The sequence below is a fragment of the Helicoverpa zea genome, chromosome 2 (assembly GCF_022581195.2).
Source record: "Helicoverpa zea isolate HzStark_Cry1AcR chromosome 2, ilHelZeax1.1, whole genome shotgun sequence".
NCBI lineage: Eukaryota > Metazoa > Arthropoda > Insecta > Lepidoptera > Noctuidae > Helicoverpa > Helicoverpa zea.
In genome coordinates this window covers 13,025,661-13,097,749 of record NC_061453.1, presented here as the reverse complement: position 1 = coordinate 13,097,749, position 72,089 = coordinate 13,025,661, and the positions used below count along the sequence as shown (strand labels likewise).

Below are 72,089 nucleotides of genomic sequence, written 5' to 3'. Positions count from 1 at the left end.
AAAAAACACTGATATAATCTTTTGATGTAGAAGTAGAGTTTATAATTTTAGCGAACGAAATTAGGTTTAATGTTGGCAGTTATAACCTCAACTGAAAAGAATATATTTTAAAAACCTTAAAAAAATGTATTTTATATTACCACGGTATTTTATACAATATATCTACACAAAATACTTGTAAATTATCATCCTATTTTACATCACAATCATATTTTCTAATAATAAATCAAATAAAATAACACAAATTACCAATTTCCCCATAGATTTTATCTCCGCATTGACATGCCCAAAACATAATCTTTACAATAAATTACGAAACATTACAATATACGCGAACAACCAAATCTACGGTCATATAGGTACGTAATTCTCTAAAGGGTTTCAGTTCAATAATAAAGGTATTACGTTTCAAATGTTCAATAATAAGAGCTCGCGTACACTACAAACTTTTAGTCGGCCGATAGTTGATTTGGGCTCATAAATCAGTATGAAGATGAATAACAGTACACACGTAACAACGATCGGATATGTTTTCGGTATCAGACTGAGTAAAAACCTTGATTGAATTTACGATTTACATACTATCATCATCACCTTCCTGCCCTATTCCCAAATCATTTGGGGTCGGCGCAACATGTCTTTTTCTTCCATTCCTCTCTGACAGACGTCATACTTACATCCACTCCCTTCTGCTCCATGTCCTCTTTCAGGCAATCAATCCATCTTTTCCTCAGTCTTCCTCTGCCTCTCCATTCTTCCACATTCATACTTAGCACACTCTTTGTAGCATGCGTTTCACACCGTCTCATCACATGCCTATACCACGACCGCTCATATCTACTATTCTGGGCACATTGCAACTGGATTTGGCTTCATTTTTATGCCTGACGTCAACCCTCCTTGTGAATTACTAAAAACACGATTTATGAAAAACACATTTTTCCTACCACTGGCCCGATAGTAGACCGACTGTTTAGTCTCCAGTGTGTGCCCAGGCTTAAGGTATTACGTTCCCAAAACGTTAACAATTTTAATCCAAACATATTACTGGAAATTGTCTTTGGAGACGAAGCAATTATCCCTTCTCCCTTGCTTATTCGAGTGTGTTATTAACTCATTGCTTTAGGGAAGAATTGTCGCGTATTGATGAGGATTAATAAATGTTATTGTCAATAATTTATATATCCTGGTGGATGTAATTACTTCTAGATTGTGATCGTGATCTACTGTTGCAGCAAGCAGTAGGGATATTAAGATGAAATTATTAGCATTTTACAGTAGTAAAAACTCTTTTTTAAATGATTTTTTTTTCCTTCTTTAGTTCTTTATAACTTAAATTTATTTCATTTAGAAAATTAATAATGAATCGAAAATGGAGAGTATTTCATCGTAATAAGTTTGGTACATATACTTCTGCACGAAATCTCTTTAATTCACGTTTGAACACAAACCTACAATTTCACCTGCAGGTAAACTACAAAAGAGCAGAAAAAAAATCGTGCACCCAACTAAAAATAAAAATCCACGACAACCCTCCGCAACACAAACAATTTCACGAAACCGCACATCAAAAACAATGAAGAAAAATAACAAAACGTCCGAATATAATCCTCTGAGCATTAATTCGAAGCGGAGTCCTCGTTATACTAACAATAACAATATTCATAGTTCCATAGTTCTCTATCATTTAATTTAGGAGCGAGCGTTCCGACCGCGAGTTTGCAACCAGCCTAACGGCACACTAATGACCTGCCGACTGATCATTCATTTTCAGAGTAATGAAATTTAGATTAACCAAAATGTTGTTTAATTTTCATTTTGCAGTATACATTAGTGCATTGTATTAATCTGAGGCTTTGGGTTTTGATAAAGAGGCTTATTTTGGCTTGATAAAAATGTCTGCTAAGCTTCAGCTGTATCTCAAATTACATATGTACAGTCTCTACATGTTTTTTCTATCAAGAAAAAAGTGGGTAATGTAGGTAAAAACTAGCTGTTTCTCACGGTTTGGCTCGCACGAGTAAAAAGTAGATTATTCCTCGGAAAGTAAGCTGACATTGATATATTCTTTTCTAATCATTCCGAAAGTTCTTGAGATAGGCGCAAACAATTTTTTTTCCGTTTTGTAATATTACTATAGATAAATAGGTCACACAAAAACATCTATTAGAGAACAAACAACACCTCACAGTCATATTTCACCAGTTTCATTCACAGCATAAAATACCTCCAATTAAATTTTAATCGCGGTCGTAACGACACGCACTTGACCACTTTTAACACTATGCTTCAAACCTCAAATTACGGCCCGTCTCTCGGGGAACATTGCAGTTTAAAATGCTTTGTGTGTGTTTGAATATTTTAGTGGCAACTACCACGTGAGCGAACCAATCAGCGAAGCCATATCCATGTGTGCGTGAAGCGTAAAATATTCTAGTGTGTGTAAATTTTGAAGGTAAGGGGTACAACGCTGTGGGATTTGAATTTGTTTTTCTTACAATGCTGCTTTTGTTTTATTGTCGTTGTTACTCATGATGTTTGTGACGCAATGAATTTACAAACGGGTGGAATTACGTAATTTTCGCTGGTTGTTTAGCTGCGTTGTAAGCGTAATGCTCTGTTATGTAAGTTTCTGACGTTGATGTTATTTGAACGCAGTCCGTTTGTTCACCAATTTCAATATGTGTTTCAGGAAAATTAGTGAAGAATATTTTCAGGTTAGGTTCGGGCTTTGTTTTCATAGTATTCGAAAGGAAGACAGAATTATGTTTGGCTTTATTCTTTACCTAATTTAGAATTCAGCTACCCTTGTCACTCTGAAATAGGACGGTAATACTTTTCCACTATAATAGAAAGATGACAGGATACTGGATCACTTGTCTCCAAGGACTAACGCCTCAATAAAGTCTTGGATAAACTCGAATAAATTTAAGACCCTTTCAGCAAGTCATCTATAACTGAAGACAACAATATTATCAAGTTTAGACGTAATCGACGCATACATTATATTGCCTTCATCAAAGTTACCAACGTCATTAAACATAGCTGTTTGAGCATCGCCAAATTAAATTTCTATCCCCATGTAAGCTCTATAAACAAATTATTCGGTAATTTCACAACAATTCCCATACCTTACGGTGCGGAGGCTCACAAAAGGCGTTTAAACAGAATTGCTTCCATACATCATAGATGATCGGGTGAGGACATGGTGCCTGGTAGCGAGGCAACAGCAGAACAAGATATAAATTACGGTAGATAAGTAAGATTAATATCCACTTACAAGAAAATTTAACTTTTGTTAGGCGTTTAGACGGATTTTGAACGTTTTAGGTAATATTCATTTTAACTTTGTAGCACAAAATCTTATAGGTAGTATTGAGCTCACACTTTGTCTGGCCATCTTTATTTCTTCGAACTCATTTTTCCTATTGTTATAAAACACGTTGACCATTAGAACTATCTATAGATCATTATTATCATTTACTTTACTAAATTCTTCTTTTGTACCACTTATAGCATCTTAAACCAGTAAATCTTCATTCTCAACTATATCACCTACAAAACGCTTTCATTTATCGCTCATCTTCTTCCATAGCACCAGCCAAATTCCATGCATCGATCCAATTACTCATATATCTTGGAAGGCACAAAAATATGGAATGGTGTCAGGTTTTTTATTCCCCCCTGCTCTCAAATACAGGCTGATAGGTTTTATAAATGTATCCACCATTTTGTTTTGTTCGCTTTTGTTATTGCACCTTGTATTTCATTTAGCGTGTAACTGAATTTTCGAAAACATTTTTTACTTTGTGCATGTTAATAATAAAGGATTTCGGAACTTTTAAAATTCTGTTTTTGGTTGGAATTTAATATTCGTGTTCGGTTTGATTGTGCTATTGGAATATTTTTTTAGAAATCTGGCTTCCTTTAGTGGAAACGTAATAAAATGTGAAAACATACTGATGCTATTTTTAAGTCGAATTAGGATAATTTTAGTAGGTAAAATCCGCTAGTAGGTTTGAGTATTTTTACGATGAAGCACAAAAATCTTAAGGGTCCTTAATTACACACTTACCAGGGTACACCTTTACCTTAAAAATTTCCTTCAAAGTAGATTAAAACGTGACAAACTTAGAAATGCGAGGGAACGTTGCTATAAGGAAGGTGTCAAGGAAAAAAAACTGTAGGAAAATTAAAAACTTCAAAACAATTGATTGCTTCAACCTCGTCCTTTCGGTGTTTCTCGTCTCCAAGTAAAATAGCGGAAAAAATATCGCTTTTAATTTACTTCACCTGTACTTCCAAGTCACGTTGACGGGTACTTACGTTGTTTTTTTTTAAGGGGATCATTTTCCTTGATGGAATGTCACTGTGTTTTGGGTTGATAGGCTTGAAATCAAGATGGCCAAAAATATACTGTTTGGCAATTTAAAAATCAAAATCAAAATCAAAAGTCATTTATTCAAAGTAGGCTGAAAATCAGCACTTTTCGAACGTCAATACAAAAGACAGCCCCCAAAACGCCCGCCCTTCACCACTTCCTATGTGTTTTTGCTGGGAAGAAGAAGTGGTGGAACAAACTCCCCAGCAACACAATTCTGTCTGTATGGTTTGAAGAACCGTATACAAATATTTAAATATCACTATACAACATTGTGTACATAAATTTGTATATAAAATCAATTCAAATAGTTAATCATGTTGGCTAGTACACACCTTACCCATACCTATTACTCAAGCAGTTACAAAATAAATCTATTAAAAAAAGAGTGAAAATATAAAAAAAATATAAAGCCTCCATTCAGTGAAGATAGATATAGTTTTTAAATTAAGAAGGAATTTCGATTGCAGTATTCGAAAAGCTTTTTCTTCGATTTCACATAAATCCACTTCACTTTGGAAAAAATAACGCTTATCTATTTCTTTGAAGGAAGGGTCATCTTTCCTGATTTTTATTCTCCACTTCGCTCTATCTACGGCATCGCTCTCTACGTAAATATTACTGTCACCAGTAATATCCTTATCCATTATTCCGAAAACGCTCACATTTTTACTAAAAAGTGTACACTAGTCTGCACATCCCTGCACACAAGCTATAGAACTAAACCTAGAAATAATTTACGAAGCCAGGTCTTGACCGCTGGGGACGGTTTGGGCTAGAATAAACTAGTACATTCTGAGACTCTATATTATGCATTGTGTCCCATCCCTAAGGATAGAATAGAATAGAATGATAGAATCGTAATTATAGGAACAAGGACTTAGTAGTTTGGTGGTTGACCTAACTTGAATTAGTAATGTTTTAGTTAAGAATTTACGAATATTATTATAAACGTGACAATGAGTTTCTTTGTTTGTTTGTTACGGTTTAAAGCAGAATTGATTTGGATGTTATTTGACCACAAGATTTTTTTATCTTTTTTAATATCCCTTTTTATCCTGGTAGGTATTAGGCGTAGTTGGAGGTGGGATCACAAAAAATCTGCTTTCATAATATACATGAACGGTACCTTCATAATACCTGTAGAAATTCAACATAATGTTGTCCGAAGTAAACATTCATAAAATCGTATGTTATTGGTTACTTCCATATAAAATATTACTGCAGTATTATGTGGCATACTTAAAAAATATATATTTCATCGCGACATGTTTATAAGGTCACTGCACCGAATAAAAACATAGCGTAGGTACAAATCTAAATCTAAGCAATATTTCAACCCGACTCAATAGTTTAAACTCAAAGCCTCGAACTCAAACACATTCGCATTCCAATCGTCTCAATTACAGTTCCCATTAATACAAATGTCACGCGAACATTAGCTAAAGATTCAGCTAAGACGTATTACATCGATCCATTAGTTGGCGTTCAATTTCAAGTTGTATGAATAGAACGCGCAAAGGTTATAGTGTCAGACAATGTTATATGACCATTAAGGACTTAAGGCTTTAAGTGTTGAGGATCAAAAGCGATCGTGCGTCACGCTCTGGTTCGAGGAGTAACGCACGTAGACGCTGACGCGCCTTCTCAGTACATTGCACTACATAGTATGTTTTATCTAACACTATCTGTCTGTGTGTCTGTGTGTAGCTTTCCAACAGTGATTGTTTTTCAAATCGCTTCAGTAGTTTCGGAGCCCTTAGGTTCAAAGAAAAAAATGTTTCCTCTTAATTACATTATCTAGTATAAAAAGCGGGTAATCTATTAGATACTTGCGTTTGTAAATTTTACATTGTATAATCATCATCATCATCATCATCTCAGCCATAGGACGTCCACTGCTGAACATAGGCCTCCCCCTTAGATCTCCACAGATACCTGTTGGAGGCGACCTGCATCCAGCGTCTTCCAGCGACCTTTATTAGGTCGTCTGTCCACCTTGTTGGTGGACGTCCTACGCTGCGCTTGCTAGTCCGTGGTCTCCACTCCAGCACTTTTCGGCCCCATCGGCCATCTGAATGTATAATGTATAATAATATAACATTGTATAATGAAAGAAATATATTATTAAAGAAATTAAAATACAGCAGCTATAAGCTCATCGATCTCTGATATTATTTAAATCAACTCTAACTTCTCGTTAAAATCTTTAGAGTAATTTACTTAACAGTGATTTAATTTAAACAAGCAAGATTTTGTTAAAGAATGAACTCAGTATTTAAATTCTATCAGACATTATTATAGTTGCTAATAGATTCCAAAAGTTATCGTACAATTAAGTGAAGACTAATATTAAGTAAATATTTAAAAGGTTATTGTATGTTCTGAACTTCTAGTTAATTAAATATCTTTTACCTTTCTATTATAAAAAGATTGTGAATACTTTTGAAACAATGGAAGCAGGGTCTTTTATTTCATACTGCATTTAAAATGTATAGAAAATGTACGTTAAAATGTTATTTTTAACGGGCATTCAGATTCAAACAAGAACATTGACTTTAAAACAGTCCAAAAATGCTGTTAGCCCTTTCACACCGGCAGATTTTACGTGCGGTGTTGTCTAGAAATGCCGAGCGGAAAATCCGCTAGTATGAAATACGGTTTGAAGTGTCGTAGGCTGGTTATAAAGCGATCATAATCATTCAAATCTATAAATCCATTTTAACATCAAGAACATCAATAAAATAATCTAAAAAAAACGTTACAGTGAAAAACAACCGGACCCAGTGTCTGAAACAATTAAAGACTGGGAATCGCAGAATATCGAATTAAAGTGTTTCAATTTTTAACAACTCCGCACGGTCCCATTAAGGAACAGTGTCCAAAACACAGTCGTATACTCTTCAGTAATAAGACAAATTGATCGCATGTATGTCCCGAGTTATCCGAAGTACCCTTAAACTTGTGAGGTACCAAAAACCGAGGGAACAGTGGTCAATTTCAACAACAAATAACGAACAAGCAAGTTGGGAGTTGTTTGCTTGTTGCCCGTTTGAAATACGATACTGAAATTGAATACCCACATGTGTGGGTAGCTTCTTGATTTGCAATTGGTTTATCTAACTTCCATAGTATATTTGGGATTGTGTATATTTTCAGTTACGAGTACGACTACTATGTTTAGATGTAAAAGGAATAACGTAAGAGGACTAAAAAGACCCATTTATGTCGTAAATATTTTTTGTAATTTTACTGCGGCTTAAAATTATGAATAGATAAATTTGACCTTGAAATAAAACTCGACATAGAGGTCAAGGTCATCTTCGAAACTCATATTACCTGTGTAATAGGGACGTGTAATTTTATACCTGTAATGTTCTATCCCGACGGATAAGTCCATAAACGTGACCTGCCTCGTTCAGAAGGTCGATTTCAAAATGACATTAATTTGGCCCCTTTTGGTAATAAATCGTTCATCTGTAATATTCTTTTCTTATAAAAAAACTTTAATTTATATTCCCAAGTTTCACAATTTTGTCGCAAATGTACCTTACAGGTAAGTTATTTTAGTTTCTGAACGTTCTTGTTCTTTCGTTTAGAAAGGTAAAAGGAAAACATATTCTTTCTTTAAGGAAAACTTTATCTTTTTACGTAAGATGTTCGTATGAATGAGTTAACACATGGTTCAAGATAAATGGTACATATATCATCTGAAAGGTTTATGACTTAATAATACGATCGATGTGAAGTGTATATAGAGATAGATCTATACATTATAATACACCGTGAAATATTTGTGCCATTGAAGACAACAATTGTCCTCATTCGACTCCAGATTTTGTTATTTGCCTAATTCTACCTCCGCAAAGTTGAAAATTAGTACTTCGTAAAACAATACTGCTAATAAAACATGTATCGTCCTCGTGACTCAATTTCACGATGAGTTGTTCATTAAAATTTGTTCCGAACATGTATTTGAAACTTTGTGTATGCCCTAGATGTTGTTTTTCATCGTACCCTCCATTCTCATTCTGCGCCCCTTTCCGCGATAAAAGTTTCATCCCATCTCAGAAGTTGTGTCGTATGTAGACCAATTTTATCATATTGGATCTGGGAACACAAGTACTTGGGTATATACTCATATAAGCAGTTTACATATATAGTACAAAGGGTTGACGTACATAATATACATATGTATATGAACAATTCAATAGACATATTATAAGTAGCAATTTAAGTTTGACAAAGGTTTCACGACTAACCTTTAGTTAATTTTGTTGAAATTCATCTGACTTGGGATTGGTTTTGGATTCTTTCTCATTGATTTTGATAGGTTTCGGTTTATAGTAATTCAAGATAAGAAAACGGTATATTATGCTCAGTACGATCTTTACAAACATGTAGGATATTCAACAATAATTGTGACTACAGTCCTTCCGAGTGACATATTTGCACCTACTAAGAAACGACAATCTTACCCAGCTTACCCAGTCCGAATATCAAAATCAAATTTTTCTGTAACAATTTTAATACTGACTTACGTATAATGAAGGTCCAAAACAAACCCTTACACATGTTTGGTTATCAAAAATTCAAACAAGGGAACTGTAATCTGATTGCCGCAACTGAATTATGAAGGGATAATAAATACCCGCGGGTATAACGACTGGTATAACTATTCGTAAAATAATAATGTTACATGACATGCATATGTAATCAGTGTATCGTATAACCACTATATGTATGCCTCCTGTCAGTGAAGAAAAGTTTGTTGATATACATATAAGCCTAATATGGATTAGTAGATATCATTAACGTCAAGAATTTCTTGATGACAAGAACATTGTAATTGTGTAGTGCTATATAATTATAAGTAAATAATAAGCTCAATATTTGTTCACCGCTTTGGTAGGATTAGGTAGATAACTGTAATTAACAAAAAAGACCTATCGTATTAGACAAATATTTTTTCTTTTATCAGTTAGGTACAAAATGTAAAAAAAAAGAAATTAACTTAATTGTTGAATATTTTTTGTATCTTCAGTCTCTTACAATGTTAAAAGTTTTATTGCTGTCATAGTCAAATCAGAAGATCATTGGCCACAAATTAAAACTCCAAACTATTCATTTGAAATGCTCTACGGCAGTACCTTCTCTGCGGTTAACCTCAGAGGATCGATCAATAAGGTAACATAATATTTCCTCGCCAATACACGAAGTTGCTAATTGACCGCAGTCCCTCGTTAAACTCCATACGTTACGTTACAGAATTGAATTTTTATTTTTATTACCTGCAATGGCACGTGGATGGCCATTTCCAATAACATCTCTTCATATTACCTACGTATTGAAAATAACTGTAAGTGAGCAACTAATAGTAATATATTGTGCACCACTTTTGTAGCATTCTTGGGTAAATGTTCTCTCAAAATTAGGTAAAGTATTATTAACGTTTTTTTCTCATATATAATTGATATCACCAGTCTTTTAAAATAAGCTTATTTTGTTTAAATAAATACTCGAAAAAAAACAGCATAGACATAAATACAGAATGTGGAAACTACCATCTTCTATGATTCTGATAAGCGACAGTTCAGGAATGTTTCCATAACGCTGCCTATCGAACCAAATTCAATAATTATGTCACTTGAATAGGCAACACTTCATCTGTTCACTGGGAATCTTGGCTTCGGATTTCAGACGAAATTAGTTATATTCCAATTCAATGGACTATAAACTCAATATCTACCTTTAAACATAGATCTAACAGAACGGTATTATCGCATTTACAGCTGTTGAACTTGAACTAGTTATCCGTTATTCTAGCTATTTCGACCTTGAAGTGGTAACTAGTTCAAGGTCAACTATTTTGGATGTGCAACGTCATCATATCAGCTACCAGTCTAACTGGATGCAGCTGAAACACTGGCACCAAGCTGCATTCGATTAAACTGGAAGCCGACTCTAACATAATTGGGAAAAGGCTCGGCAGATGATGAAGTTCATCATTAGCTTTTTTGTCCACTGCTGACCGTAGAATGAAAATTAAAGTTCTACATAAGAGTACAAATAATGTCGATATTACTGTTCTTATTTTTTGAGACTTCTAAAAATGAAATAAACTGTTATACTATTTCTTGATAATTGCTTCGTTCGTTAATTTAGTTCAAGTTTTTCTTCATCTTTTGTGCTCATTTATCTGGTAACAGAATCAGCGGCTAAGGAAAGCTAATCCATTAGACTTGGGTCGTGAGTTAAGCCAGCAACTTCCGAAGTAGTTGCAAACGACATTATTAAATTCCTTGACATTCATGAATCCGTGGCTTTTCGAAATAAGATCTCTGAGTGATTTTAGACTTTATTATTTAAGTTACAAAGTCTTATTTTCGTTCTATTTTTTACGGTGTAGATGTCGTTTACGTATCTATTTTTAGCTGTAAAATTGTATTGATTTTAAGCGTGAATGTGTGGGTTTTAGCTTTAGTTGGGACATTAGTCGAAAAGTTAGTAACTGAAAAAGATTTCTACTCAACTATGCTCCTAATTGCTTTATTTATTTTTTTATCTCAATTTTTTCAAGCCACTTGCTATATTTTTAGTTTAAGCTGGCTTGTTCCTAATGTATTTAAGCACGCCTTCGGTTTGTAAAGGTTGAAATATAACGCTCCTAACAGAAACTTTACATAATGGACAATATAAACACATATACAGCTATGTCCGTAGTCATTTTCAGGATTGCACCTGCGGACGAAAATGTAAAAAAACTCGTGTCGAATTGAATTTAAAAGCAATTTTATTGTAACGAGCTTTTGCAGTCGACAAAAATGATGGTATTCTTTTATTTGCTTCCTCTACCAACGTTTATTATGAAATATATGACGTGAGTATTTATGGAATATTTTGTGTTCAAAACTAAGCGACATTAAAATAATAAAGAAATTAATGATTATTGACGGTTCTTAAAAAGTCTTATATATCTATCATCCTTTACATTCATCTTTCAACCTTATACCAAGTCTTAACTACCTTTCGTTCAAAATCACATGTACACTGGTCTACTAAAAGACGCTACGCTAAACTAAACCAAGAAACGATATACACCATTATCTAAAACCCCTTCAAAACTGTACCAAATGAACATAACGCCACCAGAATATTCTAGAACCACATCTTAAGTACTTACGAGTACAAATTCTAAAACAGTAAGCAACACAGCAGGCGAAACTTAGTCTCCAATAGTTCCCTCCGATATAAGTTCGCAGCATAGATTTATGAGCAAAACGTGATCCATTGAGCGTTCCATAGTATTCCGTACCCAGTGTTTTGTATGCAAAACCGATAGAAATGTAAATGTTTCTTTCATATAGTCGGGCTATTATGAATGCTGCCTGAATAGATAAGTCAAAGATTAAACGCCATTTTGGTTTTCGTTTCTGTGATGTTTGAAGGTTTTTGTGCGTGTAGGTCGTGTAAGGTAAGTTATGGATGAAAAATGGGTTTACTTTACTACGTTGATCAAGAGTTCATATTACCTAGTTCTTATCTCAGACTCATGGGCGCTTAATCGGTTTAAATACCTTCAGCTTTAAAGTTGTTGATATTATTTTTTCTGAATTCTACCCCAGTTTTACCAATATTTTTAGAAATAAAAAAGGCCAAATGTGCATGTCTTAGCAATAAGCCACAAGTGTTCAGAAAGCCCTTTACCCTGTTAGCCGTACTTATCATTCAACGTCCGCACTAAGGGACCGAAAAAAATAGGTTATTAGGGTACCCATAACCGATGCCAGCAACCTGATTCATAATTTATTTACAAATTATGTACCCAAAATTCTTCAGCGGTCACTAAAGCAAATAAAATTCTAAATCAGGTCATGTTTAGCATAAAAAATCGTGTTTTACAAGATATAAAATTACATGGATAAAATATTCACAAGATACATAACGCTACTTTTCATCCAGCTTATACCCTTCAGTTAATATTTCATGGCATCACGGACCTTTGAAGACCTCATTTTTCAAATACCGATATAGATTGGCTGAATACATAAAAACTTGATATATGAATCAATATGGGAGGTAATCTTGTAAAAATATTTGTTTTGAGATGAGAAGAAAATGTGAAACAAAAGGTTACGCCCACATTCGATATTCAAATTCGTTGACGAACGAACTCGAATGCCATTTAAAAATTGTTAACAAACAAAAACAGAAGTAGTATCTAGCGCAGCACTAAATATTGTGCATGACATTTCCAAAGAGAGAACTAAGTCATTTCGTTAAAAGGGTCAGCTCTGATCCCTGGTCCTTACAAAATCCAGATGGCAAAGCTAATTGGCTCTTTCTATTTTTGCCTAGATCCCCATAAATCCTCACGAAGAACGCGCCCCAGATACGCAAAAATTTACATACAAACTGCAGCTCCAATCAAAACGAACGAAACTCGAGACACGTTAAAAAATGACAAATGATTTATTCTATATTCCTTTTGAATGCTTGCCATATCAATAAATCTACCATTAAAGTACTGATGAGAAATCGTCTAATCAAGTTCAAATTAAAGCGCTAAATCGCTTTATGCTTGAATGTACGCCATCCAGTACTTTGTTATTCAGCTTTGTGGACGCCAGTTTTTAGCGCTTAAGTGCTTTTGATATTGAAACTATCGTTTCTGTCAAACGATGCTTGGGCACCGGTGTTTTTTAGTTTTTGTGAAACTAGGCCGAAGTGGAAGCGTGAAAATTGTTTGTTAACCGCTCAGCTTGACGTGAATTGTAAATCGAGGGAACGGTGTAACTTTGTGGTACAATATCTGTTGGTAGAATGTTCTCTGATATACGATGATAGATAGGTATAGCGGGAGTGATTGAGCGGTGCGTTATATGGATGGTACAACAAGAAATATTGACGAGCTAGTTTCATATCTGTACTGCAGTTTCCATCACATAAATTCTGAATATGGAAATGAAGTTGTCATTATTTTACGTGAACTTAAAGTCCATACTAATCAGACTCCAGAATAGTCCAAAGCCGTCTCCAGTAAAGCTATAACAATGTTTGCTAAAATAACCAAAGGCGTAATCTCTACATATTATATGACTTGAATACGTAATGACGAAATCCTCAATTTACGTCCAAAAGAGAAAGGGAAAATAATACAATATGTTAATTCATTCACAACAAATAACCTAAACATGTCGTCTTCTGTCCTTTGAAACCTTTCTCCTAAACAATACAAGGCTTGCCTCCTGACATCACCTCAATTATAAACAGACAAAACAATTTGTACACCCATTTGCACATGAAAAGGTACTAAACACATTTTTCACGGCTTAAAAATTAATTCCCTTACAAACAAACAAAAAAAATGAATTATGTTTTGTAAACAACTGTCTTATGCGAAAAAAATGACCTTTCACGTATTCAATATCTATACCTACAGATGAAAAGAGGTAAAATTTTTCCGGACGGTATTATTAATTCATATTAACGAGACGTAGGGGCAACGGGTATCCGGTGTATCCGGGTGGATGAAAATGGTCAAATATCATAAATGGTCAATTATTAACCACATGGTTCTATATTAATCCCCTCGCTATTTTAAAACATCAAAAGACCTAAGTAGACACTAAAATCTAGAACTTAAGACATAATACGCCTTAAGACCTCAAAGTAAACGTTGGCATCAGATCTTAAACATATTTCTTCTAGACTTTATAGCACATAACTTGATTATTCTTACAAAAGTATTCAGGCTTAAAGGCAGTACTTAACAAACTTCTGTTTTTCTGGCGAAAGAAAATATTTTTATTACCTAAACTTAGTTTCGTTTTATTTGTATTCATTAGTATTTTTCTTGGTAAAATTTCTTGTTATAGAAGATATTATAGATCTTTTAAGAGGTCTTATTGTATAGCTTTTATTTCTGATTTATTTATTGTTGCAAAATTATAAGTCTATTAAGAGCATATTAAAACAAAATCTACTTACAATTAACTGAATTCATAAAAATTCTATAGTTATGACCATACTATAAAAGGTAATTAGTTTATTCACATAAAATAAATATAAAAAAGAAGACTGATTAAATTCCACGGCACGGTTCAGTGTTACGAGTAAAAAATGCCAAGTTCGTGCAGTCGTTATACCGAGCATAAAAATACTTTTAAATCATTGAAAAATGGTGACGATTTTAAGGTTATACAGAAAAGCCTCTAAATATTTATCCGACATTGAAAATAATTACATTAAAGCGATATTGAAAAGTTCAATCGGCTCGTTTATTTTTACTGAATTGGTTTCCATTAAACGTTTTAATTAAATCCCTGCTAATTATATATACTACTATCTGCATTACTGCTATAACTGTATGTTTGTGAATGTTGTGAATAAAACAATGCCTTTTGTTTCAGTTACCAAAATGGCCGCTATAACGCAAGACCCACAAAATAAACCCTAACCAAGGATGTCATAACAACAAATCAAATGAATTCACAAGAAAATAAAAGGGAAACATAATAAAGACATGGGTGTACAAAGGTGATATTCACAGAAAATGGACACCCATAAACTGCCACTACACATTTGCAATTCTATAAAACAGTATATGGTAAACATAGATGTAATTCCGAGAATAGTAAAGATACACTTCCTAAAGATAAACCAACAGAAGAGAAAGTTGGCGATACAAATCGGACTACAGGAGAAGTTAAAGATAATAGTGCTACTAATTTTACTGATGTCACAAAATTCAGATTGCAACGGTTTTGGTGGCCGAAATTCTATGCTAAGAACAAGGGTGATTGGAACTCGTTACGGGAAGCTTCAAGGAATAATTTTACCTATGGATCAACATAAATACTTGAAACCGGTCGAGGCGTATCTTGGCGTTCCATATGCGACGCCACCAACGGGGTCAAACAGGTATGTCCTCTATTATATGGTCGGTCAACTACATCTTATTAAACGCTTGGCTAGGTTCCGACGTGTCGCTAAAGTGGAAATGTCGAAGTACGGATCGGTTTCTTAGAACGAATGTATTTGCGGAGACGAGGGAGCGGTATGTAGCTCTTACGTGGAAATGAGACAAGTTTAGAATATTATTATTTCAGTAGTTGAAGTTAGAATAGTTGGAGTTATATTGTCCCTTTGTGACCTCGTAGAGAAATGTTATTGCAATTCTGCTTTGTTGTGTTTCACATAATTCTATATTGTATTCCATTTGTTCAGAGACGCGAGTTGTGAGTTGTTTCAATTAAATGACTGCAACGTATAAGCAATGGCAGTAACTCATATAATTAGTAAATGCTTGTATAAATGGAAAGCTTTTAGTAAATGGGGGAGAATAGAATATGTTTTTGTAGTGGGTATTAACTGTACATTTGTATCATATGTAAATACAGCAACATAAAACACAAACAAACCTGAAGCAAAGTAAGCTGGAATTATTAGCAAACATAAACTTATAGAATGAAGCTTCAATTCTGAAAAAATAAACTCATACATATGAATCTATTAATGAGCAATAAAAATATTGGCACAAAAAATGAATAACCGAAACGAGTTAGTTTCACGTTACTTGACATTATTAGTGCTACTGACTCTATTCTATCACAAAACAAGTTAATTCGTTTATTTTTATTCAGAACATATTTAAATACGTCACAGCTTTTCAAATTACACTCCGAATGTCCAATTAGTGGAAATTAATTTGAGGAAACAGCTCCTTCTTTCAGTTGCAGCTTTCGGGGACAGAGTCGAAACAGAAAACTCATTAACGAAGTGAGATTCTGTTGAGATTTTAAATAACTTTGGAAACAAAAACGTGCTGTGGTTTTTTCCTTTGTCATCGTAAATGTTATAAGTGTAGCTATCAAAGCAATTAAGGAGGGCAGTAATGATATTTTAATTGCTTACGTTTGATTATCAGATGAAACAAATTACGATTTATGGTTTTTGTTGTGTTGTAGCTGTCTATTGTTTCTCTAATTGTTTTAAGCTAGGGTTGCTTGTAATTTGATTTAGTTTTTTATCAGCTATTTACACAACTCCTAGATCTTCGCCATTTTCTTTATATACTTCATATTAATATTTATATCGTTTCCGATACACGAATTACTAGCTGTTGTTACTTTGTGATAATAAACAGTTTTGCTAACATTATGTTTGAACAAACTACTTCTAAGTATGTATTTTGTTAACTTTTTATCAAAGGCCTCATCTAGACCCACAATGACCCTTCCCAATAAGTACTTATAGCAAAAACTAGTTAGCTTGAAGCTGTAACAGTGATTGGATATTCACATATCCGATCGGAAGTGAAAGATATTATCATTTTAATGACACTGCGTTAATATCATCTTTTATTTCGTTGAGTATTTTATTTGGTATGAAAATTGTATGTAAATCTGAAAGCTGATTGAAAAATAACCCGTTGCGATGATTCGTAAAGCACTATTTGTTAGTGGGAGATAATTTTACACTGTCTTTAAGAATGTGACCAAGGCAGATATATATGGGCTTGGTCATCTTTTCTTTTTAAGGAAGCCTTAGTGTCCTTTAAAAACATTAATAATGCCTTATTATCTTATAGTCAGAGAAAAACAAACAGCAAAAATACAACAGACGGTGAATTAGTAAATGAATTTATTATTTTCCAGCTAAGCCATGTATATGGCGTACATAACGTGGCAAATAAGTTAATTTTAAAGCTGTTATTCATGAATTATTAGACTGTTATAACATCAAATAGGCGGCATCCTTTATTGTATGAAATTTTCGGGACAATATAATTTTATGAATTGAGTAATTATGAATTCGGCGTTGTGGCGTATTAATTTATGTACATAATTAACTCAAAACTTTTCATATTTGCTAAAATTTAACGCCTTTGTTCTCTTTTAAATGATCCTATAAAACTAGATTTATCTTATTTAGTAAAATTTCCATTTACATCCGAAAACTTTATGAAATTGTAATGCCAAATATTGGATCCGACTTTTCCCATTTGACCCAAGTTTTATCACCAGGTTTGCGCCAACGCGAGCACCAGCTCCCTGGGATGACGTAAAGACTGTGGACCAAATGGGTCCAGTCTGTCCTCAAAGACTGCCTGACATTTCCAACGAGACCCTGGCTTTGGAGAGGATGCCCAAAGGCCGGCTGGAGTACTTGAGAAGACTGCTGCCCAGGCTAAAGAACCAGAGTGAAGACTGTCTCTATATGAACATCTATACGCCTGTTCAAGGTATGTTTAGAACCTTTTTTCTTAGATTTTCCTGTGTCATGTACTGTAACTGACTGTAAGATGGCAAGATGTCAAAAGATGTGAAATGTTAAGAATACTGTCATAAACGAGAGTGATAAAAAGTCGTAGTCTCGCAAAAGCTCCAGTGATAAAACTCAAGCGTTTTCCCTAAGGCTATGAGGCTAAATTAATATTGTTAAGGTGAAAAGCATTATCTCTGTCTACTTCATGTTTATAATCATCTGTTTTTGACCACAAACAATACCAAGGTAGCTCATGATAAATCCATTTCCGTCACTTTAATCAAAAACGTCCTACCAATACAAACGTACTTCACAAAATTTTAATTACTCATCGCGCTTTTGTAAGTTATAATTTGTTATCAAAGCTTCTATCTTGTAACCTTTAGATCAAAAGCTTATCTCGACCCAAAGGTTAACATTTCTCAGACAGCCGAACCAGAGGTAATCATCCACCTACGCGACTAGGTATTTTCATTTCGCTTATTTTCCCAATTTTATCCTGGTTTACGGCATCGCATTACAACATCGGATACCGGATCCCTTGCGGCTAGATACGGAAATATTTTTTCGAGGAAATCATAGAAAATATCCATTGATGGTACCCAGACGGCGTATTTGTCGTCAATCGTTCGACGCCAGTTCAGCCAGAACTAACTTTGTAAGGAAGTCCTTTGAAAGGAAAAGTAATATTTTTCTCTGTCGGTTGCATTTCTAGCTCTTACTGTTGGAAATGGCTTAAACTAAGTTCTCTCGAAAGCCTTAGACTACTGAATGTAAATATTTCAATTCTGTTACTTGTCGATTTTAGGAATATTAGTAGGTCGTCTAAGTAGACTGACTAATAATAGGTTTAGTTAATACTTTAACTTTTTGCTTCTCATACTAGAAATGTTCGTTTTTATATTATACTTACTAACTATTCTCATCGATTGACTTTAACTATTCTATCTAATAACGATTACATTGAAGTCAAATCAAACAAGGGTTAGCTGGTAAAATCCTTACGCTAAGTCAACGTCTCTGCAACTTTAGCTTTGACTTTTACAAATTGCATGAGCAGGTAAGTGGTCGATATGCTCTGTTTCCTTCCATTTCAAGATTAAAGTGGGGCACTTCTTAGAATTTGCAATAAAATTATACTTTTACTAGAAGTGACCAGATGGTACTGTAGAATTATTAGTTTTGTTACTATTGTCCCATATACTGAGTTACTGAGTACTTTTGAAATAATCGTGATAAAATTAATGATGACTAATGCCATCACCAACATAAAGGTTCAAATCTATCAACATATAAAAACGTTGATAAAAAAGTCTTTTGCTAGCTTACAATTCTATTTCCCGCAAGCATAATTTATTTTTTGTGTCAAAGGAAATAGTCGGCATAACAAGGAAATATCGCATCAAACCTACCACAATTCTTGCAATAATCCTCTGGAGCCAAGATCTTCATCTTTAAGGCCCATTCATACGTTCTAATTTCCTTTGGTTACGATTCCTCTTGCATCCGTGCAAATGCTTTGTCATGCTTGTGTTAGGATGTGACCAAAAGGATGTTTAGTACTCGGATCACGTTCGTCGCTGTTTTGACCCAATTTCCCCTTTATTGCTTATGTAATGCCGTTGACAAAAGCTTTTTTCGTAATGTCTGAGATCATTTGAGATTGTTATTTGATTGTAGAAAGTTCTGTGGCCAATGAGGTTCGGTAAATTGTGTTCGACATCTTTAGTTTTATTTTTATTGTAGAACAAAATTTCTGTAATCGTGTTTTGGAACAGAAGACCATTTACGAGTTTTAGAACTTCAAACTCAAAAGAAGACTTTATTGACGAAAAAATACGACGCTTATTATAAATGAAATTTGGACACACACACACAGCAATTAATGTATTCATTAACATTATTAATTAGAGTATCATAACGTTTCGCATGATCTATAAATAAAAGCTGGTTTTGATTATGTAACTACCGAACAGAAATTTAATTTCGTGATTAAAATGGCGGTTTTACATATTTGTAACTGTTTATAAATTACGTAGCAAATCCCGCGTAATAGAAAATGAGCAATTAATTGAAAATCTATTTAACACAAGTACTGAAAATTGGTTAGCTTCAAAATTTAACATGAGTCAATGAACTGTAAAGTCTTAATGAATTTAGCTTATTGGTGGAAAATTCTCAGAGCGCCTGTTGTTAATGGATTATTTACATTCCATAAATTTTGGATTATATACGCATTACTTACTAATAAGGACTTGAGACTAATAATCATAATAAATTATGGCGTACTTTTATTGGGTCTTCTAAATACAAAATACTTTATTTAGAATATCGGCACGGTCATGGTCGGTTTGACACGTTCGTGTTTAAAAAAGAAAGTTTGCCTTGTGGAAAATATATGATCCTTTCTCTAGCTAGCACTACATTGATACAGTTGTATACTTTATGTATTCGCACAATCAATAGGTATCTTAAACACAAAATCTTTCAAGAAAATACGTACAGTAAAGTTTATGTGATTTCCTTATTTATATTGGCTTTGTTTATCCAAACTTGAACACATTTCATCTCCATAGAATGCATTACCGTTGATTGAAGTTTCACGTACAATAGGTTCCGAAGTTTAACACTATACATAAATTGTTACGGCTGACTGGTTAACTCTCTTACGAAGTAAACTAGTCCATCTTCCTTGGTTGCTGCATTTACGACTTTTCTCCGATTTTCATACTGATGAAGAATCTGTCTTATTGTAGTAAAATTTTTTGTGATAAAACCAAAAAGAGACTTACCTTCAATATGAAACATGAAAACTTTAATGGATTTTTTCCTACCTCTCTAGAAAATTGTATTCTAAACCCAAAAGTTTTATAATTAAGGTCGAATTTTGTACTCCCACAAAATCACGTTAAATAACATATCGTCCAACTAAAATCAAATCTTCGGGCCAGCTCGGCGAACTAATCACGGATTCACGAAGGGTCATAAATCAATTTCCGCGCAATGCACCTATACATCGGTTCATTGCACCTAAATGTAAGCTTCGATCCTTACGCATAGTTGCCCAGATATGCCAAACCGCTTTCTATATAGCTTGGTATATTATGAAAATGTACGAGTAGAAATATTTTTTCAAAGACTGATATAGTTATCGGCACGAACCTTGAGCTCTGACCTTCACCTGCACAGAAGTAATTTATTGGGTCCCTTTTGTGGTATGAAGTGAGGCGCGGGAGCGGGCTAAAGCGGTGATTGGCCCGCAGTGCATCGCGTCATAGCCGTCACTCGGGATTAGTTCTTTGCTAATAAATAACTTCTGCGCAGATGTAGGTCAGAGCTCAAGATTCGTGCCGATAACTATACAAAGATGTTTTCACCAAAAAACTAGGCGCGTAATTTTCAAGACCTTTAATATTTAACCTTTCTATATTTAAAGTTACCCGAGATTTATTTTCTATTGCATGATAGTCGAATTCACGCAGTTGGCAAAACCACGCCATCGCTTCAATCAGATTAATAAATTTAGACTCGAATGATTTAAAGACACAGATAAAATCAAAATTGAAACAGCAAAGCAAAATTCTACAGATATTATCCTTGAAACCTATAGTGGTGAATTTATTATGTAAATGATCGTTATTTAATAAAAGTGGTTTTAAACGATACGAGACCTTAAAATCACAAGCATTCATTTACTGTTTGATTCCACGAATTTCTGTCAGTATGAAAGGAAAATGCAATAACGTTGAGCTACGTTTTAAAAGAAAATGTTTGACTTCATATTTTCATGCAATTTGTTCACAAAGTGCATTCGCAGCATGTTGAAAGTGTTCACAATATTATTGTATTCAATGGTTTCGTAATGTGACTCACGGGTTATTTTAAATTGAATAAGAGACGATAAAAATTTAACGGTGCTTGCTTTTTAAATTCATGTTGGTTTTTTGTTTCCTAGGCCGGAAGAAACAGTGAAACGCACCGGTTGAATCTCGCCTTAACATTTCAAAGAGCACATTCAGTCCAAATTTCGAAGCATAAAGAAGCTATTGTCAAGCCAAGAGACCATTTTGCATCAATAACCACGAACGAAACCGAAGCTCAAGTTTTACTTGAACATTTTAATCACGGCTTGCGATGGTTTGTCCTCTTTCATCTGGATAGTTTGTTACGATAGTCCTTTGTTCAAACAACAATAGTCACGTGAGATGCCGGGAAAGTATTTCTGAAGAAATTATTAACGTCAGACTGGGTTGCGCTTTTGTGGATATTGATAAAAGATTCGGAACAAAATAATATAGGAATGGCTTTAGGAATTTAATGAGATATCGATATGTTTTTGATTGTAGTGAAAGAAAGGTAAAGGGGTATTTATTTGAGGTCTATGTTTAAAGGTGTGAATGTAATAAAATTGAACATGTAACATAAAGATGAGATGTCGGTAAGTGCTATGGTATATTTGCTGATTATTGTAAAAATAATGTTGACAGAGTAATCTATAGCGACAAAACTCTTAATAATGATGTTAGGTCTCATGCTTATGCTATCAATACCAACTATGACGTAGAAGAAGAACCATTTTACACAACTAAAAACGAACACAGTAACCGCATTAAAAGCTGTTACAACAGTAAAACTGGTGAATATCATAGCAAATACAGCTGCATATAAATTAATAATCACTATAATAATACCGTCGTATGCGGTAAAACGTATTCATTATACCAATATTCTACCAAAATTGTTAATTGCAGCGGTTTATGATTGGGGTCGATGTTCAACGATCCACATTCATGCTTCCATCGTAATAAAAGCTATGATTATGACTGAAAAGTATGGATTTCTGGTCTTATCATTTGGATTAACAAAATTGGCTTGTACTGTACCCATCATCAGTTTCAATGTTCCATCCTGCAGTTTTGGTCAAGATTTTCACAAAAACTAAATAGGAACGATCAGTAATTCGCTGATGCATTCCAAATTAGGCCAACAGTTTCCTGGTGATCCAATATCTGACATTATCTTGACACATACCTACATCTCACAATACGGACACACAGGTTTGAAGAAGTGCCAACATTATTTTAATACTACATAACAATAGATTCCAAGCCAAGCAATATTTTAAATTATGCTGTTTATACTATTTTAGTACTAAAAGGGTTACTAACCTATCGTTTACGACCGACACAGTAGACCGTTTCCCACAGTTAATATTTACAACTTGTGGGTTATGATAAAATGCTGTAAACGGTCCTGCTTTTTACTATCTATCGTCGTAAAAATATTTAGTATGTAATCATCTGAGGGCTTATTTTATACCTCGTGTATCAGTATTTTTGTTTTGTTTTTCGTAATCGTATTTGCAGTCGATGTAATTTCTAGGATTTCTACTCCAATTTAGTCTTGTTTAGACAGAAGCCAAAAAATACTATAAATAGTCTTATCCAAACCCTGGATTTTCAATTTCATAAAGATATTCCTAAATAACTCGTCTCAGCAACACCCAGTTACGCTGGAAGCCAAACGTAAGACATTAAAATATAGACTCAAGAATTTTGATTATTTCAATAATAGCTACATCGAAAGCACTTGGTTGAATGTCTTCAATAGAATTTCATTCTTGACGTTTACAGTATCCGAATTCCTTTCTGTTTCTCTCTTAATTTAATTCTGATATCGCTATCTTTTTTTTTTATTTGTTCAATCTCTTTCCTTTGTGTTCATATCATCGCGTTTGGCACGTTTGTTTTCTTTTTATTATATCTCTGTTCCGTTTTCCTTATAACATTCAAGAATATAACAATATAACCCAAAAATAAAATTGAGTATAATTTTATATCCCTCAAATATGGAATCGTATAATCGTGTTAGTGAATTTTGTTGAAACGCTACTACAAAAATCAACTTAATATTTTTTTGTATTACAGATAATCGATATAGGATTTTGAATCGCAAGGTACAGAAGTAACATTTCTAAATACGTCTACGATAATTAATTGAATTTGATATTGAAAATGTATCTATTGATATAGCAATAATAATAAAAAAAACTACTAAAATACTAACTCCAAGCACTTCAAAGGAAATATATAAGAACTAACTGGTGCCCGCGACTTCGTCTGCGCAGGTTTAGTATTTCGAACAATATGTTTGCAAATTGTAGCCTATGTGTTATTCTGATGTATAAGCTATATTATTGTAAAGTTTCATTAAAATCCATTCAGTAGTTTTTGCGTGAAAGAGTAACAAACATCCACACATCCATACATACAAACTTTCGCGTTTATAATATTAGTAGGATTCTAAAATTAGCAAAGATACCAACAGGGCGAACAATACTGCTATAGTAACTTTTAGTTTTCATAAAATAAAGAAGATAATACACCTTTTGTAAAGTGTGCCGACGTGAAACAGGCTATCTTTTATCCGAAGTTAGGAACTTCTATCTTTTCATACACTTCATGAAAGTAAAGTTTAAACGATGCTCTAAATGTTATTGAGTTATAAAGATGAGTGTTACTGGAAAATTAGGTTTGTGTACTGTTTTTGAGAAGATTATTTTGGTGGTTTAGAAAACCTTTTTTTTTGTTTTAAGGTGTTTCAATGCCGAAATATCATGACATGAGCATTGGTGACCGCTTGTTCTACGCGGATTGGCGATTTCAAGATAAATCATTGTTTTCCTCCACAAGGCAGTCACGCTTATTTGAGACAGGACATACACACACAAAGATCCTCACATAAGAATTGAAATTACATTGGTAATTAAGGCTCATATTTTAACTGCCCTAGAGATGACACTCTTTATGTGTGATCTCCTAATAGTTCAAAAGTATTCATATATCGACTAAATTCCTCAAACTTCTGACAAATTACCAGTAATTCAACACCAAACTGTCTCAAATGTTCATTATCTTCCGTTATCTGCCAGTTAAATAACAAATTGTTTAACTTTATGGTTATGAGCAGTCGTTGTGCTACCATCAAATTCCTGGTATTCAAATTAATTTCGAAAACTTATTGCAAATTCCACTTTAAACTTTGAGAAATATTGCTTGAGAGATTAAGATGGAAATTATGTAATATTACGTTTTATAAAAAAGTCGTACATTGAAGAAAGTTCATTAAAAGTAACCTGGCGCAAGTTTATATCGATGACTTTGTAACATGCGACATGTTAAGCCGGCCAACATTTCACACAGTTTGTATTGATACATTTTCATAAATATAAGAAAATTGTAAATGCCCACCCTAAAACATGAATTTAATGAGTCCCTATAATTCGAATTATGTTAGAAAAAAAAAAACATTATTTTGAGCCAAAAAAACATCTTAATTTATTACTCGAACACAGTATAATGGCTTACTTCATTTATTCCTTTCTGATATTCTTTTATCGTCTATGGCACATATCCTCAATATTTTACCATGAAAACGATGATTTACTGCATCCACGACATCCAAGATAAATAGCCCAAACAAAATACAGCCGCCATGTTTGAAAATATATAACCCCATTTCAAAGAGTTCCGCAGTAACATCGGTGGCTGTTCACCAAATGTTTGTACAATACATTTCTTGGAAGACAAGGCGATGCGGATGCTAGACACGGTGCCATGCAAATACTTTTCATTCGAGTGTGACTCCGATGTACAAGAAATTGAATTCAAATAATATTGTGTATTTTTGTGAAAGCATGTCAGCAAGAGCGGGGGATAAAGAGAAACAGAGCAACGATTTTCTTTAACCTTATAAACAGGAAAATATTTTCACAAATTATATTACTTCAGTCTAACAACATTAATGTGCTGAATGCCAAAGCCAATGCAAAACAAATATTTGTTCAGAACATTCATTGAAACAATGCGACCGACATATTGGGAAGCGAAATGCAAATTCTTTCCATTGAATGTCGACTGAATACCTTATACTAATGTATTCCAAAATTGAATGCACTCCATAACCCTTGGAGTGGGTGAAATGGGTATAATGTTATTTTAAACTGGAATATTTTTACCCGAACCTTCTATACTCAGAAATGAATATAGGTAAATATTTGTACGCGAAGGTGCGGTCTGAATCGCAATCTTGGTATAAATAGCAGTATTGGCATGTTTCCTGAAGATGTAAAATGTTGGGCAAAGTTAACTTAGAATAGATTCGGAGTTCGGAGAAATGTAGAACAAATTCGTGCAGCATTTTTCAATGAGCAAAGCAGTTTAGTTATACAAAGTTTACATATTCTTCGGCAGTAAAGTTCTTGTTGAATGGTAGGATAAGTAACTCTACTCCCTTTTTCGCTATGGTAGCCGCTGCCTCGACTACTAAGCAAAGTCTTACTAAAGTCTGCCTGATGTCGGCTAGTATCCGATGTCAGCCAGATTTTTGCTCGTTAAAACTTTATCTCAATAACGATTTTAGCCACAGATTTATGCTTCTTTAGTAGCCGCAACTTGTGGCTATTATTGATAAGATCGAACAAAATTTAGTAATAATATGTTTTGAAACCTCTGTTCACGAATTCCTTTTGAGTCAACTGTTGATGTCGTGTTGTGTTATTTTTGTCATAACCATTTCCATTCCTAATTTAACTTAAATCACAACTTTAATTTCTAAATGATTGTCAATTACCGATTCGTCGACCTAACCCCAATCGATTCCAATACCCACAAACCTCAAATTACTACCAACCGTTCATTCCTCAATTTTATTAATACTAAGCACGATAAAATAAATTCCGTACCTTGTAAATCCAGCACGACCGTTACAGCGAAATGTTATAGATGTTATTACTCCAGTGACTTGTGAATTCGATACGAAAATACTAGTTATTCGGGAATCGAACACGAGAGGATATAGGGAGGAACTCGAATTGATATCGATTCTCCGTATAATATTACTAAGTTGGAAATGCATTGCGGTTCGTGATTTTGTTTTTAGTTGTAGGTGTAGGGTTTATTGATGTCACTGGAAAGTAGTTTGTATGAAATGTTCAATTATTAGTTATTTTCGGAAAATATTTTAGTCTAAATGAACATGTTATAATTATGTCATAGAATATGTACATAGCAGCGTTTGTTAATTATCAAAACTCTACTTTATCTTATACGCTTTATACTGATAGGATCAATTAGAATCAAACATAATAAGGGATAATAAAATTAAATTGCTTAAGTATTTCATCATCATCATCATTTTAACCATGGGATGTGCTTTTCGCTTCTGCATTCTTTTCATCAATCAGATCAGAGATAAAGAGCTCCTCCTAGTGCTCTTTCTTATCTGCGTTTGCCTTAGGCCTGCGATGCAGGATATTTATCAGGAGAACGGAAAAGATAAGTAATTCTCTGAAGATATGGCGAGAACGGGTGAAACACTTACCTAGGTAAAGGGAATTCGCGGTAGTCTTACGGCAACATTGAATGGCAAAGTTATGCACGATGAATTATGCAGCATATTTGTATTCATGCTATGATAATTTGTGTCCGTAAGGAGTGCGGAGGTTAGATCGTATCCTCACCTCGTTTAACTACTGGAATAATTGTGGACTAATTATGGGATTGTTTTCTTATTATTTTTAGAAAATTCACTATTTATTTTTCCACAGTTTTAACTTCATTAAGATATTGATCCTCTCTGTGATTTCACTTACCACTATTAGAATCAAACTTACAATATTCAAAGCCATCCTTAACTTGCCGGTTTGAAAAACAAAACACTCCATTAAAAATGTATCACATAGTTCACCAATCATAATAATCCAAACATCGGTCCACAAAACCCAACTGGCAGCAATTTATTTAGAAAACAATACGTTTATAATATTCATAGCGCTATTGATAAAAAAGTATAATTCATATACGCTGGCACATATCCAATGTTCCGACTTTATCTACCGTGCACAACGGGCCGTCATGCGAAAACTAGATAACATAAACAAAAGTAGCGAAAAAGAAAGCCTTTTGAGAAACGATTTGAATATTGTTGCCTTTTTAGCATGGTGGTCTGTAAATGATTTATTTAATATTATTTAAATAAGGTTTAATTTACTTGGAAGCATAAGAGCCCTGCCTCACTAGGACGCCAATGGTGACGTCGCCGGCTACGTATCCAAGCAGTTAGTATTGAAATGTCTGGAACCTAACTCACTTGGCGACGGTTTGGCCACGTCGCCAAATTGGAAGCGTGGCCACGATCTACATTTCACTACGTGGCTTCTGGCTACTCTGGCAGCTTGGCGACGTTGGCGCAGTTGCCGCTATAATGTACGCGGTAAAGTGCACCTCCCTCACTCAGTCGCCAGTATGGTCGCCAGTCAGCGTGCAATTTCTTCAGCGACGACGTAAACAATTGACTGTCAAGACGCCATGGGCCACTCGAATTGGCGACCTTTGGATGCCAAAAGTAGCCAGGCCTGCGCCGCTGGTGACGTCGCCATGGCGTCTTAGTGAGGCAGGGCTCTAAAGGTCATGATCAAAATAAATAACGTCGTAATTTCGGGCTAGGCAATAACATCAGATGTTGTATTTGTGGTCGAAAAGAAGATTCAAAAATATTTAATACATTTCACCTACCCACGCAACAAATATTCAATGTACAGAGTCCTGAAGTCGTGGTGGCTTAGTGGGTAAAGGACCAACCTCAAGTATGAGGGCACGGGTTCGATCCCAGGTCAGGCAAGTACCAATGCAACTTTTCTAAGTTTGTATGTACTTTCTAAGTATATCTTAGACACCATTGACTGTGTTTCGGATGGCACGTTAAACTGAAGGTCCCGGCTGTAAGTGAACATCCTTGGCAGTCGTTACGGGTAGTCAGAAGCCAGAAAGTCTGACACCAGTCTAACCAAGGGGTAACGGGTTACCCGGGTTACTGGGTTGAGAAGGTCAGATAGGCAGTCGCTTCTTGTAAAGCACTGGTACTCAGCTAAATCCGGTTAGACTGGAAGCCGATCCCAACATGATTGGGAAAAGGCTCGGAGGATGATGATGATGATGAGTCCTGAAAATACACATGAAGATAAATATTTCTAAAAAAAAACATCCAGTTATGAAAGTTAAAGTCAAGATCTTTGACTGAAATACCTTTTTTGTTTCAGTCGGACCCACGCTCCAAGCGAAGTATCCCGTAGTTATCTTCATCCATGGTGAATCTTTCGAGTGGAACTCTGGCAATGTATACGACGGTTCTGTCTTAGCCAGTTATGGTGGCATGGTTGTCATCACTATTAATTACAGGCTTGGTATTTTGGGTAAGTATCTTCATTATTTTTGTCATTATAATCTATTTTTGTAATATTTTTATCTTACTTTTTACTTACTTTTATAGCACGTCTAAATATTTGTCTCAGCCAACTTCAGCAACGCTTTTATGTTCATTATCATTAATGCCTTATGTAATATTAATTAGTTCGTTTCTTTTATATTGGACGCTATTTACTATTCATGATATCTGCCAAAAGGAAAATATTCAAGCAAAAACATTTTTCTTTGATCTTTTCTCTAGCCTCTTCGACTACAAAGAGTTCTCATAAACAACTCGAGTTCTCTAATAATTCTTATTAATACTTAACATTGCAATGTTCATTTATGGACTCTATTTCATTCAGCAGAGAATATATTTTTCCTTGTTGAAAGCTAGTTTTCTGTCCATACAATCTAATTATAGGACTAGCTCCAAAGTTTAGCTTTCGTCACGTACCACTCTTCCTAATTAAACATTGCCCGTTGAAGTTACCGCAGCGATTGCCTCATTGAATTATGAACGTTAATATTGACGACATAAGTAGCTGTTTGCTTTTGAGGCAATTATTTTGGTATTGCGCGATTTTTTAATTGAACTAGAACTATGTATAGAAACATATTAAAAAAAACCACCTACCCACTCACTACAAAACGAAACTACCTAGTCGATAATATAAGATAAAAATATTGTATCAAATAGTGCTGTAGATAGACCAGGCTGTAAAACAAGACAACTTCAACAATAACACTAACATTTCTCCAACAGGTTTCTTAAACGCGAATCCAATACCTCACCTAAAAGCTCGAGTGGCGAACTACGGGCTGATGGATCAGATAGCAGCCTTGCATTGGGTGCAACAGAATATCGCCCTGTTTGGCGGTGATGCTGGCAATGTCACTATGTTAGGACATGGCTCTGGGGCCGCTTGTATTAATTTTCTGATGATTTCGCCTACTGTTATGCCTGGTAAGTTAATTTTGATTTAAGTATGTAGTTAAGCAAACATTAGAATATTTGAGATTTTTCACAATTCAGATGTTATTTTTCTGAAGAAATATGATAGGCTAAACATCATAGTTGGGCATTCCAAAATGAGCTTAATAAAAGTAAAGGAGGAAAACAGTTCCGAGAGAAATGAAACCTACAAAAAATCTTATTCCAATATTATTCCGAATAGAAGAGGAATAAAATGAAACGATAAATTCATAAATGCAAAGGGCTCTTGAATCAGTATCACGATGTTTGCAATTCTCCTGAAATATAAAAAAAGTTATTAATTTATCAGGTATAGTAGAACAAAATTATTCATAAACTAAAAGTTTCTAATTTGAAATTGATACATGCTGATTTAGACTAAACAACGAGCTGCCCATTTTCCCAAAGTAATCATCAGTCGCTTTGCTGTATACAATTTGCAAAATTGAACCCGGAATTTATTCCCGTACTTTCACAATTAGAGCTCTTCAGGGATTCCAAATTTATTCCGACGTGCAAACTAGAATTTTCAATGAGATGTGATTAATATGCCATTTTTGGAAACTATGAAGGCGTATCTGTAGACTCATAATTCATATTATATTAAAGAATCTCAACGCTTAACTTCTTCTTTGCAATAAAACTTAGAACCGTCATCAAAAGAGCTGCTAAATGTAAACTAAACGATGTTCTAATTAAATCTCCAGGTAGTTAAAATATACCTCTCAAAGCATTTTTAATATTCTTGAAACTTCATCTTTCGACTAAAGTATCAAGTTTCAACGGAACTTTTTAACATCGCGTTGAAAATATCTGCCAAGTCAAGTAAATATTTAAGAACAACACAGCTTGATAACCAAATACAGTAGTTCTTACAAACCTTTATTTTTAGGACCATTAATATATGAATTTGTTCCAGGACTATTCCATCGCTCAATTCTTCTATCAGGCTCAGCGCTAAGTTCTTGGGCACTTGTCGAGGACCCAGTCAGTTTTTCCGTCCAATTAGCAAAACAGGCTAACTGCACGCTTCCAGAAGACATTGTAAAAGACCATGAGCTCATAGTAGACTGCCTTAGAGAAGTACCCCTAGATGAACTAATGTCTGCAGAAATTAGTACCCCGAGTTATCTGACTGCTTTCGGACCTTCAGTAGATGGTGTGGTAGTCAAAACTGATTATGCGAAAGAGCTTCTTACATTCTTCATACCAAATGACCTTCAAGGTTTTTCGAGCGTATCAGGAGTAAATAACCTTAAAGCTGATAAAAGAAGCGGGGAAAGAATGTTTGGCATAAGGGGAGGACAAAATAAGTATGATCTTCTCTTCGGAGTGGTAACTAGCGAAGCCCTTTGGAAATTTTCGGCTCAGGACATACAAAACGGGTTCGAAGGTGAAAGAAGGGATAGAATAATACGGTGAGTCGATGTTTATTCAGCAAATTGGTGTTTGAACTACGGTCATAAGACGTCTCAGTGAGAACGGGCGGTAATCAGACGATTGGATATAGGTATTGGAAAGTGAACTAGAAGTATCTTTTAGTAGTATTCAATTCCATCTTTTTTCATAATGACTGTTTTATGATTTGTGTGAAGGTTGATAGGATAAACTATATAAATAGATAAAACTGATTTATTTAAAACTATGTGTACTATATGAAAAGTATTACAATATTTGTCCAGGTAGAGAGCAGCTTTTAAAATAATAATTGAATTCAAGTTTTATAAATTAAATATATTTTTATTTTGTTTAAATGGAGACGAATACAGAACAGCTGAAATTATTGTTGAGTTTATTTGAAATGAAAATGTCTGCGTGAGAACTTTATATTATTTGTTTATTAATACACATACACGTTACATTTTTGAAAAACTTCAGCTACAAGTAAAAAGATCGATGGTATTTTTTCGTTTATTAAAATATCCCACTTTATAAATAGAACCCAATTAGCAAAATATTAATTTAAACAAAACACAACAGCATAAAAATATTTCGTATTATTCATAAAAGCTGTAGGCGTATTGAAAAAATACGAACATTTAAAAATCCTCATTTCAACGTGAATGTCACGCCAACACAAGTTTTCCCTTTGATTTTTTACAGAGACACCAATTACTAGCTTATTCGTAGCATAAGCTAAAAGAGGTTTTTATATAAAAAAAAAAAAAAAAAAAAAACAGTCTTTTGATGAAAACTCGTGTGGCGTTTGTATGACGAATTAAATTATTTCGAATGCAAGTATTGCTGTGACATCACTTTGTTCGCATTTTCGAAGCAAAAATAAAATTATTCCTTTAATTTTTTTACTGAAATATTATTTCTGATAGCAATCGTTTTCCTACGGCTCGATTTTTTATTGGTACTGTTCGGAAATTTTTGTATGAAAATGAGCTCGTAATATCCCGTTTTAAGTTATTAAAAGTGCGTTTTGAAATTAATACTTGGCTTAATGAAGCCGATACCCAAAAGTTACTTTCAGTAAAAAATTCTGAGAAATGGGTAAAATATTACATGATAGCTACCTGAGCCGAAAAGAGCTGAAAAACATCAAATATGAAATACCAATTTATATTGAAAAAAAAAAGATATTACATACAAGAGGTTAAATATTATTTTACCTAAAGATATATTATTATAATGACGAAGAAAATACAGTATTAACGATAACATTATACGTCTGATATTTATGAATGTTCCAAGAACTTACAGTCACGTAGAATAACACGTATTCACTTAACTAAATTCTAAAGCGATTTATTCGTGAAATCTTACTTTAGATTGAGACCAGGAAACTTGCTGCACTGACTCCAAATAAAATTGAGTTGTACATTTTGAGTTGACTCAAATTAAAGTAAATTATTAATGATTACAAAACGAGAAAATCTCTATTGAACTTTGCTCCGTGTATACATATTATTGCTCGTATCTGATATTTCGATACAATTCGTATAAGGGTCAGTAATACGAATGAACAGTGACTGGTTATAGCTCCATTACGTTCAAGTGGCTTGAAGTATAGACTCCTAAGCCGATTTCACGTGAACTTAATAACTGTTTGGTTCAGGTATTTCGTTCAATAACAGATACGGAATCACTGGTGCTTGAAAAGGTCTTCTACTTAGTAATATGGTACCGTATATATACAGGCTAGTATCATTAACGGGTTGTCTAGTATTGTTGAAGCAATTTTTAACCACATAATTACTATAGTTTGATGTTTGAAAAATCTATGTGTTATTTGAAAATGATTCCGTTTAGATATAAATTCTTTTATTAATTTACATTCCAGCATCCCATATAATAAATAGTGATTTTATACTTGATAAATCGATAAATCTGTCAATTAACTACTTGAATAATTTCAGGACATACGTCAGAAATGCATACACATATCATTTGAGTGAAATATTCTTCACAATCGTGAACGAGTACACGGACTGGGAGAGGACCGTTCAGGTAATAATAATAATTTATTGCTTCAATAATTTATTCACCGCGAACTTTATTGCTTGTTCATCCTCATTATTGTTCAATTATTTGTGAATGTTCTATATTTGGTGTGTAAATAATTCAATATTTATGTATCAAATATTCTGTGAGCAGAATATTTCGGCAGTTCTGCAGATGACGAAAAAAACAAAAGAAAGCGATGCACTATTAACCCTTAGCAGGTATTGTGGGTCAAATTCGACCCAGAAGCGAACATTTTCGGTAATTATTTTTTTAATATTTATGCTACGACTGCGCGCTTCTACGTATTCTCAGTGCGTCGCTAGCTGCGGCGGGGGGCGGAAGTGCAGCGCTGCAACTATCTTAGGAGCGGAGGTAAGTAGCCGACTGGGTCACGTTTGACCCACGACACCAAGTAAGTAACTTTTTTCACTGAGTGTAATTTGTAACTTTTTTTGTTTTAGTGAATATTTCTACTACAATGGGGGGCTTTTTGAGATGAACGACTCAAATGATGATTTGGAACCGGAAAATCGGAAAGGACACCAAATATAAATCAAGTTTCAGTCATCAGTCCCAGTTTGAAGAACCAGTTGCAACGACCTCTTCTGCAGCTTCAATTTCAAGTCGGAAAAGAGCCCGATGCTACCTATGCGATTGGAAAAATGACCGAAAACATTCTCAAAAATGTTCTAAATGTTTACATATTATTTGTAAGACACATTCCTTCCAAAATGTTCAGTGTTCTAGAGTTGTCAGAAAGTATAAAGACTAATCTTGTTAGTTTGGAAAAAGTCGTTTTGATTTTGGTTGTCATTTTTTTTATTTTATGCTGATCTCAGAAGCAATTTATTTTTTTGTTATCATAAGGATATAAAAAGTGCCATACATATCTTTTAGTTAAAGTTTTTCATACATTTCTATTTTTTTTTTATGTTTTAAGTTCACACTAACCAGAAAGTGCCAAAAAATTTGGTTAGTTACAAATGTGTGTAAAATATAATAATTTTTTAATATTCTAAAATTAAACCAAGATAATTTTGTAAAAAATGCTTCTATTATTTCATAACTAACCATATTTTATACAAATAATAAAAAATATACGTTCTACAACTGATTTTTTGGTATGGGTAAATTTTGACCCACGATACCGGTAGTGTTGCCAAAAAAGGCGATACCAGCTAAGGGTTAACTCACACTCATTCACCCTAAGACAGTTTAAAAATACTAAAACCACTATTGAAACATTATACTCCTAAAACACTTACCCTCCTAATACATTTTCGTCCATAGCTATCGAACTCCATGATACATTACCCAAACTAGCATCAACTTGACCCAAATCCCACGTTCCTACGACACACGTTTATGACGACTTGGCAGGAGTACCAAAAGGACCATTTGGCACTTGCCTCTAAATTCCTGCCGCTGCCAAAATCCCACTGTTTTCGACTCCAACTTCGTATCGAGTGTGCTGGATATATTTTATAGGATAAGTTTGTAGTTTGCTGAATACTCAACGATTTATGGCGTTTCATTTTCATTATGATTTTCGTCTGCTATTGTTTGCCGGAATTCTTCTGTTCGTGTTACTGCGATTTCATTTGCATGCTTCGCTTTAATATTGTAGTTTTCATGTTTGATTGCTACATTGTTTATTGTTGTTGCTTTAATTCCTTGTGCTAGTTTTATTTCGGCATTACCATCAGAAAGGAATATTATATTAAGTTAGATCATATAATTTTGGCTCACAATAATCATTTAATTTTCAACGATAGTCAAACATAACATCTAATTGGTTTGTACCCAAAAAATATGTCAATGTATATTCATGAAATAAGTAATATTGTAGAGCTTATTTAGTAAACAGTTCATCAACGAATTTCTCTATTCCTAGATAGCCTAATCGCAGGCTTTCAAACCGTCATTGTTGAAACCCTTTCAACATGTCCAAAGGCCATCATAACGAGTGAATGAATTATAAATATAGCACAAACGGTGGGGTGCTGACCGCTATCGAAAGGTCACCGGTTCAAATACAACCCTGTTAATGATTGTGGCAGCCTGGCAAACATCTAGCTAAAGTATTCCAAAGGAATTTTAATAATGGACCTCGTTAATATTGATTTTTGCTCCGACGAGTTGTAGGATTGGCTAAAGCTTCGCCGACCAGTGAAACCCGTTAGAATTTGCTCATAGTTTAACTTGTCTGAATGTAATTTCAGACACACATCACGTATACGAGATAAGTTCGAGTTTTGTTAGCATTTATTCTAGTAAAGCTTTGGTGGAAGTTGATCTTGTTTAAAGGCTTGTCTTCACATGAATTTTGCTTACGATGTTCTAGTTTGCAAAGATAAAAGTCACTGATGTACTTTTGGTTTCATATCAATACCCTTTACAAGGGTTATTTTTATTACTTAGGTTTATCAAGTCATCATCATCTATTCACAGTAGTGAGTTAAAACCATCATCATCATTTTAAGCCTTTGTTGCCAATATATTTAGCCACATATTTTTTTACAACATTGTCCCTGCTATTTACATAATTTTAGCCAAAAGACATTAATTTCAGTTATACAACAGGCTCACTTACTTCATTACCAACCTAACCTTTTCCCATATTCCCTCCATTACCTAACCTGTACAAGTCCAATCAAAATTCCAAGTAACACGATACTTACATAAGTTTCAATTTATTTTGTCCACCAGCATCCAATAAACACCCGTGACGCAGCAGTATTAGCTCTCTCAGATGCTCAATACGTGGCTCCTCTCGTCCAGACAGGAGACTTCCTGAGCTCTCCAGACACCTCGCCCAGGACCTTCTTCTACGTGTTCGACTACCAGACCAAAGATGGGGATTATCCTCAGGTGAGGGTTAGAATATTTTTTATTACTTACTGCCTCCAATCCGTTGTTCCACTTACGTACAGACGGAACTACTACCTGAACAATTATTCTGGTATTATGAGCTATATTGCTGCTAAATTTCATCAAAATCCATCCTGTAGTTTTTGCGTAGAAGATAATTTTTGCTAGATGTAATTTTATTGTATCAATCATCAATTTAATCGTTCTCAGTAAAATTTTAAGTAGTTTTTGAATTATAAAGTATCAAAATACTAAATCACATATTTATGATCGTATATATGACAAGAAATCTAATTTTGCTATCTTCAACCTACATACATATTGATACTAATACCATTTTCCTTTGCAGCGTATGGGTTCAGTACACGGCGAAGAGTTACCGTACTTATTCGGGGCCCCATTAGTGGAAGGTCTGGGTCATTTTCCAAGGAACTATACAAAATCTGAAGTGGCCCTGTCTGAGGCTTTCATACTGTATATGGCTAATTTTGCGAGGACTGGGTGAGTGGTCAAATGTTCTGTTCAATTGTACTTGTTTCAGCTATGTTTGAGTGTCATTTGTTTCTTGTTTTTGGAGCCTTTTATAAGTCTAGTGTTCTAGTGTAGGTTCAGAGTGTTGAGAATTTATAATTTAGGAGTAAATGGTGTTAGCTTCTTTTTGTTACCTATTTGTTACCTCATAGATAACAGTTCGTAAATAGGGAATAGTTGCTCAGAAAAATAAAGTAAGAAAATTAAAATAAATAAATCTCTTCGACGTCTTGAAGTTGTCTTAAGATAAAAATAAACTATAAAGCAAACGATACAGAACTCAGGGAGTAAGAAGCAAAGGATTTTTCACTAGACTAGTTAGTCGATTAGTCTACAAACTGGTAGATAATAATACAGAGTGGCTATCTAGTCAGTATGCACTTAATGGACTGTCAGTCACAGCGGTTACCTACTAAGTAGGTAATGTGACCATGCCGTGCTATATAATAGATAGTAGATGATAATTTTGTTCATATTTTAAAAATATCAGAATTCAATCATTAAAGACGAATTCCGCTTCAACACTTTTTTACCTTGAGTGTACTTTTTGTTATTGAAGACTTTGCAGCATTTTCAACTACTAAATGACATTGTCAGTAATTCGCAAACTTTAAAATTGAAATGTGTTTCGCCTCGAACAATTAAACCAAATTTCGTAAACCAACCATTTACCCACAAGACTTAAAAGAAAATCAATAACATCTTTAGCTTACGCCACGTAAATCAGAATTGCGTGTGTAACAAATTCATATCCGTCGCACCACTTAAGCGTGAACATTATTTCTCACGACGGCGCATTAATCAGAGGTAAAACAAAATGGCGTATCATTATTTTCTCGAATCAGTTTATGAGTAGGGGACTAAGGTGCTTTCCTCTGACCTAGAGAAAATATTATGAAGGCGGCACGTGTATCTTTGAAAGTGGCAATATTTTGAGGAGTGTTACCATTTTTGTTCATTATGAGTGAATATATTGTATAGGTATTTTGACATAATTTATTCTATAGTAATCTTAGATTTATGAGCTAAATATAGTTTTTTATTGGGAGCAAATGCTATTAAACATATTACCTAAATCTGACAAAATAAAGGATTTTAATGCCACGTAGATAAGGATAAATCAAATTAAAAATGTCACGACATTTACATTTCAAAAAACACTCAGTTTATTTAAAATATTCTACCGCACGTTTTCAAACTAAGAAAGTTTGTTGTCAGTGCCATTTGTTAGTTTTCAATTTTAATTGAAATAACAGTTTTAGTTCTCAACTATACTTCGGCCGTTCAGAGAATGCGTTCCTGACACCTATCAGTTAGTCACGACTAGTGATGGGCACAACATAACACTGAGTTCGTTACCGTTCCTTCAAAATGAACCGCCGCATTATTTTAAGATTATTTTCGTTTTAAATTGGCGGAATCATTTGTTTTATATTTTAGTTATTTAAGTGGAAACCAAAAAAAGGTAATATTCATATAATAAAATTGTTTTATTTATTCTTTGTTACAAGTACATTGAATTGAATGTGCGAACAGAATATTAATCAGACTCCGATTTGCTTGAGGAGGTGGTGTCTTCATCATCATCTTCGCCTACATGTATAATTATATTATTATCAATAACAGAATCAATCCTGATATCTCGGTCTAACAAAAGCCGGGTAATCAAATAAAAACAGATCGAAAACACTTGAAAAACGTGGTCTATGCGCACGAAACGACAACGGACGACTGTTTTAGCGTCACAAAATGGCGGCCCATAACGCCATTTGGGGTTACCATTTTTAATCTAAGTATAAAAATGCGGTTTGGTCATAGTTTTATTTTTATATTTCATAAACGTTATAATTAAGTCTTATAGTCCATTATTTTCCAATTCTTAAAAAGAAAATCAAAACGTATTATTTTATATTATAACTGTATAAGAACAGATTACGATACTTGCCTGTTATTTTTAGCACAGCACTACAAAATATAAACCGCTGACATAACCTTGTAATAGCGCAGTATAGATTAAGAAAAATATTGTTTACCAAGTTATTTGACACTCAGTTTGGCACAAAATTATAACATTCATTGATTATTGATATAATAATGTTGTTTTAATGCTCCTCAATTGTTAAAACGGTAAACAACCAGCAAAAATATTTTTATCGTAACTGCAACGCCATTGCAAAGTTACGTCGTCAGTTCAATCGCGACGTGTCAGGAACGCATTCTCTGAATGGCCGAACTATAGTCAGTCAACAAAACTTTTTGCTGAAATAATTTTATTGTTTTCACTATTTTGAGACAGACGGTTGAAAATTGTAAAACTTATAGTCCATGCTTCATGTTTTTGTAGAATAATTAATTTAAATTTTGAGCAAAGTTTATTGTTTTATAATAACGAGGATTATGCTGTTATTGTGGATTGCAGCGAGGATAGCTTTAATGAGTTTTTATTGGAAGAGTATTTTATACAGCTTAAACTGTCGCTAGTCAGCGTAGCTATGTATTTTATAGTGAGCCAATTTTTTTTATATTTCTTGAAACTGGCAACTGATTAACTTAAAAAGCTAAACATACGTTAAAGTAAGTATTACGTATACTCAGTACGATAAAGTATTTCTGGTTTTCATTATTTACAATGTTTTTTTTTTCCTTTAGAAATCCAAATGAAGTTCATCGGCAAGAATCAGTGCTGCCAATATCACGGGAGAGGAATAAGTACAAGAGCATACTGTGGGACGAGTACGACACTCTTTACCAAAAGTATTTGGAAATCGGTAAGAAAATCAGTTCAGAAAACACTGTGACGTCATTAGCGTGGCGTATACTCATTATGCTTTTCAATTTCCAGAAAATACACGATTTTATTATATTCGTAGAAGTTTCAACTTAATTTAAAAGTAATTACAAACTTCGAGCACTATGCAAGTTTTAATTAAATTGATACTTTATTGTAAATTGTATTCTAGAAACTAATAAAGTTTTTTTTTTATCTATAGGTGCAAATTGAATTGCAAATTCAGTTTCTAATTTTAATTTAATTAACTGAAGGTAGAAATGTACTTGTAAAAAACAGAACGTTATCATCAAATTAATCTACAAAACACTGAATTTAATCTCGCTCACCTCACGCTCGGTAATATCAATTCCGAAAGTTAATTACGTCGACCTTTTTCATTAATCCGCCACACGAATTTGACCCTACAAATACTTTACCCGTTACACAATCAAAAATTCCATTGCAGGTATGAAACCGCGGATGAAAAACCATTATAGGGCACATCAGCTGTCCGTGTGGTTACGCTTGATCCCGGAAATCCACCGCGCCGGGATGAAAGACGTGGTCGCTAAACACAACCTTTTTAGGAACCACAACGACCCTGAGTTGTACGACGGGCTCGTGAGGCCGGACCCACTCACACGGGCGAACTACTTCGACCCTACGATGGAGCTGTACCGCAAACCGACCTACAACCTCACATTAGACATACCGTCCACTACGATGGACACTTACGTCACGACCTGCATTAGTGTGATGTCCGCGCGACCAGGGTCCGCTGTCACACAGAGCCAAGTACCCAACAATACACACACGCAAGACGTGTCTAACTTAGAGGTGGCAGGCTACACCGCATACTCCACAGCTCTAAGCGTCACCATAGCTATAGGATGCTCGCTCCTAATTCTAAACGTTCTTATATTCGCCGGTGTTTACTACCAAAGAGATAAAACAAGACTGCAAGTAAAAGCACTCCAGCAACAACAGAAAAGGAACCATAACTCAACGTTCGATAGCGTATCGTCGAAGCATCCCCATTACTTCGTCGGACACTCGCAAAGCTCGAGCACGATTGTAGACATCGATCATCAGGACAAAAACGCGATAATCGCAATGACAAATCGAGTTCCCCACTTCACTACAGCGAACTGCCCGAACGTTTGTCACACCGGGATACAAATGTCGAATTTGTCGCAGAAATCGAGCCCGCCAACAAATAGGGGACAATGTACGACGTTGCCGAGGAAAGTGGGGTTCAGTTATCAGCAGAATCAGATATGTAATGCGTCCAATTGTATGACGCTACCTAAGAACGCGACTTTTATGAGCAGTGCGGGGAATTTGCCTGACGTGCAAGCTCAGACGGGGCAGTCTCAAGGGCCCGGCAACGGATCTGTGCTCCCCCCGCCGTCTTCGCCCCCCTCCCAGCACTTCTCGCAGTCTCGGGTTCCGCAGGCGGCGATGTCTGAAATGAACGTATGAGACATGGAAGATATTTACAATTATGTGTAAAGTGACGATCGGAACATTGAGTGAGTGTCACGGGACAAGCCATGGTTGTAAATATCGAACTAAAGCAGTGTATATACGATGTTAACTTTATGTAATAATTATGTAATACAGGTAACGTTTTAAGTATTCATAGGTGTAATTATTGTAATTATAGGTTTCGGAATAAATTGTAATTTTTTTAAAGGATAATCAAATTTTTCAGAGATCGAAATAAACGAATCTGTAAATTTTGTCATTTTCGTTGATCATGTAAATATAATTATTGTAATATCATCGCCATTCAAAATGGATGACAGAGGAGAAAAAAATTATAAAGTCTTCAACCTCCTTATGGATAAAAATTCAATCGACGTTGAAAATTCTGAAATGAACTCTAATGACGAATTTTGTGTTGGGTAAATCAAATCATGCAGCAAAAATTAACATATTGTTACGTCACTTAGTACCGTCATTGAAAATGACTATTGTAAATAAATTAGAATCTTAAAGACTGTATACTTACAATAAGATAATCTCAGTTTAAAGGGCCATGTGACACAGACCATTAACTTCGTTTTTTGCGTACTTTCTTTAGAATGCCAAAGTGTCAGCATTAGGAAGTTTTTAAAACTGCGAATTATCCTTATTTTCCTGTCTAAGTACGTGCTTGGAACTTTCTTGAGTAAAAAAAGAATTTTATTTCATTTATACGACGAACCTAACAGAGTATTAAATTGAGTGCCTAGAAAAGAAGAAAAAGTATAATAAAACACAAAGGAGAATGTTTGAAGGATATCATTCTTGAATTTGTTGAAGATGTTAAAATGTATTTAGTTCTTTCTTTTTTTATGAACGTTTAGTATTAGCTTTGTCCAAGCAAACATTTATTACTTCAAACCTACGCGCTTTTACTTACTTTTACGCGTTCTTATTTTATCTTAAAAACATTTCATAGAAAATCAAGCACGTTCTTAAACCTACATGTTTTATGTACCACAAAATAACAACAAAATCAAAAAGTAAAATCTACTTACAACAAACACGAGAGTCCTTCAATTCATGCATAAATAAAATCTCTCAAAGTACAATCCCCATTTATAACATTCGCATTCTCTTTAAAAGAATCGTTCTCAAACAATACATGATTAAAACGTCTCCGAAACGTATTTACAATTTCGAATAAAAGAAAATTGTTAAACGGGAAAAGAACATCAGTGTTGTCATCAATGTAAAAGTGTTCGCAAGACTGGAGTTGGTCGCCATTTTGTTTTTCTCGTGTGCATCGGCTTACGAAATTTTGACGCAATCATGTGTTGAATTTTGGACAGCTTTACAAATTGGTTTTTACATAACATTTAGCTTAGTAGTAGGAACTTTCTAAATAACGATAGTTTTCGATGGTCTTTCTCAACGAGCCAAAAGCTTTTGAGAAAATCTGTCATCAATTTTGTCCTCAAATTCGGCAGATTAAGACTTTAATGACAACATAATTCACTTCAACATGTTATTGCTATTAATTCCGTCACTGGTGACCCCTATGCAGCTTTAGCTGCCCTGATAGCTGAATTTAACTTTTCATACAAACTGCGTCAAATCTACTATCACAACCAAATCAGAGTACGCAGGCTTAACACGAATATTAGTACGCTCACCAGTATTTTCAGCAAAAAACCTGAACACATTTTCATACATACCCGGATCAGTGAAAAAATATATGAAAAAATATTTTGCGCTGCGAATCAGAGAGGCTTTAATATCAACACGCTGGGTTTATGAGGTCAGGAAATCTAGCTATAAACTAGCTTCGTGGAGCCCGTTGAATGGGCGAGAGTGTGAGGTTCGAGGTCGTATGTACATTGTACATGTTACATACATTCGAACGATTTAGGGCTTACGCACGACCAATTTTTGGTTGAGTTACTGCTTCCATGTTATTGTAAAATTTTACTTTGTCACGAACGTTGTTTGGTTAGTGGTTTCGTTTTGTGGAAAATTGTTTTATGGTCTTAAGTTTAATGCTATTGATTCTCCTAACTACGCATACTTTCTTACAAGCCATGCTCTGATGTGATGTTGATAGACACTTTGTAGAAACTCTACAGTGTTTTCTATGTAAAACGAATGTTTATAGTAAAAAACACTGAAAAGCAAAAAAAACTATTCTTAGGTGCATCGGCCTGGAAGTCGGTGTCTAATGGATGTAACTAAGTTTATAACGCCACCGACTTCTAGGCCGATGCACCTAAGAATAGTTTTTTTTTGCTTTTCAGTGTTTTTGGGAGTCGGTTTTATTTTTTTGTAAAAAGTTTTTTATTTTTAGCTTTTCAGTGACAAGCATAGTTGTCACTATCCGCATGTCATATCCGCAGTGGAAAGTTCTCATCAATACGAACAATATAAGCCCAAGCACGAGGTAGTTTACATATTCAATTGTCGAGTTCCCTGGACCTTCGCTGGTCTCCATCATCAGGTCAGCTTCAAACCTTCACTGTTGCAAAGGTCTCGTCAATACGAACAAAATAAGCCCAAACACGAGGTAGTTTTTTACACATTCATTGTTCAAGTTCCCTCGACCTTCTCTGGTCTTCATCATCAGGTCAGCTCCAAGCCTTCACCATTGCATAGTGTTATCAGACATGCGCCTTAGTGTCAAGTTTTTACCCTACGTATGCCTACGATTTTCGAAAGTTGCCCTCGATTTCTCAGGGTTTCCATCATCAGATCCTGACCTGGTGACTATGGGACCACCTGGGAGGTAAACCCTATCAAACAAAAAAAAAATTTTGCAAATCGGTCGAAGCGTCTCTGAGTAATCGGTGAACATACATAAAAAATAAAAAAAAAAAAAAAAGATCCCGACGAATTGAGAACCTCCTCCTTTTTGGGAAGTCGGTTAAAAATAACCACCTACCCCGAAATTGCTTTGTAGAAACTCCGCTAGTTTTCACTACATACCAGCACAATTATTTTAAATTGGTAAAAGTAAAATGTGTTGCAATACGACATAGCTAAATACTTACTTTGTTGCTGAACAAAGTGCAACTGCTCATCAAAATAAATTATATGTAGAGAACCTTTGTAAAATAATTGTACTAAAATGTTAGTTAAATTATATATGCAGAATATTTCAACACAAATAAAACAAAAGAAAGCGCTCTTTGGATGATACTACAAAGGCTTTTTCAATAATCTATTAATTGGTTTTATTGCTTACTTAGTTTAAAAATGAAAAATTGTATAGTCAAGTCTTTTGTTTGACGGGCTGCAGGATTGTTACCGCGGCCCTGGTACATAAAAAGCTTCAGAAGGAACATGGTGGGTTTTACTCAGTAAGAGTCTGAGACTCCTTCACGCTGCTCCCACAGCGGGAGGGGTCATTAGTCTTTTGTTTACCGATATTGTGAAATGTTTTCAAAACAATTTTAAATTAAAAAATCTGTATACGAAGTCAATTGAAATAGAATATTGGTACTAACACCGTTTTTATTCCCAAAAAATATTCATAATAACTTTTCATACGTTGCATTTTTCTCCGTAAATATTTTTTTATTAATCCGTGTCACATGGTCTCAAAATAGTCGTGTTATTTTAAAGTCGTGTTCCGTACATTTTTATATTGATGTGTTTTTATGATGTGTGACTGTTGGTCTCTTGTACTATAATATCATGAGTCTCGCGGGTTACTACCTCCTTGCCTATTACGATTTCAAAGACTTTCTACTCAACGTTAAAATGTGCAACTTTTTTATTCGACATCTTATCAGGTCATACTTAAGTGTTGTATTTTTAAATTGTAAATCTTGAAGGTTTATATAATATTTTTCCAAAAAGTTGGAAATTAATCTTAATAGGCAAGGATGCAGTAACCTCAATTTCTGTTAACTGTAAGTTTTGTATCGAATGTTTTCATCAAAATAATTATTTGTGTAAAAATCATTATTAATTATTATTAACTTGGTAATTATCATTAATATGTTGGAAATTTATAAGATAACAAGTTATCTAACCGTTACTATGAAATCTTATGACAAGTATCAAAATTTAAAAAAATAAGACAGAATAAAATTCGTGGGAAAACCTTTTTGTTGTCGTTTTAATTTATTTTTCCTTGACGGCCTGATTGTCTTGTTAACAATTCTTTGAATCTTTTACAAAACAAAAATTGATGAGAGGAAGAGAGTGAGGGAAAAAAGGTTTGTTTATTTGGGAAACCTCTTTGGAATTAAATCAAATATTTTGTAAGGAAGGCTGTAAACGTCAAACTTACTGTCAAATGTGGGGGTGTGAAGCTGATGATTAGGGTAGACGCTCAAAAAGTCGTATTGGAGAGTAAATTGAAAAGGTAAAATAAAAATACGTGTGGCACTCGGGGACTGCCGCGGTAAAGCTATTGCATAGCATTCTGTATCAACTTATGCAATTATAATTATTTATTTTACAACTAAATGAGAAAAAAATCATAAAAATGTCGAAACATAATTGAAATTTCGAAACGTGTGACACAGCGCCGTGTCGAAGACTGCCGAACTGACACGACGTTAGACGATGCACGGCCTTCAAGCCACACCTCCGTGCCCGTCGGAGTGGGGAGCGTGAGGTTTTTTCGTTACGGAATTTCTGGATTTGGTCCCCGCGCTCAAGGCCTGCGATAGAAGCTATGCAATAGCTTAATATTTTTATTACCGAAATAATCTTATCTTGTTCTACACTCAGGTAGCAGATTGGGCTAAACCATGGAGAATGAAATGACTAGGCAACTAATAAAGTTTCCGTCTTCCATGGTCTAAATATATTTGTGAAAAAATAGTAGACGGATGATTACTCTACACAGCATTGAAGTCCTTTGCCCTACGATTTAATAATTTAGATAACCAACATTGTTTACCTTGAATCAAGCAAGAAAATAACCAATAATTTTATCAAAGATCTTCCATGACAACAAATTAAAAAAAAAAAAAAAAAACAGTTTTTAAAAAGTAATTTTAAAATCAGGTGATACACAATTTATCCTTTTTACAACGAAGGCGACGTAGAATAGACCACTAGCTTTTAACAGAGCTGCAATGTTAGAGATTCTGCCCTTGAATTTGTAACTGGAAAATATAAAAACAAAAAAATATCCATGTCTGCCAACTGGCTAGAACACACGCGTGGATTGCGTACTCATCAAAAACGGTATGTCAAAAATAGAGATTTCGCTGAATTCCTGCAATAGTTTTTCGGAATTCTAACTGCGTAGGCTTTTTGGGTATATTTTCAACGAAATGTTTCATAGGTATATACAACATGTCACGTAATTAACGCACACCCTCAAACACCCTAATTAGAATATCTATACTAATATTATAAAGCTGAAGAGTATGTTTGTTTGTTTGAACGCGCTAATCTCAGGAACTACTGGTCCGATTTGAAAATTTCTTTCAGTGTTAGATAGCCCATTTACCGAGGAAGGCTATAGGCTACTTTTTATCCCGGTACGGGAAGTAGTTCCCACGGGATGCGGGTGAAACCGCTGGCAGAAGCTAGAAATGTTATAATCATAATACATAAACATAATTTTTAATTTAACATATACATATATGCATTTTTATTTACTAAATACGTTATACCAATTCTTGGAGTTATGATGAATCTGAGTTAAATTACTAAAATAGAAAAAAAAGGCACGGAAAAAATCTTCTGGATATAAACATGAAAAACAAGTGCAGTGCATACCTACTACTAGTATGCAATCACTATTTGTAAAAAGCCAGTTATGCATTATGCATAATTGGCATTGTTAGAAACCTATAACCGTTTGAGTACCGGCACACTGCAAACTTTTAGTCGGCCGATATTTTGTTCAGGCTCATAATTCAGTATAAAGGCGATGGTAGTAGGTACTCATATTACAAAGATCAGGTATTTCGCCGGTCTCAGACCGATTGATTTTTTTATTGGAATCAAGATATTCTTTAAGAAAACATTTTTACCAACCATCGAGTCAACCGTCGGCCGACTTTTTAGTCTGCAGTATACTCTTAAGCGTTTAGGATCGATTGACCGATGACAGACCGTGAACCCAGTCGATTTTCACTCTGAGCTCGTAAAAATATGACGTTCATTTGTTTTATGATTGTCAATACTAAATGAGGTTGAAGCCATTGCGCCAACTTGGCGTATTTGTCGAATGTTGGTGTTGTTTTATGATTGCAAAGTGAACTTTATTGCTGGGAGTTTAGTGTTCAAATTGCAATACAGAGTTGTGCAAATGTTGGGTCAAATACGCCAACTTGAATATTGGTGAGTTTGTAGTGGCTTTATTATAAAATGCTGACAGCTATAGAGATTAAGTGATCAAGATCAAGATTTTTCTATATCTCGCAACATAATACAAAGGATCTATATTTAAACCAGAAAATTCACACATTTATTTTCAAACACTAACCAAAACTTAAGTACACGAATCCATTTATATTCCAAAACACACACAAATAGTTTCATATCGATACCGATCCCTTCTAGACCTTTCGATAACTTCTACAGATATCCAGACCAACACAATACTTTAACAATAGTAACACTACAATATCTTCTAGGTATAAAAGATAGTCCGAAATAACCAAACATACTGCTTGTCATTCTTTTTTATTAGTGAAAGTACTACAAGCAATGTGTATTGAAATTCCAAAGGTTTTTGTGAGACCTAAATATTTTTGAGTGGTTTAAGAGCAGTGTTATTTATTGTAGTTGATGGATCTCATTTCTTTGGTATTTTTAGTATGGGTTGATACTAAGAAATCTGTGATGTTACTGTTGCTATGAAATAAAATAGTAGTCCGTTACTATGACCTTTATAATTCTTTGAAAAGTCGTTAACATCATTTAATATGAAAATTATGTTCTGAAGCCTTCTGTATTCTTTTATAAGCAGCTTTTTGAAAATCATCAGGTACGCCGGTGTCCTGAAACACAACATAGAAAGGTAAGCCGTTTACAATGGAAAATATAATGTAATTTTGTAGATATATCATCGTGAACTAGACAAGCTTAAAAGTCGATTAGGTGATCTTCACACTGCCCCGCATCACGCTGCATCTTGCGTGTCGACGCACCTACGCGCGTTCCTGCGGGAGTGCAGATCTGCATCATCGTGCGGGTTTTTCACGCACTCACGCGCGTAGGTGCGTTTTGTAAATTCACGCACAGCGAGTTCCATTTTCAAATATACACGTCACGCCCATTCAAAATCACGCGCGGCATTGCGGGATTCAGTGTGCCATACCTTGCGTCTCGCCCCGCACCTACGCGCGGGGGTGCGTGTTTCTCCGCATGTATGTGCGTGATCCGCATGAACGCGCGTGGATGCATTTTCAGTGTGTTGAACTATGCGTGTTTTCCATACAAACGGAGATATTTCCATACAACGGAAAAAAACGCATCCACGCACTACGCTGCATCATGCGGGGCAGTGTGATAATCGCCTTAGGGTGGCGTCACAAGACAGTTGTGTGTATCACATATTTTAAAACGAAGTTTAATAGTTCTTACGTTAAGAGCGCTTTCACACTAGCGTGCGTATACGTTTGGTTTTCCTTCCATAGTAACATGAGTTGGGCATTAAAATAATGAAGGGTATATTTACAGTTCAGGAAGATTTTTTTGTAATATAATAAAGACATCTACAAGAAAACATACTGCACCGATCCCAAATAAAATTATCGGTGCAGTATACCAATCCCAAATAAAATTGGGTGATCTGTGAAGTGATCACCAAAACCAGCATAGTCATAACATGTAATAGTCCTAAAATAAATACAAATCAAAGGGAGTGTGAGTTTGCTTGAAAGTTGAATCGTCAGATCATTTTATGATACGTTCATATAAAACACTGGTAGCCTAACACTGCTGCGTGGTAGTGTGTGAGCTGCCTTGAACGTTGAGATTGAATATAATGCATCTTGCAGTTGATATGTTTATGATAGCTCTGATGTTCTGAATTGATGTAAAATGAAACTTGGTGCTGGAATGGTTTCCTAATGTACCACCGTTAAAAAGCTGTTCCCACTGTTTTTCTAAAGCATTTCCATGTTCTTTATAATCACTTATGTCACACGCATGTCCAATGTGCCCTGAAACTTGCACGCGGGAGGACCTTATGAGCGCATCCGGCCGTGCTCTCGCATATTGGACTGACATAGTGTAGTCTCAGTATAGGACATGTCATCGACACGAAAGAAGAAGAAGAATCACTTAGTCACGCTGTAGTTGACTATATACTCTTTGTATCGCAATGACAAGGTCAGACAATGACAAAACAAGATTCGACCACTTAACCCCCAAACTGCCATTACAAAAGACATATTCGAGACCGGCCCAAAAAATCCGAAAGCACTTTCAGAAATACCCAAAACATTAGTTAGAACACTTACTAACCGTTGTAAAAATGTAAAAGGTCGACTAAAAGCGAGTAGCCATTTTCTTTTGAAAGGCACTCTGATGCTTTTTAGCAGCAAAGGATACCTACGTATCTCCATAAAGCGCCTTTGACGAAGTTATCTCCAGTCATCTTTTTCATGGTTCACATAATACTACCCCTACCATGGTTTTAGGGGCGAGGAGTATACCAGCACCATTTTCCCCTTTTTATTTTTATAACGTTATGTGAAATGTGGTGTTAATTTTTTGCATGGTGACGCGAAAACGGCTCGTGCATTTCGTTGATGAGAGAAATTTAGGTCATACCGACTTTGATGGGAGGGAGTAAGGCCGGTTGCATGCCGACGATATTTATCCGACTTATTTAGGTCGCATCGGATGCATTTCCTTATGATCGACTCAGATATGGATTCACACGTGCCTGTGTTTATGGATTCTTTGTTGAGTAGAGTATTTATGGAATATGCCTTAGATATATGTTGTATGGAAACGTGAAGCAAACATTACGATGGTTTTAGATTCAAATAAAGGTAAAGATTTTGGTCATAATATAATTAGATAATTGGTAGGTATGAATAGAAATGCTGTAACGTGACGTGGCTTAAATCTTAAATTAAATGTAACTTGATAATCTTCAATTATCATAATGGCAATCGGATAGGTCCCATAGCTCTGAAAGACATGGGAACAAAACGAAAGGTAGTGCTTATTGTAGTTTATACGAGATAGTCCATACTTATGTTCATGATAATAAAATAATATATTTTGCCTAAGCAAATATTGTTACCACACTCTTTTAATAAGTATGTTAAGTGAATGTTACTCACATAGTGGGTCGCTAAAGATTTTAATGGCCGATAAAAATCTGCAAACTAGGATAGCCTCTGAAGAAATGGGTCATAGCCTTTAAGTGATAGGCTACTAAACTGTCACCGTACAGAGTTATGATTTTCAAACTTATCTTTATAGCCAACATTTTAAACTTTAATAGCGTTTTTTTTTTAACTTTTATGTAACCCAACTATAAATTTTTGCTCAGTCAGTGTTGTGTTAAAAATGATAATGATTATGTTTGGACGTTGACATTTCACGATAAAAGTTATTTTAAGATTCCAATTTACGTGTTTGTTTTTTTTTTTTGTTTTTTTCTTTTTTTTTTATGTACGTAATTTCCTTAATTATTACGCACCATTACGATCTGAATATTTCATGAATTTCATTTTAAAAGTAATTGTGATTTTTTTACTAAACTATAATGAGTTATAAGAAAGGAACAAAATACAAGTTTTACTTATAATCAACAATAAAACAAAACTAAAAACCCCTCATCTTACAAAAGCTCTTCACTCTTAACCCCAATCACAACAGCACTAACTACCTAAAAAACACCAAAAATGGAGCCTAATCAAATTAAAAATTTCTCTAGACAGAAACTTTTGCGTCTGCTGACCCAAATTACGGGCCCCGAGGGCGCATGAAGGGCCCTTACCATCGCCACAGCGTATGCAACATCCGATAGGGCTGGCTAGGGATCGGGTTGCACCAAAGTCTTATTAAATACGAGGCGAAGAAAAGGTCAGCGAAAATAGCTTCGTGTAAGCCGATCTTAGGCTTTTTGTGGATAAAGGAGTTTGAATAAAATTGTTTGAATGTTGTAAGGGAAATATTTTTGCCTATATAACCCACTTTCTGGGTCATTTTTATTGCAGTCGCTAAAATCTTCTTATGTATATTATAAATGAATTTTTGTTCTTTAGTCTCACTAAAACTCGAGAGAGGCTTAACCGATTTTGTTTATTTTGGTATCAAAATATTTCTAAAGGTGCAGTGAAGGTTTAAACAACAAGATGTTTGCGTAATCAGCTAGTTTGTAATATAAAGTTGTCTCTCTATCTATAAGCTTACACGCCATAAAATCAAAAACGGATTTTTACGTAGTTTTCACCAATTTATGCAGTGATCCATGAAAATATCTTAGGTCTATCTACCAACATATTTATGGTGCAACTGGAGCTGGCCTCAAATAACGTATAAAAATAATGGTAATCAAAAAAATCAGCACAACAAATCCCACCTAATTCTACTTCTGCAAAAAAACAAAACACTTCTATAAATTAACCAAACATCTACCAGCAATCTTGACTAATCGTAATAAGACTTCCAGCCACATCAGCTAGCCGCCATAATTGTTACTAGAAAGCCGGGAAGGAAGTAATAAACCAACAATATTATCATATAAAAGCAATTAACTTGTTATTACTTGTGTATATGGTTCGTGTGAAAGGATTACTACGTGTTTTGGTAAGACATATTTATTCACTAGCTTCCGCCCGCGGCTTCGCCCGCGTAGAGTTCGGCGTAGTTTCCAAGAGGGTTCTTCAGAAGTCCGGGATAAAAACTATCCTATGTTCTTTCTCAAGATCAAGTCAATCTCTGTACCAAATTTTATTAAAATCAGTTCAGTCAGGTTTAGACGTGAAAGAATAACAGACAGACAGAGTTACTTTCGCATTTATAATATTAGTAGGGATAACCAGGATCTAATCGCAATAATAAATGTTCTATAAAGGTACGATACGTTTGCTAGAGAAAGATTTATTTATTTATTTATGTGTATATCTTTTGGCTTTTTACTTTCTGACTTACCCTGTTTTCGCTGAATATTCTGTGTCAACGTATCAACATTTTTTTAAAATCCGGTTTCATGTTTACTGACTCAGCTTTAGATATATTTCAATTTAATAAGCAGCTGGTTTCTTTCTGTTTAAAAGTAGACACAATGTGTAACGTTTTCAAATAAGGTACACATTTTTATTCACTAACAATCTTTATTTACCACTTTTCATCTACCACTCTTACTTCTAAATAATAATTCTCATAAAAGCTTATTAACCCTAAAATGTTCTGCCAACCCTAAGAATATGAATGGGGTCTGCAAGAGTCATTTCAGCACTTACCGTGTCTAACGTTCAGTCGGCAATTCGTCACACATAGCCCACATAGGACATTAGCGACTTGCCCGACATTATCATAAATTTGTACCGGTAGTTTAGTGTTTAGTGATTAATTTATGTCTTCTGTTTGTAGTAGGTTTTGGGGTAAAATGTCTTAGCAGTAAGTTCTATTCAGGTATTATGTGACATGAAGGAAGCTGGGTAAATCGATACCCCTTGGTAAGAATGATTGTCTGACTTTCTGGCTTCTCCCTGCCCGTAACGACTGCCAAAGATGTTAAAATGAGATCAATTTAACGTTCCTTCCGAAATTCGGACAGTGGCAGTATATAAGGAAGTACATAGTTTTATAATTCCTATGTACCTACTACCGTAGGGATTGTTCAAGGGTTGTATATACTCCCTTTACGTACTGCTCTTATGTTAGTAGGTAATAGCGAAGTAAACTATACTGTCCAAGTAAAATTCATTAGAGTCTCAACTGAGTTACGCTCATTTCAGTTTCACAAACACTGAACTATTTGAGTAATAAAATAAAAACATCTGACTAACTTACCTACCTATGTCAACGTCCCGATTTCTCTTAGGCCAGGGATGGCAAACCACTGGAATGCATATGGTGAATTGTATACGTCATTTTTAAGCATTCTAGTTGCAAATTGGTGAAATAAGAAGCAATGACTGTAAAATAAGCATTAAAAATATTCTTTAAGTATAAATTCACATATTTAAATCTTGCCTATTTACGACATGTCTACCAATAACTATTTGTATATACCTAATTTAGGAATGACATCGTTATAACATTTGTGTATTTTTGATAGGTACAATAGTCCAGTACGTTGTCTATCTCTGTTTCTGTACCTACTCTTAAAAATTTTACCGTCGTGATATTTTTTTTAGTTTGCTCCAAATTCTGTGTCTAGGCATTTTTTTCGTTGAGACAGTTTGCCAATGGAAGAAAGTAAAGCTTAAGTAGCAGCCTAATTAGGGACTGGAAAACGAAATGTGAAATTTTATTTTTAACTTTTTCGTGGAGCTTGAGTTGTAAAAAGTAGGCTCGACACTATTGGGTCATGTTGACATTTGAGTGTACTTCTACGACTATTTGAGGTCACAACACTTGGGCTTTTTTATATTTTGTTTTTAGAGATAATTATTTTAATTGGGCTAATTACATTGACATTTATAATCATAAAAATGTTTTTAAAAGTCTCCTGAAATGTTGATAATTGATTTCTATCTTGAAACTAGTACTAGTATCTATCAAACCCCAACATTTGCAATCTATACTAATAGTAGCTTTTCTTTATGGTTCCTACTGCATCTCGAAGGCATTTCTTCCCGCCGCCGGATAAAAGGCCTTAGGCGTCGTCCTAATTGGCAGCGATCGCGCGATGGCGCGATGCGTTTTTCATCTAAGACGTCGTCCTAATTGACAGCGATTGTACGATGACACGATGCGTTCTCGTCGTTCGATGAGTTCAAACATACAGATTTCATCAGAGTGTCCTATCTAAGACGTCGTCCTAATTGACAGCGATTGTACGATGACACGATGCGTTCTCGTCGTTCGATGAGTTCAAACATACAGATTTCATCAGAGTGTCCTATTTAAACCTCGCAAGTGAGATAGTGAGATCGTGAGATGAAAAACGCATCGTGCCATCGTGCGATCGCTGCCAATTAGGACGACGCCTTAGTCCTTCCTCAGGTTCTAAGAGTGTTAAGCTGGTAGAAACTAGTAATTTAATGTTATGTTCTAGTGTATCCTACTGTGTGCAATCTGCTGATAATAACATAACAAGATTACATCTCCAAAAATCTGGTACACACTAAAACTCAGAGGGCACTTGCTCATAAGGAAACCTACCACCAATTCTCTAGTTTTACGTACCCAGTTTATACAACCTAAGTAATAGCATAAATCCTTCACATATAAGTCACGTGAAGCCAGGACAAAATGTTATAGCTTCATACAAATCCAGGTAGCAATGGTGGGCAGAACAAAATTGTTCTATTCAATGTTCAGGAATAAAAAATACGATCCATCCAGCGTTATGGGGTAGTAAACCTCCTTGCTCCAATTTCTTGTTTTATCACTTTGTATGGTTGTTACCGCGGTTTTGGCTTTTAGAATTTGATTAATATTTTTTTGGTCTTAAGTGCGCGCTTTTGGATTGTGCTCTTAAGCCTGATCTGTTTATTAATTTTCTTATCATCTGCTTAGCCATTTTTCCCATCTAAATTGGGGTCTAATTTCCGACTAACTACCACACGTAGTTGAAAACTAGTTTACGAACCAAAACTAAAATATACAAATATTTATAACAATTACATTGCACGAAACAAATGAATCACATTTAATAATTTTCACTGCAGTATTAAGCAGTCCATTCCATCATCATAAATAACGTATTTCTGAAACTAATGCATTTAATTAATCAATTTAAGTTCTCCCAAAGATGACCTCCACACACAAATAAACTAAGAATAATTCATCTCTATATTATTAGTGTTTGAGGTCACTCAGTACACCGCACCTTAATTTACTTAAGATCTTACAAAATTTCTTAATGAAACGGTCAGAATGAATTTTTATACAAAGTAACTGAACTCTGCGAATATTTTTATTACGCTTTAAGTAATGAGAAGATTAGGACGAACATTTGTTTAAAAAGTGTAATATTAAAACGGGAAAATTAATATTCTTTTGGGTTTACAGAATATTATATTTTTCTTGCTTGGTTTTGCTGGTTTTTACAATTAGGATTAGGGAACTACTTCTCGTACCTAGATAAAAAATAGTGAACCTACAGCCTTGCTCGATAAATAAGCTGTTTAAAACTGAAATAATTTTGCAAATGATCAGTCTATGTCTTTTCCTAGGCTACAGTCTATCCCTATACTTGTCATTTGAATCGGTTCAGCAGTTTTGAGTTTTTATAGTATTAGTCACGATTTGCTGATTATACTTAACAAGATAATTAACAAGCTTGTTAATATTTATACTGACAATGTTGTGGTGAGTTAAAATCCTGAATAAATATATTATATTACACTCATAAAATATAAAGTTTGAACATACCTGTTTATATTTTACTTTTAATTGAGTTGTGGACATACAGTGTTTAATATACAGCTTATCAAAGTAATGTGTCGGTAACATAAAACAATACTGTTTTAATTTGGTATGAAGTCATTTTTGGTAAGGCTAGTATAAAAAATAAAAATCGACATAGGCATAAAGATATTGCAATAAAGTATTGCGTATTGAGGATAAAAAAAAAAAATTGAAACAAGAATATCAAAAATTACACATTGGACGTAATGTATTAGAGAAAAGTATGCGATATCTTTAAAAACTTTCGTAACAAAATCGATTCAAATGAAACATCAACCCAATCACAGTTTTAATCACAAATCCACAACCCACTTATAAATTGGACCTTATCATAATTGCTTTTATAATTTCACTTACATATTTATGTCGAATTAATTCTTGCTCCCCATTCTCCTTATATTATTAGTAGCGACATTTTAAGCCCTCCTCTAAGAATATCCGCACACTACAGACTAAAAAGTTGACAGTTGAATGTGAATATCATCTAGCATTTTGATTGCGTCATTTTTATATTCTCAAAGGACGATGGGCGTTTTGGTACCCTGTCCAACAGTGCTGATTCTAGTACCGTTGCGTAGGTCTTGGCAAGGCAAAAAAAATTTAATATGAGGACTAGTTCCAAATCCTTGTCCATTTCACGTGACATCGACTAGCAGAATGTGTAATGTTCATAAATCGTCAACGTAGATGTAGTTCTTAAATCCAGCTGTATTGAATAAAAAGAATTATTATTAAAAAAACAAAATACCCGACTGCACACTAAAAAAAGAGTAAAACAAGCCCCACAATAATATTTAATTTATAAATATTGATGGAAAGCATCGCAGGCGGGGACCAACAGAGGCTTATTTATAGTCATTTCGGTTGTGCACCATTTAGCAGAATTTTCGTTGGTGGCGGTCAAGGTGGTCCCCGCCTGCGATGCTTTCCATCAATATTTATAAATTAAATATTATTGTGGGGCTTGTTTTACTCTTTTTTTAGTGTGCAGTCGGGTATTTTGTTTTTTTAATAATAATTCTTTTATTTATAACTTTTTAGCTGTTTTTATTTAACGAAAATGTTGTAGATGTAGAAGACTATGTATATGTAAGTACCATTTTAAATTATTTCGACGACATTTGGCTTTAGATTACGAGTGATGTTACTCCGCAACATAAATTTACCGCCAATCTGGACTGTTGGTAGTGAAGAAGAAAAAGAATTAGGTGAGTCATTACTGCTGAAGACCGTCAACGACGTGTGCCCTTATGCGTGTGCCCGCATTCGGGCTGTATACTCGAGCATATCCCCCTCCGCACCGCGCCGCGCGCCGCATGCCAGGCCACGCCCTATCTTTTTGCTTGCTAACGCATGAGTTGCTTTGCGTTGACGCAGAATTAACATGTTCCCGTGGGAATTTTGAGAAAAAACGTATCCTATATTAATTATTACTCCCGTGATTGAAATGAATCTAATGATACCGCATACATATTTTTTACCCGACTGTTTAAAGGGAAATTTAGAAAAAATATCCCGTGGGACTTTTAGGATAAAATGTATCCTATGACACTCCCGTAATCAAGACAAATCTAACGATACCTCATACATCAAAATCCATCAAGCCGTTTAGGCTACAGGAGGTCACAAAGGAACAGACATACATACATACTTACATACACTCGAAAAACATTACCCTCCTTCTTTGGCAGTCGGGTAAAAACTGGTAAAGCAACAAAAAAACAGGAATTTGGCCTTCTTAAAATGTTTGCCTGCCGACTGCTTTAAAAAAAGACTGTGCAATCCTTTGCAGTTCACGCAGAACTAGATTATGAATTTGATGAAAGTCTTTCAGTATTTACAATCAATTAAGGTTGCAAAGTCAGGGGACGATGTTAACATAGTACATATTACGACTTAATCTTGCTCCTCAAGAGGTGCTGAGATAATGATGAATTTCTTCTTAAAAAAAGATGAATAGAAATGTTTTGAACTTTTGTCAAATCAGATGACTATTGTGTTTCCGTAGTATGACTCCATAGACTATCACAACTTTTAGATTATAATAGAGTGTATCTCAAACAATGTAAGATGTCTAATAACTGAGTTTAAAATTATTACACTGACGACATATGCCTCTTAATGAATTTGCATATATGGATGACATAATTGTTTCTATGTCGATTCAATTTTTATCGTTACTCGGATCGGACAGCTAATTGAGGCAAGCCCCATAGTTTTTATTATTCTTCATGTAAATACCTTTCTAATGATATATCATACGTTACTGTTGGAGCGGGTACCAAATCCCATACAAAGTGCCCTTTGTCCTTTCTTTGATTGCTATTGTAAATGATCTTTGCATGCCATTTTTGTATGATCAAAACATACCAAGTAGAAGACTGTTAAACCTACTATTTTTAAAAAGAGTAAATATGCAGTTTATATTTTTGACGTTCATATGAGTAAGTGCTTGTAAAGGCCAAAATGAATTTTTGAAAAAATATTTGATTTTGACCCGGTAGCTGGCAGATTTCAAAAAAATAAAGTCTTGTTTCCTATCAAAATTGTCAGTCAATTATTGTAATGTGCGTACTACTGACTATCTTCATACTGATTTATGAGCCCAAACAAACTATCGGCCGACTAAATGTTTGCAGTTTGCGTGTACTCTAATTTAAACACGACTTTCAAGAAACAGATGGCCGAAATCCCCTTCAAACATGAAATAATTTGCAATTTCGTACATCACTGGAAAAAGTCTGAATTTAATAATTAATTGTATTACATTACAGAGAATTATTAACTTGTGTACGAAAATTTTAGACGAGGAATGTAATTTTCACGAAGTTAGGAACTTGTGAGTCGCTTATAAAAAGTAAATGAAGTGTTTCAAATTAGAATTGAGCGTTTCTAGTCAGATATATTATTGTGGAAATTTATTTCTGACTAAATAAGAATTTTATATTGTGAAATCTTGATTACAACATATCGAATTCTTATTTATCACCATGTATTGCCATAGTTTACACGCACCTAACTGAAGTTAACAAACTCATGCTTTTGAAACGTAAAACAATTGAATCTGAATTTTACAACTAACTCAGTTTAATGTCACGAATGGAGTAGATTATGAAATTAAATTACTTACACGATACTAATTATTTAATGAGGATCAAAAATAATTATTTATTTTTAACCCCACATATTAAAATATTATTTCCGTTAAAATTATTCCTCTTTGAAGTTCATTAAAGCCGCAAGCGTGAAATCTACAACCATTGTAAGTAATTATTTTATCAAATGAATATACGGTTTTTGTTGAGGTCGTATCTAAGAGCATTCAATCAACTGGACACGCCACCATATGATACCTATGTAATGAGTGGTTACCAATATTGTCGTGTGCTTTGCGTTACGATGTGACTGAGTTTGTTGCGTTGCCTTATTCCGCGCTTAAAATGGCAGACTTTTCGCAGGGAGATGTCTACCTATGTCGGGTCCAGTTAGTTGAATCCTCTAAGAGCTATGAAGCTGCGGTTCATATCATTATTTTGCATGAATTTAAATGCCAGGTCATGATGTTGCCTGTTTTTGGTAGCCTATTAGCTTTTAGGTGGAATAACGCAGAAATGTTTAATGATGTGGTAAAAGAATACATGTGGGCTGGTTTGGTACGTTTGAAATATGATATTGTAAGCTATTTTTAGAAGCTAACGTCAATTTGACCTTTAATTTTACATGAACTCGAACACGATTTGAATTTAAATATCTCTGAAGCTTTGTAGACCATTTCTGAAAGGTTTTTATTCCATGCAGGTTTTTAATTTTCACTTAAAAACACCTGAAATATGCACGGTGGATTTGCTAAATCCACCACCTGCACAATTCTATTTCAGCTACACATTTGTTTCAGTCTGCCAAATCGATCTGCAGCCCACGCCGGGCGTAAAAACAAGTTTTATTTTTTCTTCTGTTCGCTTTTACGGCAGTCAGCGGCTAATGGACAGATATACGTATTGTTTAAAAGCCTTTTAGGTTTGTAAAAGTTGTGTTCGTTCAAATATTTAGTCTTGTGTTCAAATCTCTTGGGTAATTTGTTACGTCATCAAGAGTAGTGGAAGCTAGCTTTGTGTTGTAATGCGAAATAATATATGTGAGTGTATGTGCATGAGTGAGAGTATGTGTGTGTGTATGTGTTTCAGTGTAGTACATAAAATTGCTAGTATATGTATGTTATGATATATTTTTATCAAGAACTGCCTATTGCGAAGTCCGAACCATGATCGAAAATCCTGTAATAAAAGAATATACACAGCTGTTTAAAAACCACCGGAATTGAAAGATTGAATGCAATTTAACAATACTAAACCTAGATGTAATTTTTCCTCTTGCATCTGTCCTGTTACCGCAAACCCTTTTTTTTGAAAACGGATTATTATTATTAGTGACTTATGCAATTATTAAAATAACTAATAATAGTTATGGCCTCAAAAAAAATCCATATAATCATAATTACATAACATTCACTTTACACTGATTTCCTCAATTCATCGAAGGAACTCAAAAGTTTCTTATTCGAGAACTTCGAAAATATTTTAATAAAGGATCCTGATAGATAAGATTCTTCGCTTATATACTAGTAGCAAACTTCTTCTGGCAAATACCCAAGGTTTTTATATCTCCATATTGTTTGATTGCTTAGCTCATTTTCGATAACGGATAACTTCTTGCCGGTTTGCCAAAAGAATAAACTTTAAGTATTGTTTAGAAAATAAATAGTGAAGGTTTTTCGATTTCTCTTACACATAAACTTGTAAATTAATGAATTTGTAACTATAGTTATATAGATTATTTTTTTCTAGTTTTTGTAAAAGTTGAAAATCTTTTAAAAACTTTAAAATCTTAAACTCTCATAGGTACTCTGGAAAGTTCTTAAATGAAGTATTCTGTAGCCCGTATTTGTAGATTTCAAGGGATTCATTAACAATTCTAAAACGCTTCCCAATCCAATATTTAATTAGGAAAGCCTGTAAGGCTGGAAATGAAAACTATGTCAAAAGTACGAAAATTTAAAGACTGGAATGGTTAAGAGTGCCCGCAAACCGCAAACTTTTAGTCGGCCGATAGTTTGTTTTGGGCTCATAAATATGTATGAACTAGCTTTCGCCCGAGGTTTCACCCGCGTCCCGTAGCCGGATGGTGACAAAAACTACTAACCTAAAACCTTCACCCGGGTTTAAGTTACCTCCCCTCTAATTTTCAGCCAAATCGGTCAAGCCGTTTTCATGTTATGTCGTGACAGCGGAAAGCGGGTTTTATTTTTATATACATATATAGATATGAATGGTAGTACGCATTACAACGATCAGGAATTTAGCTGGCATCAGACCAACTGAAAACTTTTAATGGGATCAAAATTTTCTTTGACGAAAAAATTGCCTACCATCGCATCGGGTCAACTTTCGGCCGACTGTTTAGTCTGCAGTAAGTTACTAAAAGGTTTAGGAAAGAAGCAAATATAAGGGGTCTATTGCTCCAAAAGTCGAAACTTCCTTTTAAATACGACTTCAAAAAGCCGGGAAATTCGATTTGAGGTCAAGTTGTGTCAACAAAAATTAATTAGTTGACTGGAACGTGTTGATTTTAACCCTTCTGAGCATTCGGATTATTAAACATTTATTTAAATGTTCTGATTAACTCTTTATTTTTAATTTTTGGTGTGTATGAAATTATTTATTTAGTAGATATGTTTGTTTTATTTTGACGAGGATATTGGCTTTGTGTGTGTTTATATTTACACCATAATAAAACATTGTTAAAGATAAAAATAACTTATCACCCTGATAAAAATAATATTTTAGATCCGATATAGAGATGGACACATTTAAGTGGAATTTGTGTACACAGAGAGCCTAAAACCGGAGAAAGGAAACAGCTAGTCTTTACCCGAGTGCAGGAAATAGTTCCCTCGGAATTCAGTTGAAACCGTAGGTAAACAGTAAGTTTACGATAATTATTCCGTACATCGGAGAGCACGTTAATGTCGGTCCTGCGTCAGATCTCCATCCGATCGTGTCGGATTACCGTCCCATCGGGCTATTAGAGTGAAGGAATAGTGAGTGCACTTGCGTCTACGCAAATGCTTGTGCCTTACAATATGTCCTGCGGAGCTGGCTGATCTCCATATATGAGAACAGACGCCTGTAAATAATTGATAATATTTTTCTCATTCAATGTTATCATTAGTACCTCCATCAAAAACATTCAATATTTCCAAACTTTCACATGATCAGGTTTTCCTGTTAATCGTAAGTGGAACAGAACTAATCTTCCTAGATCGTTAGATATGATTAGCTAAAAGCAAAACAGTCTTTAAGTCGGTCACATAAGTTGGCTCTAAGTTATGAAGTAACAACCTTCCCATTAACTCTTCGCACTAATGTCTCGGAACTTTCCAAAGAAAATCTTGGAAAAATGTTAATGTTCTCTGTATTAATAAATATCTTTTTGTAACTTTTAATGCATATAGTTTTCATTGGTGGTATTATCAAATATAATATTTTTATATTGAAAAAAAAATATACACATAAGTAGGTCTCGCAAAATTTTTACCTATTCCAATTATTTCATTATACTTTATGAGGTAACTAAGAAATGAGAAAAAAAAATTAATCCCTAGTCATGAACGTTACATTTAAATAAAGCTTATTATCAAAAGCGCCAAAAAAGGGCTTTTTCAATCCTTCACCAACTCAAATTCTTTGCTAAAGTCCAACAGAAAGCTAGTTTTGAACTATGTCATTGATTACCACAACTATCCGCAGAAAGGATCTTGCATACAAGTTATCAGTAATCGGATACGAGCTGAGCAATCAAACAAATATGGATGTCTAAGACTGGACAAATGCCAAAAGAGAATTGTAAACGCAGTCATACCCATTCGTGGAAACATTCGTCAGATATTCTAACAATATATGGATATAGATTAATTGATAGAAGCGACAGGCCATTAAAATTATAAAGACTTGAATAGGGGTTTGAAAATTGGGTGCTGCAAAATCAAATTAAGAACATGAAACTTTCGACTCTAGAAAATATATAAAATATAGTTCTTAAAAGCTCTTTCTGTATTACGATCTTTTTTTAATAAAAAGATTCATCCTTGCTTGCGTAATCATTTAGAATCACACAAAGAAGATGGATCAAAATTGCCCCACGTCCTATAACAATGTGACGTATCTCAAAAAAAAGATAAAAATGTTTAAAAAAATATGACATACTCTCTAATTCATTTTTTTTACACCTTCATACGAAAAAAATGCTTTAAAAATTGTTCAGGCGCTGTTATGAAAACATCGTTCATAGGACTATTTATGGACTATTTTATTAAAATATTTTTTTGTTTGATAGGGTATACCTCACAGGTGGTCCCATAATCATCAGGTCAGGATCTGATGATGGAAACCCTGAGAAATCCAGGGCAACTTTTGAAAGTTGTAGGCATGCGCAGGATAAAAACTTGACTATAAGGTGTATGTCTTACAACAATATGCAACAGTGAAAGTTTGGAGCTGACCTGATGATGGAGACGAAAGAAGGTCGAGGGAACTCGACAACCGAATATGTAAACTACCTCGTGTTTGGGCTCATATTATTTGTATTGAATAGACCTTTGCAACAGTGAAGGTTTGAAGCTGACTTGATGATGGAGACCAGAGAAGGGCGAGGGAACTCGACAACTGAATATGTGAACTGCCTCGTGTTTGGGCTTATATTATTCGTATTGATAAGAACTTTCCATTTATGCGGATAGTGACAACTGTGCTTGTCACTGAAAAGCCAAAAATAAAAATAAAAACTTTTTACAATAAAAAAACTTCCAAAAACACTGAAAAGCAAAAAAAAAATAGTCTTAGGAGCATCGGCCTAGAAGTCGGTGGGGAAATAAACTTAGGTACATCCTTTAGACACCGACTTCTGAGGTAGTTTAAATATTTTCTTGTCGAGTTCCCTCGCCCTTCTCTGGTCTCCATCATCAAGTCAGCTTCAAACCTTCACTGTTGCAAAGGTCTATTCAATACAAATAATATGAGCCCAAACACGAGGTAGTTTACATATTCGGTTGTCGAGTTCCCTCGACCTTCTTTCGTCTCCATCATCAGGTCAGCTCCAAACCTTTACTGTTGCATATTGTTGTAAGACATACACCTTATAGTCAAGTTTTTTCCTGCGCATGCCTACAACTTTCAAAAGTTGCCCTGGATTTCTCAGGGTTTCCATCATGAGATCCTGGCCTGATGATTATGGGACCACCTGTGAGGTATACCCTATCAAACAAAAAAATATTTTAATAAAATAGTCCATAAATAGTCCTATGAACGATGTTTTCATAACAGCGCCTGAACAATTTTTAAAGCATTTTTTTCGTATGAAGGTGTAAAAAAAATGAATTAGAGAGTATGCCATATTTTTTTAAACATTTTCATCTTTTTTTTGAGATACGTCACATTGTTATAGGACGTGGGGCAATTTTGTATGGATTGTGATCCGTCTTCTTTTTATTATACCTTTGGCCTCAAAAGGTCGACAACTTTAACCAAACTATTATTAAACATAAAGAATGGTTGAATATAACAAAAACACTATAAACTCAAATGCTAGATCGCTATCGCGTCCTATAACATAGAAGAAAATTAACTGAATGCAAAATTACTGGACACAAGCCAAGACAGAAATGTGAACTCGATTGCAATCAGACCGAGTGGCTATATCTCAGATATAATCTAACGAAGGTGTGAACATAGAGTATTATTTATTTCGAAGAACGGACAATTTGTAAATTAGTAATTTCTGCTAGAGGTTTTACATGTATCATGTGGGGAGCGAGTAGCTCGCAACTGGATAAAAAATAACCTAAGGCCTTTCCCGATAAATGGGCTATCTGACGCTGAAACAATTTTTCAAATCAGTTCAGTAGTTACTGAGGTTAGCGCGTTGAAGCACACAAACAAACTTCAAAGTTCAAGTTAGAGTAAGTGAATAATAAAAACCTAGGTATGAAGTTCTTTTAATTCTTCAATTTCGTAACTGTTTCTTCCCAAGATCTTCTTCGGAGATTAGGCAGAAACTGAGTCGCACGACGATTGTCGATTCTTTACCTAAAACTTAATCTATGCAAAATAAATACGACCAATACGTATTTCTAGGTACGTCACAAAATGTAATGTATGACTATTTTATACCGTCCATGTCCCAAGTATGTACTTAAGTTGTGAAAGCTACATGAATGATTACTGTACTCGGTACCTTTAGGTAGTAAATGTAATTTTAGTTTTGAACGCCGACTGGCCAAATCAAAGAGAAATGGGACCTACATATGTGTTTATGAGATGGTTGCAAATTGCACATTGCAAATCATTTTAATATTATGAGCCTTGTTCTTAATAAGACATTAATTTTATTACTACTTTGGGTGAGCTTGTCGCCACGATCGATCCTGAGGTGAAGCAACGGTGGATAAGTGACCATCTATATTCGTATCTATATTTCGTATCTATATTCTATATTTAACTGCCTCGTTGGTCTAGTTGTCGCAAGTGCGGCTGCTGAGCACGAGGTCTCGGGTTCGATTCCCGAGTCGGGCCGAAATCGCTTTGTGGGTTTTAGAAGACTTTCACAAAGCAGCCCGGAGTCTGGAAGTTGGTGATTGATACACCCGTGCATCGGAGAGCACGTAAATGTCGGTCCTGCGCCTGATCTCTTTCCGGTCGTGTCGGATTGTCGTCCCATCGGGCTATGAGAGTGAAGGAATAGGGAGTGCACCTGTGTCTGCGCAAATGCTTGTGCACTATAATATGTCCTGCGCAGTTGGCTAATCTCCTTACATGAGAATAGCCGCCGTAGCCGATAATCGGCTAGGAGGACATCATCATCATCATATTCGTATCGTGCCGTAAACTACATATTTGAGAAAATAAATGCTTGTCACATAATCATGTTTTGAAGAAATTAATAATTAGACAACACAGTCTATCGGTGTTCTTGTCTATAGATAGATAGGAAGCTAGACTATCTCCGAGTAACAGGCTATATTTTATCCAGGTACGAAAATGAGTTCCCCTTGGCAGCAGGCGAAACCACGAGAAAACAGTGTTCTACATAGGTGAATTTAATAAAGAAACAACAAGTTGAGTAGCGTTTAAATATATAGCTATAACAACTTACTTTATCTTTTCTAAAAGATATATTTTACTGCTCACTAACAGTAAAACGCAAAAACCAGGTTTACAGTCAAAGGTTAACATGACGACAAATATACGAGAATTCTGCTCATCCATACATTCCGTTATTACATACAAACGCAATATAAAACTACGCTATAATAGTAAAGAAAGCTCGTAAAATATCTGATCAAAACTTATTTATTCCGACTGATTTCATTTTACGATTATTTGATGTGTAGTTTCTTGGTATATGGGAGCCCTTTCTAAAATTGCCAACGATATAGGTACCGTAATATTTACAAAAGGGGTAAATGCTGTAAGCTTTTGCTTGTGATGTCGTTGGTTGGGTCTTACCATACGGATTTCTTAATATATTGGAAAAAAAATACTGAGCCAGCATAAAACTTACAAGCCTTCACCGTAAGTAAAAAAATGCTTTAGAAACTAACTTGATTAAAATATTGCAGACGTAAATTATTGTTAAATTTGGCTGTGACTAACATGGACATTCACACTTTTAATTAAACAATAGTTGACTTTAACTTTTGGTGAAAACTGTATAAAAAAGTAGATTGTCGGCCTTTAGACTAATATTATAAAAAATCGCTATCATGGGCATGGTAACATTTTGATTGTTATTTCATAATTTTTACTCATGGGCACAATGCCTGAAATAAATTATTTTTATTTCATTTATTAAATCTAGATTTCCCGGCTCCATCATTAAATACTATTTCCAAAATCTATTAAAAGACCAACAAAGCCGATACGCTTATCTTGAACTCAAAAACTTAAGCAAAGAGTTATACAAATAATGAGTTGAACAAGTTGATTTTGGAACAATACCGCTCATTACACTGAAGATCTGACAAAGGTCAATAGGCTGAGAGATACAGGCTGGATTAAAATAAATGAACTGAGATAAAAACAATATTAACTGAATAAACAACAACATGGTTCCAAATGGTGATGGCAAATAATTTGTATCTGTCTTTTAATTATCTTCTAACTATTTTGCTGTGCCCATCAGGGTCCATAATTGTGACTACCTCTATTCTTTTATATTTTCCACCAAATGTACATTATGGAATGCAATAAATGATATGATATGATAATTTGTCTTAAGGATCACTCGCTTGTAATATAATAGTTATTTGTTATACAAGAGTGCAAAGTTGCTTTTTAACCGCGTGCTCAATTTTGATGACCGAGCAAGCGGAGGATTCTAAAATTGAAACACAAGCGTAGCGAGTGTTTCAATAATTAGAATCCTGAGCGATAGCGAGGGAATCAAAAGAGCACAAGGTGAAAAATCTTTGCACTCGAGTGCAACACGTAACTTTTCATCCCACCTCATCGAGGAAATTAATAAATGCAAAAAAACAAAATGGCGCGCACATATGAGTATCAAATTAAAAAGAAGTGCCTATTAAAGTTCATTTGTTTGATAACTCAGTTTAAAAATGAAACGAGTTTAAAAATGTATGTAAAAACAATAATAAAAATTACTTAATTAATTGAATTATTATTTTAAGCAGTACTTTATTTGTTTAATATGTATTTGTTTGAAAAGTCTTATCAAGATTGTCACAAATGGAGTATTGCACACGATGTTCTAAATTCAAATCACTTTGCCGCTCTAGAGGATAAAAATGGCTTTTGCGCTCAGATATCAAAGGGTAAAACTACTCTTTCCGAGATGGTGGGATGAAAAATCTTTTATAATCATGTTTCATCAGCATTTTATAAAAGTGATTCAAATTACCACATGTTTCAACGTACCCAGTCCTCTATTGTTGCTTTTTTTTTTATTTTGGCCTTGCAAGCATTTACAAAACAACCCATCCAGAGCGATCTTAAAAAATACAAAAACTGTCTAAAACCCGACCAAACACAAGACCCCCCTGTACCCAACATCCCCAACATTATGATAATGCACAACTTTTAGAAGGATTCTCGCATTTAGTTCTGCCAACGAATAAGTTCTGTCGTGTCGGCCTGTTCTCTTTTGTTCGAACTTCACGATTGTGGAGATCCGAACAACTTTCACAATGGCGCCGCTTGGTGTGTGTAAATAGGCCTGTCGCTTGCTTTTTCGTGTATAGGATTTTTGTTATTTTGTTTACAAAGGATATTTTAATAAAGGGGAAGAGATTTTGACTGGAAATGGCGAAAGCTGGTAGTGGATACTACTAGTCTGAAAGCTAGTCAATAGTTGATTAAAGGCATGATAGTACTGCAACCAAAAGGACAGTGAGATATGGATCGATTCCTCAACGTTGTGTGTCTACTGATTAATTATACCCAGTTCATCAATCATCTGTTTAGAAAAGAGAGGTTAGAAATAATGCCAACTTTAGAAGTGAAGTTGATAGAAAAGTATGTAAAAGGAAAACTTACTGCGACGATCCCAAATGAAAGTGAAAAGGTAAAATGGCAACAGGGCGGGAGGATGATGAGAATTATTCCATAATCCTCGATAATTGCCGTCCTCTCGTGAATATCTCTAAACCCTCTAAGAACCAAAGATACTCTAATGAACACAAGATTCTAACATCTTACTTGCTTATTTTTATCTACAGCGTCACTTTCTTTAGGTACTAGCAAAATAAACACTCAAAAGTCTACTAGAAATGTAGCAGTATAATATTTGACAACCTCGATGGCGCAATGGCTACCATGCTGAGGTTCCGGGTTCGATTCCCGGTTCGGTCGACATTTGTGTGATGAGCATACTTGTTGGCCGTGGTCTGGGTGTTACAATGTGTATTCGTAAATATGTATATATTTATGTAGCTATATGTAGTTTATCAGTGGTGTTAGCACACATAACACAAGTTAATTAATAATTTACCATGGTGCTAACCGACCGTGTGTGAAAAGGTGTCCCGACATTATTATTATTTGTTATAGGTACAATATCAAAGTGATTACTTCGAAATGAACAATAAATACAAAGTACAAAAACTGTCAATATTACAACAAGAGTCTCGCGGAACTTCTATCGGGTTTGTTCGCTTTGATTTCTTTTTATTTATTCCTCTTATTGAAAGTTTCCGGTAACGGATACAGGAACGATATTTATATTGAATTCGATTGATATTTGAACAATAATTGAGTTTATTTTTCTTAGTGGAAAGACGTGACGCACGAAGAAATAAGTTTATTGTACCTTGTTTTTAACTCCCGGCATAAAAAGAGCGTTGAGATTATGTTTGTGCCTTTTTTTTTTCCCGACGTCAAAAATCATCTAATGACCCCTCCCGCTGTGGGTTAGCAGCGGTGAGGGAGTGTCAAACTCTTACTGACTAAAAACCGTCGTGTTCCTTCATAGGCCTTTTATGTACCAGGGCCGCGGTATCTCTTTCGAACAACCCGCAGCCCCGGCAGGCCTTGGCCCTGCTGGGCCCCGCTGGGGTTGCTGACATCTCTTTGAGGAGCGCGTGGAACAACGCGCGCCGTCGACACGGGTCTGTCGTCTAAGCAGACAGAGGGACGATGAGCCACCCGAACTCACCGCCTACGGTGGCCGGGAGTCATCTCGCGACACCCGGCGCCCATGGTGTCTACCTGGTCCAGCGCGGCGGCCGGGATGAGAGGTGCGAACTCTCTGGCGTTCCGCCTCCTCCTTCTCGAACATGACCGCCTCACGACCGATGCGGTGCAGGTACCTCCCGAAACAACCGTGTCCGGTGAGGACCTGCGTCATGCGGTACGTGAGGGCGCCGTGACTCCTCCCGAGCCACTCCTCAAAGAGGGGACTTACCGCCACGATGGTGGCGTGCCCTGCACTGGGTTGCGACAGTCGCTCCCTCCAGGCCACCATGAGATCGCGCCGGAGCTTCGCCCGCTGCGCGACAACTTGCCGCGGCAACGGGATTTCCCCCCGGCGCTGAGCCTCCTCGCGCCAGTCGTACAGGCGCAAGAAGACCCTCGCCTCCAGGTTTATGTTTGTGCCTGGCACCGTAGCTCATAGATGGATTTGGATAATTTTTTTTTCGTAACTGTTCCTAAGTGGTATAAAAAGCCGTTTTTTTAAGTCTCAATGCAATAATTAATTAGGTTCGTGTTTTGAAAGAAACAGAGTAAATAAAATCAACAACAAAAATTACAATATATTACCTAAGTATAATAATCCAAAATCCAAGCTACTGTCTTTATTTTACTCTGTGGGAAATTAATAAAATTTTTATTCCCTCTACAAACTTTTAACACTGTTATAGGTATATCTTCACAGCACGTTCACGCACAAATTGTTATATTCTCATACGACACAGCAACAGCAGTTCAAGCGAAAATAAGAACAAATTCCGTTCTCATAACAACCGTTGCTGTTATAATAAAATTGTTTGATTACATTCCGTTTCACGGCCTTACGTTAAGATTGAGACACATAATTATACGCAGCTTGAAGATATGAACATAAAAAAATTGCCAAGTGTGAGTCGAAAACACGTGCGAAAGGTTCCGTTTAAAATCGTCGAAAAAAATCACGGTTGTTGTATGTATGAGAGCCTCCTGTAACATGTAGTAACTGAAAACTGTCGAGTTTTCAGTTTTTTTTTTAAGTGGCAACAACCACGGTTCATGAAATATGGGCTGGTAACACACGGATGCATAGACGGCCAGAAAGACAGCGTCTCAGTAAAAGAATCCCGTTCTTCCCTCCGACAACGGAACCCTAATAAAATAACATTTTCCTCATAAGAACACATTGAGACTCTTAATAAATAAAAAATGTTGCTGAAAATTTCGTATGACACGAAGAAGCTTCGTTTAATATACCTACATTTTGTTGGGAAACTGAATTTCTAGAGTGTTACGAGTAAAAATGTTTCTTATTTGTAATTGAGAGACGCCGAGCACATTAGTTGCTTGTCATATCGCGTAAATGCCTTCTACTTGGATCTTGAATTTTCTTATTAAGTTCGTTAGGGTCGTTGAATGCGAGAGTTTGTTAGGTTTATTTTTATTTTATGAAAGTAAAATGTCAGTTATGACGCAAGACTGTTAACGATACAGAGCTTTTGCAAGACTTCTAATGTTTTTCTTGTTTTGAGAAGATTTCTCTTTGCTGGATACCAAAACTGAGAATCATTACTGTCTCACAATTATTCCGCGTATCGCGTTTTTGCGTTAAAAAGGAGACCCCATTAATATGAAAATTAGTACACAGACACCGAATCTAGAGCCTGGGAAAGAACACTACTAAACACTCGTTATCCGGGTTCGTGGAGTAATTCTCATGAAATGCGAGTAAAAGCGCTGGCAACAGGTAGAAGAACATAAACAAATAAAAATGTTATCTTGGACCTGTAAATAAGTCATCAACGTACACGAAGCCTAAAAAGCCAAGAAATAAACACACGTCACATTATTCGAAGCACATACAGATCTGATTCGCCGTGGGCCCGTTACTCGCATGATTTGTACTGAGGATGCAGTAGGCAGTCATTTGCATACCAAATACCGTTTGGATAGGGGATTTCATTGGGTTAGAATTTCAATGCCTATGGATTTTGTGGTATGAGGTAGTATTGCTGTTATTAGAAACTGTTTTGAGCTCGATGTGAGAGAAAGAGGGATTAATGTTAAAGCTTTTATTTTACAGAAAATAAAATAAATAAAGAAGTTTTAACTAAAAGCCTTTATTCAGTGATGAAGACAAAAAATATGTCTCGCAATCCTCGAATATCAAATGCATTTTATTTCGGCAGAGTGTTCAAAAGAGTTACTCGACCTTGGAACTTAAAAAGGCTCTAGTGACACGGGTTGGTTTCTGTCAGTAAGAGTCTGATATTCCCTTTAACTCCACACTCCACCCTTACTTGAACTGAACTTGAACTGCCTCGTTGGTCTAGTTGTCGCAAGTGCGGCTGCTGAGCACGAGGTCTCGGGTTCGATTCCCGAGTCGGGCCGAAATCGCTTTGTGGGTTTTAGAAGACTTTCACAAAGCAGCCCGGAGCCTGGAAGTTGGTGATTGATACACCCGTGCATCGGAGAGCACGTAAATGTCGGTCCTGCGCCTGATCTCTCTCCGGTCGTGTCGGATTGCCGTCTCATCGGGCTATGAGAGTGAAGGAATAGGGAGTGCACCTGTGTCTGCGCAAATGCTTGTTCAATATAATATGTCCTGCGCAGTTGGCTAATCTCCTTACATGAGAACAGCCGCCGTAGCCGATAATCGGCTAGGAGGACATCATCATCATCATCTTACTTGATAATTCTCTACCCCCAATAATATTCACAGTTCAAGGTACACCAAAACTAAACCTATACGGCCATTACTAAGACACGAGGCTCGTACATACAATTTCCGCCTTCCCAGATTTAGAGCCCTTTACTCCTAATATCTTCAACCACAGCAGAGCACGCATTAACATAGAACAGGTCTGATTTATTC

The 72,089-nt window shown here is 35.0% G+C and overlaps 1 protein-coding gene and 1 long non-coding RNA gene across 2 annotated transcripts; both read left to right on the top strand.

Annotated features, from left to right (window-relative positions):
• The first annotated feature begins 14,799 nt into the window (after window positions 1–14,799).
• LOC124643926 (neuroligin-4, Y-linked-like) lies at window positions 14,800–43,125 on the top strand. The gene is made up of 10 exons (XM_047183053.1): window positions 14,800–15,304; window positions 17,410–17,627; window positions 28,749–28,901; window positions 29,660–29,860; window positions 30,789–31,287; window positions 33,235–33,325; window positions 36,032–36,193; window positions 36,543–36,694; window positions 39,374–39,492; window positions 39,961–43,125. Exons 1-10 carry the CDS (start codon window positions 14,937–14,939, stop codon window positions 40,974–40,976), a joined length of 2,979 nt encoding a protein of 992 aa, XP_047039009.1. The 5' UTR covers window positions 14,800–14,936; the 3' UTR covers window positions 40,977–43,125.
• On the top strand, window positions 33,532–34,369 carry LOC124643934. The gene is made up of 2 exons (XR_006985988.1): window positions 33,532–33,694; window positions 33,784–34,369. It is a non-coding gene; the product is annotated as an uncharacterized LOC124643934 (long non-coding RNA).
• Window positions 43,126–72,089: the final 28,964 nt, after the last annotated feature.

Coding starts and splice junctions, on each gene's coding strand:
- LOC124643926 (XM_047183053.1), top strand. CDS start 14,937: ATGGACACCCATAAACTGCCACTACACATTTGCAATTCTATAAAACAG. Junction 28,902..29,659: donor TTACAGGCTTGGTATTTTGG/GTAAGTATCTTC, acceptor TTTCTCCAACAG/GTTTCTTAAACGCGAATCCA. Junction 31,288..33,234: donor AGAAGGGATAGAATAATACG/GTGAGTCGATGT, acceptor GAATAATTTCAG/GACATACGTCAGAAATGCAT.